Source organism: Psittacula echo (genome assembly GCF_963264785.1).
Source record: "Psittacula echo genome assembly, chromosome: 8".
In the NCBI taxonomy this organism is placed as follows: Eukaryota; Metazoa; Chordata; class Aves; order Psittaciformes; family Psittacidae; genus Psittacula; species Psittacula echo.
The window spans coordinates 13,548,017-13,614,970 of NC_137744.1; the positions used below are offsets into that span (position 1 = coordinate 13,548,017).

Sequence of the window (66,954 nt, forward strand, 5' to 3'; positions counted from 1 at the left end):
GAAATCGAGTCTAGGGGCCCTACTGGAGATACACTCATTGAATTTGAGCTGAGTACGTGGCTGTTGCTGTCAGCATAGCTGTGTTCTGCACTGGAGCTATGCTGAAGCCATACAACAGAGAAATACACACAGGCTCCAGCCTCTTCTCTTGTGTACAAGACCATGAAAACAGCAGCCATGTGTGCACTTTCTGTTACATCATACGGGTTTTGTGAACAAATACCTGCAGAACTGGAGGTGCTGACTGTGCAGGGCTCAGGCTGCGAGTGACATGCAGATTGGCTATGCCATCAGGCTTCCACTGGCTGCTTTGGCCCTCTGATCCCTCCCTCCCTGCTGCTCCAGAATCCAGTATGGCAGGTGGTGAAACCACTGGTATGTTTCTATGGGTGCCACTTTGTAATACTACCTTTTGGGTAACCTTGTCTCAGGGTTCATCTCTTCCAAGCTCTAATGCTTGATGGTAGCAGTGAAGAGGTTGTGCTAGTACTTGCTCGCACCAGGGCAGGCAAGGTCTGGGATCTCGCTTTTCTCTGTTCTGTTAAAGAAATGTTGACATGGCATGGTGGGATGCTATTGGGAGAAACGTGAGCTTCTTCAAACTGCTGTCTGAGCTCTGCAGCAGTTCATATCCCTTTCAGAGGCTATTTTAAGCCAGGAGGAGCACTGAACTTTAACTTACACTGCTTCTGACATCTCAGCTAGTTCACTGAGAAACAGCACTCACACTCCTGCTGTGGTGTGACGAATCTTCCATGGTCACAATGATGCCTGAATGTCAACATCTCAAAGCACAAAAAGTGGATCTGTCTTCAAGGGAAAGAAGTTGCTATCTGTGGTGCAGACAGGGTTCAGCTCCTTGAAGGAAGATGAATGAAAGTTAGAGATCTTTATGCTAGTGCTCATGGTCAGCCTGGGGCTCCCTGGAGCCCATGGCCAGGCCTCCTGGGCTCCACCAGCTTTCTGTTACTCTGCCAGAGCTACGGCTGAGCTGTACTTGGAGGGGTCAGAGCACTGCACATCAGCCAGAGCAGGCACTGGCCCAGGTATAGGGCATTTTACAGGCCTCCCAAGGCGACAATGCCAGAGAGGGAACTGCATGGAGCAGCCGGCTGAGGCTCCTGCAACATTACCTCTGCCTCCCTGCAGTCAGGTTGCTCGCAGTTGTGCCATCCCCACCACTGCTGCAGTGGCTTTTTCTGTACACATCAGAATAAGCAGCTTGCCCTTTCAGTATATCCACACCCAGGCCATTGAGTCTCCATACCTGCTCTTCAGTGTCCTCCATTTCAGTACTTGCACTGTAACTTTAGCTGCTAGTCATCATGCTGTCTCATACCCTGTGAGAATGAGTGCATTGCTTGCATTCACACCCTTCCCCTTGCAGAGTGGTACTTCAAAGAAGTCCATGTAGTGACACAAGTGATTTTTATTAAGTTGTAGGGCTGTATTTTATGCTCTGAAGGAGCACTTACTTCGCATAAAGGCTTTGGCATTTTTATAGAAATGGCTGTAACTGTGTTATTTCATATGAGGAAGAATTTATTACACTTTGGATCTTAAGATCTAAGATCTGGATCTATTATGTTACGCAAATGACTAATAATAATCCTTCTTCATTACCAGCTCAGTGCTTGGGCCAGGGCTATTAAATCCCCCCTTCCCTTCAGTCTGCATCTATCAGACTGCCACGTTAGGCTGCAACATAATCAGGATTCATAAAACCAGCCCAGGCTCATACGGGGATACAAGGCTGTAAAATTAAATCTGAGTTGCAGAGCACAATGTTTCTTTGGCTATTACGAGCTGAGCAAGCCGAGGTATTTTGGGGCATTGGTGTGTTGAATGAGGCATGACAACACCTTGATTACTTGTGATTATGAGAAACTTCATAATCACAGTGAGGTGGAAAAAGTACAAGTTTTTATCTCACTGCATCAGGTTACACATTGGACAGAAACATCCTGGGTTTTTGTATTTTCAGGAACAGTTTTCAGTGCAAGCCATTGTGCTGTGAAGTCTTCTCCTCAAACACTGTTACTTCTTGTTCTATTCTTGCCCCGGAGGTGGCTGCAGAAGGTTTGGGTGCACGTGACACTCTGCAGGGCTGCTTGGGACACACCTGGGAGGATCTTACTGCATCCCAAATGATGTTTAGACCTTCACACTTGTAAGACCAATCTTGGTTTTCCGAAAGTCTTTCAGTGGGTTGGAGTTTTGTTTGGGGGTTATGTGATATTCTACAAGTTTAAAAGCAGTAAGGACCTTTCCTTACATTAAGTCAAGAGACCAGCAAAGTGCCTAAGAGAGAAGTCATCCCAGCCTTACCTATTGAAGGATATCTGGGGGCAGCCCACGAGAAGGCAGGTGTGAATCTGAGCTGGTTTATAAAATAGTATGCAATTTAGCTAATATTTTTTCCCCTTTAAGCCAAAAATAAACTTTTTTTCGTTGGGGCCCAGCTACATTTCCTCCTCTACAGAAATAATTTCAGGTAAGCACTTCTAGAAAGAGCCTTAAAACACTGTTTTAATGAAACACAGTTAAGTAACTCCCCAGACCCGACCACCTTTCCTGCCTAGGGCTGCCGGGATGGCTGTACTTTCACTGCCCTCATCACCTGGTTCAGGGATGCAGAGCGGTGCTGTCAAGGAGGAGCCGCAGCCCTGCCGCTGGGGTGAACTCCGGGAGCCGCGCTCGTTCCCGGCCCGGCAGCACCATCTACAGGCGGCCGCCGCGGGGCTCTGCATCTCCCGAGCACGGCTCTGCCGTCTCTGATACCGGAGAGTCCGGCGGAGGCCGCAAGGATGACCAGGGGTCTGGAGCATCTCTCTTGTGAGCAGAAACTGCGCAAGTAAACCCTAAAAATGTGTAGTATCTGCATGTCTAACGTAGAAGGACCGGGGAAGACAAACTGCAAGCCAAGTCCCTCTGTTCCAGGCTCGCTGGAGAGGCTGGTGAATGATAATATCATATGATCAAGTACCAATTGCCTTCAAGTCGAAAACCAGCTCTAGGGCAGGTATAGGTGATGGGGTGTCTGTTAGCCCTATCTTATGTGTATGCAGGACCAGATCAGCAGCAGTGAGAGTTCATACATGTAAAGTTAAGACTCAGAGTTGTGTTTGTTAGTTAATGTTCCCAGGGGAAAGAGTTTAATTTTGCCATAGCAGTGAAAGGAACACCTTAATCCTTAATTGAGTTTACTGAGAACCACAGTTACATCATACTTATCCATTTTTCAATATCTCAGATTAATTTAGAAAGGGACCTTCTAAGCCAAAGAATTGCCTAGAAAAAAGAGACCTTTGTCTGCATGCAACAGTTCCCATATCTTAACATGAGATTTTGTTAAAGGCCGAATTCCTACTAACCTCAGCAGAAATGGTAACAGGGCAAGGAAAGACCAGCAAGAGAAACATCTCCCTGCAAGAAAGAGGCAGGGAGACTCAAGGAAATATGAATACTATTTATTTAGAAAATGATTGCCATGTCATTGGCGGGAGTCAGTGAAACAAAAGCTTCTGTCATCTAGCCTGGGGCTCCCATGGAGGTAATGCTTACATTTCCGTGTCCTATATGCTGTGTCATTCACTGCAGCCTTGAAGTACAGCTATCACATTACAATGCTTTTTGTGTTTCACGTTTTCAAGCATGTTTAATTACTAACTTGGAGGAAGGAATCATCATGTTGGAGGGAAAGGCTGAAAAACACTGGCCTCTGCAATGTGCGGGGTGCTTTGCCCTCCCTTCATGTCTCCCTGTGACTGCATGCTACCCAGCTGGGGTTTGTGCTGCAGGGTCCTCCTTGCTGCTCCAAGGGTCATTATCAGTCCCTGTGACTACTGAGGGGTCTCCAGTAGCAGGCTTGGAGTGTTTTGTCCTTTCTTTGCTAGTTTATGTAGAAAATCAGAAAAAAAATAAATCTAATTCTTAACTCCTCTGAGAGCTTCATCTGTTTTCCACTGGGAAGATTTAAAGGCTGTAACTTTGATCCCTCATGAGGTCTCATAGGAGTTGTGGGCAAGGGTTCCACATCACTGGTTCTGGTGTGTATCTTTTTGATATTTCCAGATATATAGATCTCCAAAGATCCAGATTTTTATATTCCATAGCCTTCTTCTAGTTAAAAACCAAACAGATATATATTTGTTTTAAAAAATATAGAAATGAACTATCCTTGCAGATATTCAACTACACAGTTGTAATGTTTGCTGCTGATTGACGCATGCTGTGTTCACCTTTTTCCTGGAACAAAGCAAGTGTTTGTACTTCAGATAAAGCAAAGTACTTCACTGGAGAGCCTTAGGCCGGGAGCAAGGACACACTGTTTGTTCACTCTGCAGCATCTCCTGGTGACTTGCTCCTCCTTGTGCCTAGCAGGAAAGCTGGGTGAAGAGAGAACTCCTGACTTGCACATCTCCATCCTTCTCGGTGGAGGAACTAAGAACTGTACTACATGGCAAGTAAAACACAGAGATTTATGGTCTCCTTTGAGCAGCGTTCATTCAACTGAAAGCCCAGCTGCAGCTCTGGCTGGATTCAAATATCTTCTGGATGAGTACTGGATCAGAAAAAACCCCAAAACCTCCTGTCAGTGTGTCTGACCTTGGAGACTTCTATTAGCTAATTAAGGCACAAAGGACAGAATTGAAACCACAACCATTTTAAAGGTCTTGTCTCTGTTGCCAGTCGCTCAAAGCACCTGGACGAAGATTTCCTCAATTCTCTTTACAAAAAGATGGTGAGAGGTCTGCCAGGACCAGAAACCTTTGATTTCTAATTAATTTTGAAGGAGTTTGGGTCTCTGAAGCCTAGCCAAAATGAGGACCATATTTCATAAATTGGATTATTTTTAGAACAGAGAATTTGAATTCTCTGTTCTAAATGGGCCTTCAAAGTACTTTCACCCATGTATGGTCGTTTCAAGGATTTATCATTTGTAGTAGGTAATGGCATTGTATTATTGCAGGTTTGCCAAGAACAGCAGCCTTTAAGAGAGAGTTGTCACTGTTGATATACCTACTCTCCAGGAAGAAGCAATGGCATTTGGAGCCCATCCCCAGAGTAATTTAGTTTAAAGCCCATCTCACCAAATTGGACCGCCTGCTGCCAAAGATTCTTTTTCCCTTTTTAGACAGTTCTATTCCATCCCTCCCTAACATTCTATAATCATTAAAGCACAACCTATTGTTATAAAACCAAAACCTTCTCGATGGCACCAGCCATGAATACCATACACCAGTTTAATTGCACTTAACATGTAAGACTGATTTACATTTGCTTCTACAGAAAAAGGAGAATTCTCTTTCCCTCATGTATCTCGAGTGTCACCTGTAACTGGTAAATATTGATTGACTTGTATCAGCTGTGGGAATGAAGCCTTTCTTGCTCACTCTTAATGTAGGTATTTTGCAATGCCTGTGGAAGGCAACCACTTCCATCACTAGTCTACATTTTCTTTGTGAAATTACAGCAATAATAGTGGGATGTGGAAATTAGACTTTGAGACTTCTAAGCTACATTAGCTGATAGAGGTGACTTAGCTCTTTGCTCCAACTTATCTTGGGATCTGCAATTACAACAACAGCATCATAAGAGGGAATATAGCCCTATAATCCCATATAAATGGTTTCTTTGCTAACCCACGCATTAATGTTCTATGGTTCTGTTTCCATAGAAGCTGCTGGTCAACTATGCAACATGCCTCACACTTTGTATTGAGAAGTTGGGCTTTTAGTCCACAAGTTACCCAATCTATTAATTTCACCTTTTGTGAAATGTGTATCTCTCTTTGTGGAGGTTCATGAAATAGATATATAGAGAGCATTTGTAGTACTGCTGGAGCCAACACCAAGAAACTGGAAGAGGAAGGGTTTGGTAGTAAGAGCTAACATATTTAACATATTTAATTCAATCAAGTGACATCAACTGGCTTCTAGGTTTAGGTCTTGAAGGCAAAAAAAAATGGACAGTGTTCCTGCACAGAAATCCTTATTACTCAGCAAAAGAGATTGAGAGACCCTAGAATTGTCTTTTTTTGCCCAAGCTCTATCTGAAGGCAAAATAACAGATGTTATTGCTCCCTACAAATGACAGCTCTCTTCTAAGGGAATTGTATGAATTCAGTCACAAACATTACACATCCTTCTCCCAGCCATGGCAAACCATGACTGTCTCATGGAAGCTGCTCTTCCTTCTACACCATCTCCTCTGGGGCTAAGTCCTAACCACGTAAAAACATTTACTAATTCTAAGCAAGTGGTTAACAGCTTCAAAGCTGATGCTGCACAGCGCTAATTGTTTGTTGCTGGGAAATCTGATTTCGAAACCCAGACCCCTGGGGTTACTTGGCACTTCTGCAAGATCAGGCATTGCAACCTGCTCCAGCAACCGCACTCCCTTACCCACTCCAGCTCCTTTTCTGATCATCTGGTTTCCCTCTTCCTTATTGATACATTGCCATGGGAACAAATCTTGGAAAAAATATTCAGAAGCACCTGGTTTTGTCTTTAAATGTTATCTTTTGAATTCTCACCTTTCCAGCTCTGCATTATGTAGGGGGGGATTCTTTTCCTCCATCTACCACTAGATGGTATTGGTTCAGCAGACACCTTTCCTGCCTGCTCTTCATCCTGGCTAGAATGCAGACCCTCAGAAAAGCAGGGGCCTCGGCTCATTCGTTGCAGAGCACTCCATCCGCACAGACTGTTCTCAGTCTGAATGTCGAAATGTGCTCACTATGCTAAATGAGCCCAAACCAACCGAGTTCAGCAGTTACACAACAGGTTGCATTTTCAGGTTGCTTTTAATCTTTCACAGGCAGGCTGCACCACAAGTCACAGAGACCAGATAAAGGGGCTGCAGCGTGAAAATGCTCCAAGCACTTGGAGGTGGGTAGCCAGTCACCAGACTAGCAGGCTTTCTTGCTGCATTTGCTGGACAAACAGGGTTCCTTTCAGTGGCAGGCAGTCATAGAATCCTGGAATGGTTTGGGTTGGAATGGTCCTTAAAGATCATCTTGTTCCAACCCCCTGCCACAGGCAGGGACACCTTCCACTAGGCCAGGTTGCTTACACCAAGCACTGTCCAGCCTGGCCTTGAACACTTCCAGGGATGGGGTAGCCAAAACTTTTCTGGGCAACCTGTGCCAGTGCCTCAGCACCCTCACAGGGAAGAATTTCTTGCATGGAGCTCACTGCTGAGAGTCGGAAGGGTGTCTCGGGAGAGAAATTGCTCTGTATAGGCTTTTGGTTTTATATTCTTCAAGCATCCCTGGTGATTGTTGCTGAGGACAACAGCTTAGAATAGCAGATCTTTGGTTTCAGCTAAATTGGCAGCTTCTTGTGCTTGCAGCATAGTTTCTGCTTAAGGGCAAATTTTATATTTGCTCTATAATCCAGAGGTAGGACAGGTCTGTGGTCTGCCTGAAATTTCAGAATACTCAACGTATAAAACCTGAAGCAAACAGACAAGGCTTTGTACGCTCCAGATCTTTTTAAAATAACTGACAAAAAAAATGCAAATAAAAAGCTTTTTTTCCCTCACAATTGCAAAATTTTTCTAATAGTTTTGTATTTCCCATATGTGCTCATGAAAGAAAAGCAGTTAAATATGCATGAAATCATTCAGCAATATTTTTATTAGTCTGGCAGATGAAGATATGAAGTAATTTTACATTAAAAATTAATGACTTGGGCTGTGAAGCCTTGAATCATTTGCCGCTTTCTAATGCTTAATATGTAGCTTTATGGTAAGTTTATTTGGTGTGAGACTTACTCAATTTTTATGTTTCCTTGGTTTGTTACAAGACTGCTTTTATTGCTGGGGAAGCAAACAGGAAAATCAAACCAGAAGTGGAAAGAACATCATGTATATAGTGATATATAGTGATTCATATTTTTCAGTCAGCTGATTTATATCTTAACTATGCACTGATTGTTTTGCCAAATTGTTCGCTGTGTAATCCATACATAACCAGAACCTGCTCACACATTCGGGTTGGATTTAATGAGTGGATAGCTGGAGATTAATTAGATGTTTTTAAGAACTGCTTTGAAGTCTCAAGCTCATGTTACATTGCAAATCCTTCTTCCATCCCCATCCAGCTGGGCAAGGGCTTCAAGGCACCTCCTGCTCCGCACCAGCCCCCTCATGCCCCTGCCATGCAAATTGTCTCTCTTGTTGGCTCAGGAAGCAGTAGAATTAAATGAGAGGAGAGCTGTATTGTTTTAAAAGGGTGTAAAATTAGCTGGCTTAGAGTGAAAGTGTGACTGCAAGAGCCAGACCTTCCTCTGTAAGCACTGAACAGCCCAAACTGTGCTGCATCTTAAACAGGAAGGAGCCCCTGGCTAAGCTAAGTTCATTGTTTGGGGAAAAAGAACAAACCAAACCAAAACCAAAAAACTTGCTTCTAAAATAATTCATCTTCTTTCTCATCTGTACTGGAGAAAATATAATAAGAAGACCTCACTATTCACAGTCAGTGGGGAGAAAATCACTGCTGCAAACTGTTGCTCCTTCCCTCCCACCTTTACACACTGTAGCTGCTGGTGCAGTGTCATGTCCATTGCCTCTAGCCCAGACCAGGCAATTCACCCTGAGCCTGACTAAGCTCTGAGAAGCAAGCTCACAGCAGGAATTACCAGAACAAAGTGCTCATTTCCTGGCCTTACTGCTTTCGAGGAAAACAACCTTCTCTTATATTTCTTCTCTTCCAGGCTCATAGGCAGCAGGATGCCCATGAGAGCAACCATCATGCTGTGCCATGTGCCATTTGGCACTGCACAAGGAGCAGGACAGAGTCCAGGCTGCAGGAAGGCCAAGGAAAGAGCAATGCGTGGAGTTAGTGACTCACACAATTGAGATTTGGCATGGCTGAGTGGCAAGAGAGCAACATGGTTTTACCATAAAAGGGGTAAATGTGTTATATTGTTGGTAAATTGGTAAATGTTATATTAAAAAAAAATAAAAGGGGCAAATGTGTTATTGCTGTGATAGATGAGATTCAATTAAACAGCAACGTTCAATTAAACGGCTTCCAGGGCTATTGTCTAAAAGCTTGCAATGCTTTGTGTTCCTGCTAGAGCTGTTGAGCACAAGCAAATGAGACTGCACAACACCAGTCTCGAGTTGAAAAGCTGTGCTCAAGTCCACCCCTTGGTGAATATTTAAGCAGAGTAGAGTAGCTTCAACAGGAACATGAATAGCTTAAACAGAGTAGCATTGTGGAGACGCTCAGTCAGGCTACAGGACAGTGCAATCTGCCGCAGTCCTTGGTTACACTGGGGACTATTTCACTCAGATTTTGACCAGAAACTTCATCTCCGTCTGGAGAAGGAATTTTGATTAATGTTAGTGCCAGGAAAGCAGGAAACCTCTAAGAGAACAAACCTCCTTCCTAACAGGACAGCATAGGAAAACCACGGTTTCCCTTTAGAAAATGTCTTAGCCCTCACCTGGCTTTTTTTTTTCCCCTCATTTATAGTGTTTTGTACTGGTGAGTTCATGAGAACATGTCAAGAACATGGTTTTCTGTGGCTCCAAGACCACTGCCATCTGCTGCTAAGCCCAGACCTTCACCCAGGCGGCTGTGTGCTCGGCTGCGGTTTCGCCATACACCGGCAATTTCCATCTCCCTCAAGGAAAGCACTCTTAAGCAGCGCGGCCTCCACTGCTGTCCCAGGCCCGCACTCGGGAGTTCTCTATGCTCAGACAACGCTGTCCGAGCACAACAGACGACGCGGCTCGGTTGCTATGGAGACGGAGGCGCTGCCGCTCTGCTCATGCGCGGGCCGCCCCTGAGGGCTTCCGGCAGACCAGAAGCTTCGGTGGAGCGGGGTGCGGAGCAGTGCCAATGGATCGTTACGTGCCGCCGGTGGCGGGTGTGGGCGCTGTTCCCGTGCCCGATTTCAGGCAGTAAGTCCTTGTGAGGGGAAGGAAAGGGCAGGGCTTGACTTAACTTGACTTGACTTGGCGGCGGGAGGGACAGGCACCCTTGCGGGGTGGCAGGCCGCGACCGGGCCGGGAGAAGGGGATTCTGCTAGGCCGCTGCGGGCGGGTGTTGCTCCCGGGACCACCCGAGGTGGCGACAGCGGAGGGGGCAGCCTCCGAACGGCACTCGGGAAACAGTGACTGCCCGTCTCGCGCCGCTGGCGAGGCGAGGGGAGCGGGGAGTGAGGGAGGCCCCGGGTTTGCCCTGGCCGTGCCGCTTAACCCCGGGCAGCCTCAAAACCCCGGCTCGGAGGCTGCTCTGCAGTTAGAAACCCCGCGTTGCGGCCGGGATTAGACACGAACGTTCGCTTTTGCTGCGTAGGGAAGTGATGGAAGTATGTCAGTGTAAGAAAAGTGTCTGTCAGCACTGGAGTTTTTAAGTTTGCTAATAAGCTGGACCTCATCTTACTATTCTATGAGTAGGGGATAAGTAGAGAATAGTTTCTAATTTCTGCAGGAGAAGTTTAAATGGGGTTATGCTCTCCATCCCGACAGACCTTGAGACAAACTCTAGTAAAGGAAAGTTTCCAAATATCTTTGTTTTGGTTTGGTTTTTGTGTTGGTTTTTTTTTTTTGTTTGTTTGCTTTGCTTTACAGCTACTTAATATGCAGTCTAAAAGTATGGCAATACATGACCAGGAAAAAGTGCTGTTGGCTTTACGGTAAAAGTTGTGTGTGGCTGCACATCACTGTCTTTTGATGGCTGCTAAAGGGAGAGTTCTTGTGGTTTTTTGTTGTGGGTTTTTTTTTTGTTAGTTTGTTTTGTTTTGTTTTTCTCTCTTCCTCTTATTTTTCCAAAGAAATTTTAAGGATAAAATGTGATTTTAAGCAATATACTATGGCACAAATGTGTTTGGATAAAACATTTTGAAAATACTTATACAAGAATTGCTGTGGATGTGCCTGGAAGTTTTTAGAATTATGTATCCCTGACTTGAGTTGGGTTTCATGCTTGTTTGTGTGTCGAAGCTTTAAGGACACATGCCCTTGAATCCAGTAGTTTTTGACAGTCAGAAGGGTATTGCTTGGTGTGCATGTTTACTTCAGCATGAAATAATGTAGTCAGCCAAGCAGAGTGAGTGAAAGCTGTTGAAAGCACACACTAAAACAAGCTGTATGTAGTGTGTTGTAAATACAAAACCTGTTCTGGCAGATCACTTTCAGGGAGAACTCAAGCACATAATCCTTCATTGTGATTCTTTCTCAAGGTCTTTTACATCTGTGAAGGTCTCAAGGTCTGTTTAGGTCTGCCTTTTAGGTCAAGGTTTAGGTCTGTGAAGGAAAAAAGTTACTGGTGTTTTGTATTTGTATTGGCTCTGATTATTGCTACAGTTATCCCAACTTTCTTAGTGGAAACTAAGAAATTATTTTAAGTAGAGGAACAATAATAAAAAGGAACTTCGCTTCCAACAGTAAGCCGTTAAAGTCATTCTGTGTACTTCCCTCTGCACCCGAGTGTGCAGGATTTGTCATTTTCCTAGACTTCTAATTCTTTTTCAACACAAGACGGAACTTGGCAAGTTCTAAGGCAGAATACTGTCATATGACAAGCGTGTATCTAATATTAGATGTTTAATAAGGATGTAATAATATACTGATAAACACACTAATGTAAACCCCCTGTATTATTAATGCTTGCAAAGCAATAACAGGGAAAAATCTAAAGACTGGTTTTAATCTTGTCTGTGAGCTTTGACTGGTAGAATCATTACATTGTTTTGAATGCTGTGATTTTAATGTTGCAGTCAACAGATGCATACTCCGAGTCTTTATCTCTTCCAAATGATGTAAGTACTTGATTCTAGAAGAGTAATTGGCTTCTGGTTAGGATGAGTTCTTGTCCTGTTTCAGGTGTATATATTATGACTTTCTTCTGTGTGTAACTTTTCTTATTTATTTCAGAAATGAGGGTTCATTAACATCAACTTTACGAACACTTCTATTCTTCACAGCTCTAATGATTACATTACCTGTTGGGCTATATTTTTCATCAAAGGCTTATATATTTGAAGGTAATTCTGTTTCTGCCCATTAGCATTACTGTTAAAAGAAAGAGAAGAACAGTCCTCTAATAGCATCTTTGTTTTCCTTCCTGTTTTGAATATTTGTTTCCTTATGCAGATTAATGGCCTTGTAATGTCTAATTAGAACAAAAAACTATACAAATAGTCTGTGCATCCTTCCCTGCATTGTGGTCTCGGTTTGTATCGTACACAGGTGCATCCATTCCCCTTACCTAAAGGGTATCTAACACCACCCTGCAGCAGACTTTTATCCAAATCACCAGGGCTATGTTTCCTGCAAGTGCTGCAAACTAATTGCATAGTCAAGATACTGTTGTTTACTGGGCTTATTTTTTAGCTTTTTAAAACATGCCTATATTGTAAGTGTAAAGCAGTTGTCATATACCCAGTTTCAGATACTGAATGTAATTGCTTGTAGAGTTTCCTTTTAATAATAAGTGAAAAGATATTTTAGCTGTTTGTTTGGAGCAGTTCTATCAAACTACTACCAAACGGCCACGTTCTAGCCTTGGTTCTGCAAGGCTTTGATAACTTCCTAATACTATAGGAGAAAAGTGTCTTCCTTCAAAAGTGCTCTTTTAGAGAGCAGTTTGTGAATACATAACTGAGCTGTTACAAGGTGATTCTTCCTTGGTGTGTGCTGCTTTATGTGGTTCTGAAGGCTGAAGCTGAAAGCTTTTTAAGTAACTTTCAAGATCGCTTTTCACCCTTTCCCCCTCTCCCTGAGGTGTAGCAAGCTGAGCCTTAACTTTGCTCTGTCAATTAATGGCAAGATCTGTCAGCACTGATAGGCTGGGTTTGTGTTTGGAGAGTGGTGGTTTTCATGTGCTGTGATAAATGAAGAGAAATTGTATTTGTTTTTTTAATTTGGTCTCCTGATACTTGAAGGCTTCTTTCATGTGATATGCATTCATGTGTCTTAACTGGTGAGGAATTACTGGTCTATGATTTAAATACAAAAGGTAGAAGTCCTTTAAATTTAATTGTTGCTTTACCATTCTATCCTGTTACAGTTGCAAATATATAAATTACATCCCTGCCCATTTTCCTGCCCCACAAGAGTGTTATACTTTAAAAAAAAAGGATGTTGAGTTTTATTTGGTACTGAAAGTACCAGAAAAAGTGAATGTTACAGAACTCTAAGCTGTTGACTTCAAAACCAGGGTATTTACTCTTAAATATTGCATAATTGCAGTCTCCTCTAGTCCCAAAATAGTTGCAAGGTCTGTAATTAGCATGGTAAATTCTTTCCTATGATTCCTCCAGAGCTCAGTCATTTTGATAAATGTAATTTTAGTCTTCAGGAAAAAATGTGATTTGCTGTTTCAGTGTTCCTAATGACTAATGCTCTTTGCTTTCTTTTATTTTCTCAGGTACCTTAGGAATGTCGGACAGGGACAGCTATTTTTATGCTGCCATAGTTGCCGTCATTGCTGTTCATGTGGTACTTGCTCTCTTCGTATACGTAGCATGGAATGAGGGCTCTCGACAGTGGCGGGAAGGCAAACAGGACTAGGATGAAAATCATTGCCATCTGATGCCTACAGACTGTAAATCAGATTTTTGTGAGCTGAAGAAAAAACATTCTTCACAATGTATAATACAGATGTACAAAGAGGAGGCTAATGCCTCCACTCTGGTTAGAGTAAGACTTGTGCTCATCATGAATGTGAAACAGTATTTTCTCTAATGCTGATGGAAGTTGTTCTTTAGCCAGCCTCTGCTACATGGAGCTGAGGTTTTCACCTAGAATTAAAATGAAATCATTATTTATTAAAAAAAAAAAAAAAACCAAAACCAAAAAATAATCCTCTAGCTGTCTTTGTCATTCCTAGTACTTTTCTGGCTTGCTTTGAAAATAATATTGTCATGAAGCAAGCATTTCTGAGTTTAGAAGTAATTGCAGGAATAGAATGGGTTGGAAACTCAGGTGATGTCTTTCTAACGTGAAATACAAAGGGTTTTCTGGTTTTGCTTTTGTGTTTGTTTTTTTATTATTTTCAGATGTAATTTTTTATTAAAGTGTAAAATTCAGTCTTTAATTTCCTTTTAGGAGGACTGTTGTATTACTTCATCGCTTATCTTTCCAGTCTTCTACAGTTAATATTGATAATGCAAAGGAAATGGCATAGCATGTTTTTTTGTGTCTACATTTATATGTGTTCTTGATAATTGCTAAAGATTGTAGTTGGATACCCTGGGGTGAAGTGGTATCAGTAACAGCTATAAGCCGCTCTCATGGCTAGTAGAGGAATGAGCAAGAGCAAACATGCTGTAGCCACCTGTAGACATTATCCTTTAAGAAGCAGAATACAAGAGTGATCATATGGAAAATTTGCTTCTGTTCATAAATATGAACTTGTGCACTGTGATATGATACAATATGTTGATTGTTTTCTTTTTTCCTTAGTTGTGTGTAGAAACTCTCTGTAGCCAAACCGTAATGAGACTTTTGTGTTGCAGGATAACCTGAATTTCATTCCACTGCTGTGCTGTTGTTGGCAAGCTTTTAGTGTGTAGATAAAACATTTCTCCTAAAAATTCCAGCAATGCATAGAACTTTCCTAACACTGATGAGTGCTGTTAGGCCGCTGTGCTTGAGGTGGTTCTGTTAGCTGGAGTTTTGCAGTTTGTTGTTTTAGTTGAGCCATTTCCAGAGGTCTTCTGCTCCGTATCAGCTGGGAATGGTTTTGGTGCTACATTTGTCCATGGTAAAATTTTTCTTCAAGCCTTTGTGTCATCTATGGATTATGTCCCCCGGTCTCCTTCCTCACATCTCTACACAGTCCCAGCTCTGCACAAGTATCTATACCATGTCACACTCATGCAAATAGATTTTTGCATTATGTTGCTGAAATGTGAACTTTTCTCACCCAGGAGCCCGTTGTCAGATTGCTGCCAGCAAACTGAAAAAGGGTCTTGTAGCATTTGAAATCCAAATTTAGGTTGTAAGCTGGCTTGTAGTGAAGAATAAGTAGGAACATAGCTGTTGTGCTTTACTAGCTGGGTGTTGTGCTATGTGTTTCATGTTTCACATACCAGAATCCCTAGACTATTTAGTTACAAAAATGTGAAAAGTTTGTGCTATAAGAATAAGCACTGTAATGTCTCAACTGTTGGGGTAATGAGCTGAACATTTATCCATCCATTGGAAGATCTTCTGTCAAGACAATGCTTTGATCCAAAATGTTCTCCTTGGAAAAAAAAAGACAATGCACTAGTCACTGCGTAGGAGCAGCCATGGAATGGGTTAATGTTGCCTGTGCCTGAGAGCTGAAACCACCACTCAGGTAAATGGTGCAATGGAAACAGTTGAATGGTGGAATTACATCACGACTAGAGAGCTCGAAGAACAGAAACTGTAGACATGCAGTGTGGAGTGTACATGGAGTAAATGATGCCATGCTGAGACTTCTGTTGTGCCTTATCAATACTAAGGTTTAGTATTGTTGATTTAGATGTTTCAGGAGCTATGTTGGGGTCTCTGCAGGTTGCATGTTTCCTACCATGTACCTGATGTTCCTGTTAATGCAAAGCTAATTCTCATGGCAATTTTTAAATAGTTTAATAGCCATTGTAATACTGTGCTATGCTGGGATTGCATGGCAAGGTTTTGTTAGCAGGGGGGCTACAAGAGTGTCTTCTTTGAGAAGATGCTCGAAGCTTCCCTCAGTCTTGTAGAGACCCTCTGCTGGCCAAGGCTGAGCCCATCAGAAACACCATCCCTGTAACTGTCCATCTTCATAAAAATTTGGTGTTTTTTCCAAAGCTATAACTGAAACAGTAGTGGAATGGGCTGTGTTTTCTGTGCATCAGTGATAGTGGTAGCACCTCTGAGTTAACATATTTAAGAAGGAGAAAAAACTGCTGTGCAACAGCAGCTGGAGAGAGAAGTGAGAATATGTGAGAGGAACAGCTCTGCAGACCCCAAGGTCAGTGAAGGAGGAGGTGTGCCAGGCACTGGAGCAAATCCTCTCCTTAATCTCATGGTGTAGACCATGGTGAGGCAGGCTCTCCCCTTGCAGCCCATAGAGGTCAATGGTGGAGCAGATACTGATCTGCAGCCTGGGGAGGACCCCACATCAGAGCAGGGGAGTGCCTGAAGGAGGCTGTGACCCTGTGGGAAGCCCACACTGGAGCAGTTGTTCCTGAAGAACTGCAGCCCATGGGAAGGACTCACATCGGAGAAGTTCATGGAGGACTGTGTCTCGAGGGAGAGACCCCATGCTGGAGTGGGAAAGTAAGGTGGAAGGAGTGGCAGAGACAGTATGTGATGAACTGACCACAACCTCCATTCCTCCTGCACCACTGGAGGGAAGGAGTTGGAGAAAACTGGGAGTGAAGTTGAGCATGGAAAGAAGGGAAGGGTGGGGGGAAGGTGTTTTAAGGTGCAGTTTTTATTTCTGATTACTCTGATTTGATTGGCAATAAATTTAACAAATTTCCCCAAGTTGAGTCTGTTTTGCCTATGATGGTAATTGGTGAGTGATCTCTCCCTGTCCTTATCTTGACCCATGAGCCTTGTGTTGTATTTTGCCTCCCTTGTCTGGCTGAGAAGGGGAGTTGATGGAGCAGCTTGGTGGGCCCTGCTATCCAGCCAACATCAACCTACTACATTACAGACATGGAAACTGGTAAAAGTTGTGGAAAGATTAGTATTCTGTTGCTCTGGTTTTTATTTTCTATAAAATGCCGATGAAAAATTTTTACAGTGTAGCATTTTAAATTGGAACTGTAAATTTGTTCGTTTTATTACTAGGAATGGATTTGAGACAACTGTTGTTAAGATAAAATTGGGAATACTTAGTCTGCATAAACCAGTACTTGAAAATTGCCTCTCACTTAGTGGTCTGTCCTGTGTTTGCGCAGGTTGACAGTTGGGCAGTTTATCTAAAGCAAGAATTGTATCTAGGAGTGAGCAAATACCTTGAGACCGAAACTGTAGCAGGAATTTTCTGCAATGTTTTCCAAGGCTATAGGCAGTTAAGGCACTGGAGGAGTTGAGCAGTGGAAAATCGGTGGCTACTGAAAATTAGTTTAGTTTTCTTCTGTACTTATAATCAGGGGCTTTTTTTCAATGCCTGCAGAGCATAGTGGTGGGTGCCCAGCTGTGAGTGTGCAGGTGATAACCTTTGGTTTGTGCTTAGAAATGCCTGGCATAATTAATCTGGTAACTGCTAGCACTGAGTAGGAAGTCTCCAGAGAAAATGGTGATGTTGGTGATCACACTGTTAATTTTGTCATACACTGGTATTGATTAATGTACATGAACTTTATATTCAAAACAAAATACTACCTACCTAGTTTGTTGTGTGAGAGGGCTTAGTAATAACTATCAGTTAACATTGAAAAACAAACAAAAACCCAAACAAACCCACATTCATCCCTCAAAACTGCAACCTCCTGCATCATTCTCACAGTGCAGGTTGTTGGATGCTATCAAACTTACAAGAAGCTGAAGGATGTAATTTTGCCTGCTGCTAATGCAGCGTGACAAACTAGAGGGCAGGTTTTTCTGCCTTATTTCTGTGATGGAAGAGGGGAAGTTGTTTTGGCTCATGAACAGTAAACTGGTTGATGTTACTGCTGAGAATAGTTCAGATGAGTGAGACAGGAGAAAGGAGAGGGCCCTTAAAGCAGCAAACTAAGCCACATGTATTACAAAATACCATAATATGGGTATGACTGGAATTTGGTTGGGCTGCAGCCCATGGGAGGGGGAAGAGGTCCTGTGGAGCAAAGAACTGAACTGGGGAGGTAGGGTGAGGATCAGAATGTGCTGGCACAGCTTTGTGCGTGATGCCTGAGGTAACGTGCTTTTGGGCAGAAGTGTTTGTTTCACTGTTCTCCAGGGGATTATGCAGAGTCATTGATCTGAAATATTAAATGTAAATCATACAAAATGGCAACCCAATTCCATTTTTAACTTCCAACTGAAGCTGTTCATGGGTTGACAGCCTTGGAGTGTGTGATTTGGGCCACACGTACTCAGCTTTGTCTTGTGCAGACTAGCATTGTTACTGGCTCTGAGTCATCTCTTAGGGCAGGGTCAAGTGCTTGGTGTGTAAATATTTCTTTAAAAATAGCGAAGAGCAACTGTCATTCTAATGTTTCGTTAGCTCTAATCAAACGTCAGGAGGAACAGGCTTCTTGTTTCAAGTTCACAGGGAAAGTGCTTGCTGTTTTCCTGCGAGGGGAGGCTCTTATGTGCTTGAATGGGGCTTGCAAGAAGGAAACACTGTGTACTTTAGGCCACCCACAGTCATTCTCCTACATTTGTGGTGAGGAATGACCAGGGAGAACTTGGAAAATCACGTAGTTGACTTGGTGACTGTCCAGCTGAATGCCTGGGACTGAGTTTTCTTGGAGCTGGTTTGCTGTCATGTTTCACAACCCTCTCTGTCCTACTCGCTTTGGATAGCGCATTCTTGCCGAGATGATTTGCTGTGGATGCGCAGTGTTTCCAGGAGTGATGTGCTTACTTGTAACTGCTTTTATTCTAGTGCAAGCTACTCATGGGCCTGGAAAAAAGCTGTTGATTCTTATAATTGGCACACGGCACACTGTAGTTTAATATTTCTAGTGTAAATGGCCCAGGGCTTAGCCACAGGGGGTGTTATTAATTAAAACTGTTTTTAATTGAAGGATGATTTATGACTGAGTTAACAGCAGTCAAAAGTCAAAACCTGCTGTGGGTGTGGGCCTATGTGGCAGACACCACTGAGGAGCCAGGTAATACCTTTGCAGTTCTTCATCCTCAAGATGCAGTTTCTCTTGACTCATAACAGCTCTGCTGATGTTGGAGATCATGTAGAAGTACCAACGTTTAGCTCCACAGCTGGAGTGCTTCATAAAGCTCTTTCAAGGGAATGAGTCATGAGTGTGTAGAAGGTTTTCTGCCTGACAGAGAAGACAGAAGAACATGCTTTGCTCTCAAACCTTACCACAGTTTGAACCCTTTTGTAGAAAATTCCCATAGAAGTAGCAAATGTTGGATGAGTCTTAATTTGAAGCATTATGATAGAGCTGTTTTCTTGAGAAGCTTGTGTTGCAGCCTGTGGGGTTGGTCCCTGTTCTGAAGGTCCTGTCACCTTTGCCAAACCAAGAGGAACTTTCTCCATCTAGCCTGGGTCTCCTCTGAGACCTTTGTGCAGCTCTCTTCCCACCTTGCCAAGTGGGAGTGGCTTTGGTCCCTACCATGGGAATATTTATCCTCGCACTTCCTTCACTGTGCGCCCTCCATGGCACTCCATCGCCACCCCTGCCTGAGTCCTGTGAGCATCTGCAACGGCTGGACTTGATCTTAAAGGTCTCTTCCAATCTAAATGATTCTATGGCTGTGTGTCTTTAATACAGCATTTTTTCTCCCAGTGTGAAGTATACTTTCACCAAAAAAATCCAAACCAAAGGTGATTCTGATGATTTGGGTGTTTGAACCGGTTTGATGTTATTTGTGTGTTAGGTGCAGCTAGCTGTGTTTAAATGTGGAGTGGCTGTAGCTCCTCATCTGCAGGTTTATCCCAACATCCCTGAGACTTTCTGTGTGGATATCAAATTCTGTGCTCCATGTGTTTATTAGAAGGTCTTCTGTTTGTCTTTTTCACAGGGTTAATAGAAATAATCCTGAATAGAAGCTGTTTCGCAGCTCCTAGTTTTACTAAGTGAAAACTGGATCTTTTTTTTTGTTTTTGTATGTGAAGTAAAATTGCAGTGGCACCTCTCTTCATGGTAATGACTGCCTGATCTGTTATGTTAAGCCAGTTCCTTGATTTTAAGCTAGCATTTATTTCTAACCCATTATAATTTTGCAAGCAGTAGCAAGTTCCTCATTCTTTTTAGCACTTCTCTCTCTTTACCTCTCCTTGCTATTTGTCAAGTGCTTTTGATGGGAGCAAATATTTTCTATAGTGTGACATCTGTTGTGATTGCTAGTTAAGATTACGTTCAGCTTTGTAGGGAGAGATGAGGTTTTTTTGCCTCTTGGTGGGGATTGTGCTTTCCTGCCTGTGAATTTTGAGAGTTGTTAGTGCTGTTAGCTCTGCTATTAAGGTATGAAAACAGTAATGCCAAGGGAAAAACACTTTTAATTCTATAAGTAATTCTTAATCAGATTGCTATTTGTCCTGGGCTTTGGGAGGAGTAATGAAAAACACTTAAACAATAACATGTTTCTGTTGTCATATGCTTCTTACATTCAAAACAGTCCAGCTCTGTGCTCAAATGTAGTTTTATTTTAACGTATTACAAAACTGAAGAACATTTAAATACTTTGAGTAGCATTGTCAGTGTGATCCAGGCTGCTTTTACTCTTCCAGCTCTTAATGAAAACTACATTGAGCCTTTTGGTAAGGAATTCTTAGTACCTGGAGTGTATGATGCAGCTCCTCAAGAAGCTTGTCCATGCTAGAAAGCCATGTTTGCGTTATATCAAGCTTATGCAAGGGATTAGTTTGAAAGCAGAGCTGAGTGCCTTGTGAGCTTTCTACCTCAGGTCAGCTGTGCTCTAGACGTATGATCCCAATTGAAATTTGATAGGATAAACAACTTTTGTGTGCTTTTTATGGACTTTGTTCAAATAGTGAATAGGTAATTCTTCACAGCGGGTAATTCTGCACAGCACCAGAACTAATTTGCTACAATTTTATTCTGTTAAAATATGGAGTGATGCAATAGCATGGCTCATTACATGAGAACAAGTTCAGTTGATCACATCTGTATGTGGGTATAATATGTAACCTGTTCCACCTGTGAAGCAGAAACATTGATTTATTTTGTCTTGTCTCCTTGAATTCTGTCACGACCGTTTTCTTTCAGTTCAAACTCAGGGGTTTGCTCAGCCCCGAAGATTACGGATTGATTGACCAGTAAGATAAATTGCTGTGTTGTGGGAGCCAGTGGGCTCCATTCTCCTGTGATGAACAGGCGAGGCTTTGCGTTGTAAGGGAAGTTCCCTTGCCTATGATCCTGGTTTTTGCAGAATGAATAAGGGCTGGTCCCAAATCTGATGATAACATGAAATGCATAAGATGAGATATTAGAGGTATTTGTGCCAGGAGTCTGTAATATGGATGGATAAGAAGAGTTATCTGTCAGTAACAGGACATCAACTGACTTCTTTTTCTCATGCATTCTGAACACTGGAAGTCAGTACAAAGCCATCATTTACTCTAACAGCTCCTGAAAAACACAGTATGTTCTTAACATTTCCCCAGGAAAATATTCTACTTAAACTAGGCTTTTGAGACTCAATACAGATTTAAGCTGCTTATTCTTTACCCAAAATAGAGCTTTTGGATAAAACTCTGGTGTTGATGAATTTTCCTCCCCAGAATATCCTGCATATTCCTTTTGTGCAAAAAAAGATTGTCCAGGGTTTAGCTGTAGCAATCATTTTTTCTCCTTAGTAGCTGGTGCAGTGCTGTGTTTTCAACTTTAGCCTGAGAACAACACTGATAACACACAAATGCTTTGAGTTGTTGCTAAGTAATGTTTACTCTGATCAAGGACTTTTCAGTCTCATGCTCTGCTGGTGAGGAGGGGCACAAGAAGCTAGGAGGAAGCAGAGACAGGACACCTGACCCAAACTAGCCAAAGGAGTATTCCATACCACAGCACGTCATGCCCAGTACATGCTCACACTGTACTGCATGCTCTCCTCCTTTAACAGTTCTGAGTATTCCATGAAACCCCTGTTTCAATAGATCTTTACCATTGTTCAGCTGACTTTAGACTTCTCTGGGCTTCTTTCAGGCATACCTTTTCTCTGTTTGATCCTTTCCTTCCTCCTTCTTCTAAAATCTTAAATAAAAATAATAAAAAAGGCTATTTGGAGTCTGCACATCGCTGGAGGATGATGCTGCACTTGAGCTGTGCAATTCCATTATCCTTTTGATAGTGTTAGCACTATACTTTCGTCACGCTTCACACTTCAAGAGCACATCCCTTCATTTGCCCATGAGACTGGAAGAATATGGCAGTGAGTAAATGATAAAGGAATTAAACTAATATACAGACCCTAATTTTTCATTTATGCCTTGGGGTGTGTACATGTCTTAGCCTTAGCTCTAAACAGTGTATTGTTTGGGAAGTATGTTCAAGCGTGACTAATCTGCATTTGTCTCTCTCTCCCAAAGCATTGTGCCAATTGAAATGTTTTATTTTTCTGTGTTTAAAGAGTATTCTTTCATAATCCAAAAGCTATTTTTCATTTTTTCTTGAACAATCGGTTGAAGTGTTTTTATTAGTCTTTCTATTATTTAAGCATTTCTATCTACAATACACAATAGAAGCAAATGAATTGATTTTTTTTTTTTTTTTGGAGACAAGCTTCCTTTTTATCCTACAGAAATGATGATTCATGAGATTCATCCAACTCTCATCTGTATTCCTCCCCCAGCTAATAAGTTAAATGTGAGTTTTGTATTTGTATTAGAAAGCAGCCTATACTTACCTCACCAGAGAGCTTGTTTGAACATTGAGTTCACAAGAGGAAAATTCCTTGCCATGGTAAAACTGAATCTCTGGGCATTAAGGAGCTTTGCAAAATTTGCTCACTAGGTGAAGAAAACAGCATTAGATTTAATTTGTTGTTCGTGTTTGCAGTGATCCTAGTCTGGTGTGCTTATAATTTCATGGTGATGCCGGAAGTTTTGTGGCTCTGATACATGAAAAGATAGCAGAAGGCAGAGACCTGTAATATTTTGTCTTCAGGCCTGTTAATCATGCAGGTGGAGAGTATCAGAATGTATGAGATGCTACACTGATCTAGGATAAAAGCATTCTCTATTTGCATTCTGACTGATGAAATTGTCCTGCAAATGCTTGTGCAGGTGTAACTGAGAATGTAGTGTGGAGAATGGATGCAGGTGCTTCAAGTCAGTGTTGCTGCTGAAGCCCCGTGCTGTGATAAGGCATCCTTAGCTGGAGCTGACTCCCATGTCAAGACAGCGAAGTTTGTTTAAAGCCAAAATGAGGTATGGCCTTGCAGCGTGATGCAGCTGAAAGGAAAGGAGAGCTTGATCAGTGCGGTTCACTGCATGAAAGGTAGCCCATTTCTCGGCTGTGGTTTTGCATTGGGCTTTTTTAACTGGGCAAAGGTCTTCTGACCATCCTTGCCTTGCAGATATTGGGATGACTAAGAAAAGACTGTTGAGACTGATTTTCCAGAAACAGTAGAAACCCCTTGTGTAGCTATCTCTTCCCTTCCCCATCTTATGGGGTGGGAGGGACGGGCTGCAATTACAGAGGCTGCAGAACAGAAATGTCCATACTCCCCATCAGCCAGAGCTACAAGCTTCTTTCAGTATGACTCCAGCTCAGGACAAACTATCTATGAATTCCTGTTAAAAGGGGTTTGGAGGTTTTGCAGCACTTCTATTTTCCTGGAATTCTCCTCAGCAAGTGTGCTGCTGAGAATGGAGTTCTTGAACTAGTTCTAGAACCTGCAGAAGTGCAAGTGATTGACTGGGTCCTGTGTAGGCTTAAGCTTTATACCCCACAGGATGTTAAATGGAACATGCAGCTGCAAGAATAAAGGATTAAAGCAGCCTAGACCATCAACTTCACATTTTTCAGTGGAGGAAAAACTCTTTGGGCAGACATGGCATGTGGGAGGAAGAGGAAATTCCACCATGGCAGAAATTGAAAGTTGAGCTGTGTGTTGAAGCTCAAAGAGTAAAAACTCTGGAGGGTAATTAATGGTCCTGCCTTGCAAACTCAGGACTTTTTCAGCTGATACCAGAAGCTTAGGTGAGAGAATTCTGCTATGTTGGGCAGCTCTATGAATAGGCACGGAATGTCTTTATAGCTTGACAAGTAATACTTAGTTTCTCCCATCCGTTCTCAAGACAACTGCAAGTGGAAAAATACTGTGATTGATGACTACAGGCCAGTAGGCCAAGAGAGGTTTTTAACTTGCTCTGACAGAGAGTGACTTTCAGCTGCCTTCAGTGAGCATGGTTTCATGGGCACTTCAGCACTAGAACTGACCTAAGTACAAGTTGAGTGGGATTTTTCAGGTAGATTCCTCTCAGCTGGTATTAACAGCTTTCCTTAATTTGAATTGAATGATCTATTGGTTTGATGTAATCCTGTGCATGGGCTGAATGTAATATATGGTTCCAAATTTAAGAGTGCAAGATAAATTAATTCCCAATGCAAAGGGCAATCTTTGTGACTTCCAAACCCTCCCTTATGCTAAAAGTAATTTAAAAGTATACTATAATGAAGATAGTATCTGCATGCCAAAAAAAATTAATTTCACAGAAAATTGACTTACACAGTGTGAATTTTGCAGTTTGATGGTGTTTCATATAACATGGTATTAGTTTCCTCATTCTTTTGTAGATATCTGCTCATTAAGCAAGATCTTCTTTACGAAGTGTAGTGGCTGTTTAAGTGCTTTAGAGGATGAACATATTTATTACAAGCTGATAATCCTTGTAACTTGTTACATTAAAATATAAATGGATTAGATTATAGTCCAATGAGGAGCGTGAAAGTGATTATTAAACTGTGGAAATAAATGTGCTAGAACCCTAAATAGTATAATAATCCTTTAAGGGGAAATTGCACCTTCATTCATTTGTAATGGTATTGTGATTGGCTTTGTTTTAGTCCAACTTTTAGTCAATGCCTTCATGAAACTCTTATGACTTCCCTTCCAAAATGACATCAAAGAGGAAAGGAGAAAAACAGTCTTGACAAAACCAGGTCACTACATCAGCAAGAGCAGAGTGGGCTGAGCAGCTCTGCTTCCTAAATCAAAGCCTTGCTGCAGGAGCATTGCTGTGTTCCTGTTAGCATGTCACAAGTGCCATTCTCAGCAGTGAGGGACCAAAAAGCATCATGACAGCAGATAAAGTGCTGAAGGCCTTGGCCAAAGCCTGTTATGTTTCTTCTCACAGCATTGCTGTCCTGAGATGAGGATGTGGAAGTGCTCAAGGAATCTCTTTGTTGGGAAGATCCTGATCCCACCTAGGCTTTGTAGCCAGCCCCTACACAAATGAGGAATAGCAAGTCCTTTGTGCTTAAATCAAGCTAAAATCTTAGCAAGGGAACTGAGATGTTCTGCTAGCCCCATGGTTCCAGAAAAGCAAGGGTCCTTTCATAGTCTTTGTTAGGAACTTCCGGGCCTGGGAGAGACTAAGGATCTTCTAAAGCATACACATCTCTGATGTCTGTGAACCGTGAGAAGTATGTGCAGGCCTGAAGCCCATCTCAGTCTGCCTACAGAGTGAGAAACAGTAGTGGTGGGGTGGGAGCTGGAGAGCATGCATGAACAGTTCCTGGTCTCATGCCACAGTATCCTCCAGCTAAGGGACAGTTTAGTGTATTATAGCCAAAATGTAACAAGATAATTATGTAGCTGGCAGAGCCAGGTAATTAATATCTAGTATAAACTACAGTAACATACTGCTTGTTCTACATGTTTTTGTGCAAAGTGGGAGTGCTGAGGTGTGCTGGTTTTGCTAGTTTGCTGCTGTCTGGTGAAGTGGGTGAAAAAACCTGAAGAAGGAAGTGTGTTCCCTATTTTGTGGGGTTTTAAATAAATAATCAGCAGTGGCAGCCATGGCAAAGTGCCAGGCGTTCCCCTGGGACACAGTCACTGAGCAGTGATTTGCAGAGGATCGAGAACCTGGATGCAGGAGGCTCATACAGGTGTCTGTGTTCAAGAACAGCACCTGTTCTTGCCAAGAGGCCTCGCTGTTTGTGTTGCTTATTTACTTAATGGAGAACTTTGCCTGCATCTTTGACCAATATGAGTGCAAGGCCAGAGTTTTGGTGTTACGACATGAATGGCAGTAACAGCACACAGTCTCTTGCAGGTTTCACTGAAGCCGTCCAACACATGCAGATGCTAAATGGGAGCCACACAGGACAAGCTTTGCTCTTTCCATGGGACACCTCAGGCAAGATTTACTGAAAGCAAAGACCCAGTCTCGGGTTTGAAATTTCACACTGTGCAATCTGTCTCCCAACACAGACACTAGTGAGCACTGGAAACTGGAGTCTGCTCCTGCACTTGTGGCTCGTGATACGGTGTCCCCCCTGCTTGCACCTCATCGGCAGAGACACCCTGGTTTGTAGTAGCTCAGCAAGGGGCTCCCCACAGTCCCCTCTGTGTCCTCTCTCCCCACAGCATCCTCCCAAGGCTCTCCAGGGACGTGGAGAGGAGGAGCCATGTGGGCATACATGGGGTCTGTGTCCTGGGGCAGGTTGTGCCTGTACAAAACCAATGTCAAACATGAGATGGTGTCTGCTGTGACCAATAGGTCATCTGGAGAGGTAAACTCAGGGAAGGAGAGAGAAACTGTAATAATATTGAGAAAACCTGCCTTGGTTTCAAGTGAGTTAATATCTCAGTTCAAAGGCTTTTCTGGGTAGGATTTTGAGCACAGCAAGATGATGATTCTGTTTCTGGGATTTTAAATGGCAATTGTACTTCTTGGAGTAAACAGAAGGTAATGTGGGAGGTCTTTAATCCTGTCTTCTAGATTTACAATTCGTAGGATTGTATATATATATATTTAAGCTTTTTGTTTCATCTTGAGCACTCACATAGGCAAGCAACTAACTAAAGGTACACACAGAGCATTTTAATGCATCTTTTTCCTAAAATCATCTAAGCCCCTGCTTGACCACAGCCCCACCCTCCCATCTGCATTTCGTAAGGGTATTATCACTGTAATTAATAGGGGTTGTATAACAGTACCTAATTAAACTCTGATCAAATAGTGTAAATTTAACTTGATTATCATTAGCCTCAGTGAACTCTGCAGGAGATTAATCCTGTTGATTCACTCAGCACAGATAGCAATAGTGCCAGTTCTGCAGAGGACCAAAACACTCGTGGACAGAAATGATCCAAAGCCCTGTGAAGTAGTGCTGGGCACTGACGATAACACCGGTGTCAGTGACTGCAACTGAAGTCTCCCCATTGCCAAATTGGTTAAAAGGCACTGGGATGCCAGCAGGCTCCTACAGCACAGACCTTAAAATCACTGAATAAGGAGTCTGTGAGAGGATTATGGCTTACATAAGAGTTTTATGTCTGGCTTGAAGCTAGACCCCCTATCATTTGTGAGCTGTGTGCTGTGTCCACCAATGATTCATGGGCACCATCACCTGTCTTATGAAAGCTGGAAAGGTTTTGTCTGTGGGAACAGAGCAAAGGCAATAATGTCATTTATTTATCTTGATTTCTGCAGATTAAAATGCTGCGTTCTTTGCTTCTGTCCAGTGTGCTAGAGAATGTTTCCACTTTTCCTTGCTAAAATACCAACTCAGCCTTTGGTAAAATAATGTTTTGGGGTTTGGGGTTGTTTTTTTTCTTCTGTATCTAGTCCAGAAGTACAGGGCACGGGGTTTGTCCTGTTGTTGAGCACATCTGTTTGCTTGCTGCTAATAATAGTTTAATCAATGGGGCTGATTCCTGCATATTCTCTGTCTAGCGGTAGCTCAGAAGACCCAGATGACAGCAGAAAAAGGTCTTTTGTGCGTGTATTTTTTTTTTTTTTAATTACTTTTTTTTTGGCTTAATTAAAGGCAGAAAGAAAGTTTTACTCTGGTTTGCATGAATGGTCACATCAAACAGTACAGGAAAATCTAGGCCAAGCTGCTTTCAGCAGGCTAAGGAACATGATACCATTGCACTGCATCCTTTAATAGTAGCAATGCCTCCTAATAAATGTCAGGCACCTTTTGAACTTTCTTTGATTTCATTAGCTTTGCTTTTCCCTAGAACCCTGAAGCCCACCTTGCCCCTCCCTGGCTGGCCGTGGCTCGGCCGTTACCAGACGTGTCCATGTGGGATGGGGAGGAGGAGAGGGATGCGCGCCGGGAAGCGCGGCTGGTGCATCCCCGCTGCCTGCAGAAACGGTGCCACTTATATAACGCCCTCGCTGGGTAACGAGGTAAAACTCCATCAACTCTTCTGCAGGAGGTTCCGAGGGTCTAAGGCGGCTGCTTGCCTAAAGGGTAAGTCAGGAATGTGTTTCTCTCGGGGTGGTGTGGGTGGTGGGGTGCACATGCATATAGTAGTATGTACAGTGCTGAAAAGGGGCTCCAAACTACAGCTGAGAGGTGGGTACAGGTGGTGGTACCTCGAGCAAGCACGGCCACTCTGCACAGTGAGCACGTTGCCTGAAATAGCTCTATTTAGGATATTGCTGCTTTGAGAAACAGCTCTGTAAGTTGTCTGTACTCTTTTCCTGGTTTCCTCTAATGTGTCTGGAGCACTGTTAAGAATAGTGGTAATAACACTTTTTCAGCAGGCTGTGTTCAGGCAGTGGAATGCTTTATATCTGACAACTGCAAGATGTCGACATGATTCAGAATGCAACTTGCCAGGACTTTGCTGTTGTTTTCTGCACTTGCAGAGTTGTGCCTCCTTGCAGCTCAGCTGGTATGTTTGCTTGTCCAAGTGACAGTGTTGGTGTTGAGTGCGTGTTGGATGGCTGTGTCCATGAGTGTCAGATACCCATGTCTATTTTGATTTAAGACTGGAGCTATTGGTCTGGACATGCTTGCCACTGCCACAGAAGGGTTACTTGTGTGCTTAGCACTCTTGTGGAGCTACTGTCAAATGTGCATCTCAAAGCAGGATGTAATCTCGGTTTGCAGCAAGATGAGCAACAAAGAGAATGCCTGAGATTTTTGGGGTTATGTTACAGGGGTTATGCTTGCTCTGTATGTGCTTAAAGTATGTGGGGAGTTACTGGTGAAACTGATGGCTCCCTTACAGAAATGGAAGGGCTGCGAAGAGGGTCTATACATCCACAGCCCAGTTAGCTGAAAGCTCAGAAGGTTCAAACAGCAAGAAACAGAGCCCAAATGAAACCTAAATAAACAAGGGAATCTAAATTATTCACAAAGAGAAATGTTTGTTCCTGAACAGTCAGGTGCCTAAATAGGAGCAGCCTCAGGCTGTGGGACTGGCATTGCGAGGGTGAGCATTGTCCTAAAATGAACTGTGTAAGAGAAAAATCACTTGGTATTAGATACAAGCTTCTATTCCCCTAGCACTGCAGGTCTCTTGTGCTCAGCTTTTAGTCTCATCTCTTTCTTTGTTAATATCTAAAAGGTACTTGATGCCAGTATTCCTGTCACTTTGACTTTTGCATTAGTTCCTTGCAATATTCAGCTGGAATAGCAGATTATTGGGGCCCACATCCTGTTTCATCTCTGTTCTCCTTCTCTCATCATGCGTGGGTCTGGTGGTCCCATAGATCTGGCCGGTCCCCATTTGGTTATGTGGCCCTTGTGTGAGGAGATGTATGTACACAGAGGAGACTTAACCTGAGGACAGTGCCTCACTCCAGACTCAGTGAGCTGCATGAGGACTGGAGGCTAAACAGTTTTTACACTGAGTGTCTGGGGTTGCAGGCACTTGGATGTGTGGTGGCCACTGCTCTTGCATCTTGCATTGCCAGTGCTCCTCTGGTTTGTTGCAGGAGTTTTGCAGAGAGCATCTCCCTGATGTTTTACACCCTTACCCCAGGCACCCTGAAGGTGTATAATGGGGCTGGCTGGGGCTGACGGCCACAATGTCCAGGACCTGGACCTTGGGAAGGAAAATGACCTAATGAAATCGCACTTGGTGGCAAACATGGTGTATAACCATCTTTACGCAGCGGAGGTGGCTTCTCTGTGCTGCAAAAACACCTCATTGCTTCAGGAAGAATCATCAGTTGCCCCTACAAGTGGGTGCAACTGATAAAAATCATTAGCCGTGAAGATTGCAGGCAGGTTGAGGTAGGAGCTGTTTCTTACCACAAGCTATGTAGTGCAGTAAAGATCACTCCAGGACTGGCCTACAGGCATGACCCTGTCTGGGGTCTGCACTCACTCTAGGTTTTGCCCTGGGGAAGACAGCGGGTGGGTGGTAATTACAAAGTATGATTCATGCTTTTATTACTCTGAATGTGCTCCTGAGATCACAGCTGTGGGTTTCTGTGGTGCTTCAAGAAGCAGGAGAGAAGGGCAAGGAGGAGCATGCATGTGGCACAATGGGTCTGTTAAAACCTGGCCTGGGGCTCCTTTCTGGATCCCACTGGGCTCATTCCCTGGGCCACAAATGGATCATAGATTTGAAAATACAATTAGTGTTTAGGTATAGAGATCTCTCTTGCCTACCAGTTCCCAGGGAATGCCAGGCAGAGGCAAAGAGAAGATGTTTTGACCTGCAGATTGCCTGGGTGTTGGAGTGCAAGAGGTTTAATGGAGCAGCTCTGTATCCCAGTAACAGCTGCCTGTGGGCAGGACTGGACAAAATGGAAGAAGCAGTTCAGATGACCAGAGCCCTGAACTGGCACACAGTGCTGCCCAGTGAGAGCTTAGCGCATGGCACTGAACCGCGAGTTAGCTGGGATTGTTGCCTTTTGTCACTCCTGCAGGAACCAAGCCTGATTTCAGTGGGTGGCTTGGATTATTTAATCCAAACCAGAACCAAACCAAAACATGGTCTGGTTCTTGTCCAGGACAGCAGTACAGCTGAAATCTGGTATCTGTTACACCTGTTCCCCAGCAGGGACCCATTCCCAGGACCTGAAGCACAGTGCCATACTGCACACTCCTGTCTCTCCTCTCCCTCCCTCTCCTGTGCTGCATCATCCCTTGTTCGCATCAGATGTAGGAATTGGCAGCAGTGGACAATACTGAAATTCCAAGTGGTGCTGTGCTCTGGCAAGGGATAAGTTGATTCTTGGGGATAGGCTGTCTCTGTTTCACCCACTTCAGTTTTATATGTGAGATGGTTTCATCTGGTTAGAAGCAAATGAGCCAGTTTGGTCCTGGGCTTAAAACTGAACCGGAACAGTTTCAGTCACATGAGGTCTGAAAAGCCCAGCTTCAGTCTACCAGGCTTCCTACTTCTGGGATAGGTTCAATTGAATAGAAGCAAGCACAGAACTAGCCAGGAAAGAAAGACTGCTGAATTTATATCATTAGTCATAAAAATCATTATAATAATTGTAAGTGATGGGTAGCCTTGCTGGGAACTTAAACATCGATGCAAGGAGTTAAGCATACCTCTAAGACTCTGCTCCTTGAGGTAATTTCTGTCTTGCTGGGCAGGAGGATGGGCAGAAACTTATGATTGCTCTTTCAGGAGGGAGAGACAAGTTCAACATGGATCTGCAATGCAGCAGTTCCCCCAGAGCTGCAAAAACTGTGGTGGAGTTGTGAGACCTTGTAGTTCTTTTACCAGCATGCGGATGGTAAAGGTGGACTCATCTCATCTCATGATGGTCATGAGACTCATGACCATCTCATCTCATCATGGTCATGAGAAAGCAACAGGAGTGTGAGGTTTTTTCAGTATCACCACCTGCCAGAAGTTCTTTCGACACCTCTGGTGTGGAGGACAGTTCCTGGACTTGCATTATTACATGTTTCTAGAATAAATCAAAATACCACCTAGCATCCAGGTTAGTTCATTGTTAAAATGCACGTGGTGACACTCAAATATGCCTAAAAACTTGCAGTGTTAACCCAATTCTAAGGTTATAAATAACCATAAAGACTTAGGTGAAGGCATCAGTTATAAAAGTAGGGGGAAGGACTGACTGTGCTAAGAGGTTTTCAGATAATAACAGGTTTCCTTTTGAAAACCTTGACATCTTAATAGTGTGTTCTTCATGCCACCTTCTTAAATCTCCTTGCCTGTTCATTGAATCTAAGTACTGTAAATGTTTACACACATCTATTCTGCAAGGGTAGGCAAAGAAAAGTCCTTGAGAAGTTTTTGGGCCAAGCAGTGTAGAAGCATGTCATGTAATGGAGAGAATGATTCAGAGAATCTGAGCTGGGTGGGCTGGTGAGTGGGTTCATGTTGCCATCTATCTGCCCTGGTGTGATTTTTGTCCTTTAAATGGTCAATACATTTTACTTTCCTCCCCTCATTGTAAAATGGTGGGATATTTTTTTCTCCACATGTGTGTGTTAAAATAAAAACATTTCATTGTTTCCATTTGAAATTACTATAGAATTACCTGGCTTTGGGATTAAGGTGAAGGCCTTTGGGAAATTGGGAAACCATCCTCCTGGGCTGCACTACATGAGGTGTGCCATGGCCGTGCAGGTACGCAGTTCCATGTAGCAGGGGCGGGAATGGTTCAGCAGAGTCCTGCCCGCCTGGCTGTGAAGGGGAAACTATAGGTTTGACTGGGTTATTTTTGAATGTCATCATCAGTGAAACTGATTCTGTTCTTTGGATTAACCTTTTAAAAATAAGTGGGCCTTTAGTACAAATGTATTGTTTGCCAAAATGTGATTGAGTCGGCCAAATTTTGCAGGAATTAAAAGATATCTAATTACTACCAAACTTGTTTCACCATTACAACGCAAACATGTCTTCATAGGAAGCAGAGGTTGTCTTCTGTGTGCATCCTCCTACCTGGAAAAGCAGTCTGGCTCTTAACTGCTGACACAGAGCGCCTTGGGAAGGTGCTGAGCCCTGTTGACCCAGGAAAGGATGATGCTGGTGTGCTGTCTGATACCTTGGGGAGCTGAGCCTAAGGCAGACCAATAAATTGCAATGTTTTCATTGACTCCAGCAGCCTTTTGATTAGATTGCTGTCCCTTCCATAGACTTGAGGACCCAAGTAATAAAGGAAACAAAGGATGAGTAATAAAGGTAAGCACAGATGCTTAGCCATCCCTTTCCCTCTAACATGCTAGTCAATTGAACTTGTTTGTTGTTCTGACCTCATCTTGGCTAGAATGTGAATTTGAGTCTTCATAGATGGGTGTATTGGGCAGCCTTCTGCTCAAAGTACTGCTTCAGCTGTGTGGAAAATAGTGTGCCAGGCTGTATGTTTATTAATAAGCTGATTTTGTAAGGAGATGAAGTACCATGTCTGAGCTCTTGTGGCAGGGCAAGCTAATGATATTGGACAGCAAGCAACTGTCACTTTTGCTAAATCTGTCATATTGCAAGTAAGCCGCTTACAGCCTGCAGTTGAGGTGGGCAGAATGACAGTCTAATCCACCTTAGGGCTCTACCCAAAGTCAAATTTGGAATCTGCTTTTCTGAAGAACACAGTTGTCCCTTGGAAACCATTGTCTCAAAGGCACATAGAAAGCTAAGGAGCAGAGCAGTCACCAGCTTTGCAGAACAACCTCAATCTGTGTGTCTGCTCTAGGGCTTGTAGACGCTCATCCCTGAGCAATGATAAAACAGAACTTCTGAGCAGCAGAAGAGACATGGAATTTGTCAGAAAATGTATCCTTGTACATTGCTTAGCAATGCAGCGTGGATTCACAAACAACCCGAGGAGCTGGAAGAGAGCCTAATGTAGGAAAGGGAGATGCTGTGAGACCTGAGCAGCAGCAAGGGAATCTCAGCAAAGCTTTCGCAGGTGGGAGCTGCAGCAAGTGCCACATGAGGAGGCTCTTGGCTATCTCTGTTTCCTGTATAGCAAGATGCCAATCCCTAACCTCGGGATCCCACTAGGACCTCACCTGCATCAGTGCAAGTGCAGCCCATGTGCTCTGCGATGGCTGTGTGATGGGTCTGGGGAGGGAGGAAGGTGTGAGCACCTGCTTCTGCTGATACCTTCCTGCGCAGCCTCCTACTGCCTCATTGAGCTTGAGTTTGTTCTTCTCTGATTCTGCATTGAGCACAACTGTCCCTTCATGCTTCCATGGTAGGAAAAAGGTGGGTTTCTCCAGGTTTCTCCCTCTCTTTTTACAAGTGAGACTTCACCCATGCATTGAAAGACACAGAATGTCATTCAAACATGGTCCCCCATTTTGGCCCTTATTTGGCCAAAGTGCATAGCAGATCCCTGTAAAGTAGATTAATAATGCCATATGATGGAGTTGCTGCTTAACTAAGTCTGTTGCTGAATCAGCTCCTTGATCTTTGGCAACCTTTGTGCTACAGAAGTTTTTATAGCTGCAAACATCAGATTGTACCTACAGCTTCTTCAGATGATGCTGCAGCATATGGGGCAGAGTGCTGAGGTTTATGGGACAATAAAACTCAGTGCTGAACACTGTGTGCAGTTTCCTTCTCACAAGTCTTCATATCTGCTGTAAACAACTGTTCCTGTGGGATTTAATAGTTTCATTCCTCTTACACTGCCCTGTTGTCTGCGCAGTGCTCCACATGTTGGGGGTGCTTGCTGATACTGTTGTCTTTCCTGTGGTTGCATGAGGAGCTCTACATGAGGTTGGAGTGCTGTGTAAAGCTGGGGCAGTAGATAGTGTGTAGAGTTTGAAAGCTTCAATTACAACGTGCATTTTGAAATTATGGGACTATACAAAAGGAGCTTCCGGAGGCCTTTTCTTTTGTCGTTCCCCACAAGGAGATCCACAACAGTCAAAAGTAGAGATGTGCCTGCATGACTTCTGAAGTTAAAACTTAAGAAAACAAGACAGGAAAGTAGTTTTACATGCTATCAGGAAAAGGAGATGGAAGAGAGATTAAATGACTTATTAAATTCACTTCATGGCAGAGCTTTAGGTTCAGTGCAGAATTCCTGGCTGTCAGCCCATCTCCACCAACAACAATTACAGGCTTCTGAGATACATACCTGAGTTCTTCTCATTTCCTGGGGACACTGGGGAGCATGTGAGACCCCTTGGTGTCCATCATAGATGATGGGTTGTGCAACCAAGGATACCAATTCACAAGTAGCTGGTTTAAAACCAAAGAAGACACTTACGTCTTCTGCTTCCTACTATCTCTGCTGCAGCAACACAGTAGTGGCAAAGCAGTTAAAATCTGATCTTTTAAATCCAGCATTAGCTTTCAGCCATGCAAACATGATTTTCCATGCAAGGGAGGCTGGGAGTGGCAGAAGTTCTTTTGCAAGGGCAAGATTTGTTTGAGCTGGTCATGAAAGTGCACCCTGAGGGCTGCTGAATCAGGCTGCTCATAAAAGTCAAGAGCATTTTAATGTACGCAATGTTTATGTCCTTTATGTTATAATGTCTACGCTATAAGGAGGATAAAGCAATAGCATCAGGGAAATGGGGTCACAGAGAGGAGCCCTGGGGAAGTGCATGCCCAGCTCCTCTGGTGTTTACCCTGGGATGTGTTTTGGTTACCAACTGCTAAACATAGCAGAGCTAAGGTGGTTATTGCTCTTCTGAATTTCAAGCAGTTTGTCATTGGTAGCTTACCATCATGACACTTTTTATCTTCAGGAGGAAGTATTTCTTGAAATTACCTTTCGGTTCTCGAAAAGTGAGGATGTTTCTGGTTGGAAAGGTACCGACGAGTACATGTATCTTTTTTCAAGGTAGAAAATGTTTACTGGTTGGCTTATATATTTGGTTTGTGTGTTCTCTGCAGTCTTCAGCAATTGGGTTGGGATGGCTTTAGCAATTATTTAGGAGCTGATGAACAGACTAGAGTTCGGAATATTCTTTAGATGACTCTCTAGTATGAGGCCTCTGAAGATGAGCATGCTGCCACTGGAGAGATCCAGTGAGGCCTTTATGCCTAAAAAGCACTCCCCAAATAAGCCCACCTACTAGATGGGAGATCCACTTACTGAAGCTTGAAGGCATTGCTGAGGAACCCATGGATAGTGCTGGAGAGCACCCCAAGGAAGTGATTCCTCAAAGCATATTAGGCCATGCATATTCAGACTGGTACTTGCTTACCATGATGGTTAAGCTCCCATTGTCCAATTGATTTAGAGGCTACAACTTGTGTTTAAAGCAGACATAGGGCATCAGAGATGTAGTCTGCAAAATCCTTTCATGGTCTATTTTCATCGAAGATTGCCACCTGTTTGCTGCTTTGGTCTTAAAATTCATGTTCTCAGGGGGTCCATGACAAGCAGTACTGTCAGTTAAAAGTACCTGATGGGAAAGGTATGAGAATAAATCCTTCAAAGCAATGTAAGAGATGTAAGAAAGGTTTTCTCTTCCTTAATGCTACGGGTGGGGGTTTTTTTGTTAAATGTGGCGTACAAATTGTGGCCAGCTCTAGAAAGTACTTTGAAAACCTCCAGAATTAGGTAGACTGAATTCTTTCCTATAGATTTTTCTTTTTAATCACATACAGTAGAACTCACTAAAAGCTGCCATTCTGTTTGTGTCCGTGCCAGTGGATCAGCCAAGCAGTGCAGAATTCATCTTTTCCTCTATGAAGCTGAGGAAAACAGAAGGTTTTGAGTTGTTGATTTCTCAGGTGCTTGCTGTATAGGTATTAGAGAATTTTTACTAAATACTGCTGTTCTACTGAAGCCTTTAAAGGATCCTCATCCAGAAGTTTTACTTTGCAGGTGAGGTTCAGTTTCCTTGTGGTCTGGGACTTTGCTGCAATTCAGAATAAATTAACAATAATAATAAAAAAAAAACCAAACAAAACATGGACACATCAAAGAACATCATTAAATTAAATTACAGAGGCTGGAAAACTGGCATCCCTACAAATCCATCCCTAAAAATAGCTTATCCCACAGGAAGGTGGCATTTTGTAAAGCCAGTAGCACACAGCGAAAAAGAGGCAGTAGTGACCGTCTTGGGCAGGAGTTGAGTCTTGGTTTATGTAGGTCCATTTGTTTTGGACATGGAACATTTCTTGGAAACTGGGCCCATTCTGGGCTTCTCAGTTTGTATTTCCTGAGTCACTTTTCGGAAGTGTAACACTATTTGTCTGATGTGAATCTGGCCGTGGGTTTTGTGTCCCAGTGCCACGCACAGTGTGTTCTGGAAATCCAGCTGGTCACTGATTGCTTGACCTGCACTGAACCAAGGGTTTGTTGGAAGAATTTAGTTTCAAATGTTACTTGAAACTAAATTCGTTAGATCTATCCACTGCTTAGGTCTTTTATCGTTGTTAGAAGAGAACATAGCCTGAAGGGGACACTGACAGCATGTGAGCTACTGCTGGCTCTCAGAAGCATGTCTATGTTTACACAAGCCAGGATTTGTTTCTGGACAGCAGGAAAGCAGGCACTGCTCCTGCCAGCATACGGGGGACAGTTCTGCAGCCTGGCTTCGTCTCACTCACTTATCCCCAAGTTTCCATTGAGCTCTACCAGAAGTTATTTCTGCAGCAGTTCTGATGCAGAACACCCTCCCATAAATGCATGCTAAAGCTGTTAATTTTGTTTGGGGTGCTTTTGTTCGGTTGTTCTGGTGGGAGCTCTGGGGAGGTTATCATCTTTTTGAGCTGGATGCTGTGGTTAACATTGTTTTCCTTGTGAACAAGCTAAACCAAGCAAGTTGAGCCATGTTAGAAATAATATGGGTACCATTTAGAATCTTGCCCCTTGCTGAATGAAAGCTATTGAAACACAAAAGCTTTGAAAAGCTAGACTGAATATCCAACTTGCACAGCAGCACTTTGTGGAATAGGGATGAACCTAAGCATGAGCCCAAGTTTCACTATAGCGTTTGCTGAATAAGGGCCTAAATGAATAACATCAAGTAATAGTTGGGGCAAGCACTGGCTTCAGCTATGTAGAAAATTCAGGGCTATATTTTTCAAACACATAAGTATTGCAATGCCAAAATGAAAAAATCACTTTGCATTTACCAATGCTGAAATTTGGTGGGTTGCAATGGATTTGCCTTGAAAATGGCTCAGTAACAACACACTGAGTGACAGTGCTGTTGAACCAGAAGATATGATATATGTATATAGGTATAAATACTGTAGAAATGCTTCTGATTACTTCTCTTGAAATTTGTCAACTTTGTTATTCCAAGGCATCAGATTGCTATAAACAGTCTTCTAACACCCTGGTACAATGAATATTTTTCCATATTGTCATAAGGAGATAGAGTAGATGTATAGTTTTTCCAAGGTAATGCAAGAAAAGGCATAATAGTTGTTAATTGTTCCCCATATCCCTATACATTTTTACTGCTCTACTACATGAATAGTATATTACTGGCCTGTTTGTCTGTAGTCATCACCCGCACTTCGATATAGAAATCGCATAGGGTGACGATTTTTCTCTGGACCTCTTTATAACTCTTCTTTCATCTGCCTCCTGATTTTTCTCTGCCTATTGAAATTTCGTGCGCTCTAGGGGGCTGGTAACCCAGATGTTTTCATGACAATGGTGTCTTTATCCTCAGGATTTCATAATTAGGCAATTATTATTTTTTTTTTACAATACAGTCATTCCAAGATGTTTTGTGTAATAAGCAGTTAGGTATTATAATCTGCTAGAAATGCATTGTGTAAGTATGGAGTAGAATAGATCTTAATTTTACAATTTCAGAGATCTAAATTAGATATTGTAGGAAAGAAAAATGACTTTTTATGTTTATTAGAGCATTTACTTTTGTGTTGTTCTCATACCAGCTAGAGTGAAACACTTCCAAATGTTTTTAATCTTAGGTTAAGTTAAAACTGCTGGTAAAAAAGATGGGAAAAATGGTTTGTAATGATGCAAGAAAATGTAGGTGGAATTTTCAAGATACTGCAATTGCAGCTCCTGCCCTGCAACAAGGAAGTCAAAGTGTCAACAGATATAAAATCTCAGTCAGTTTGAGCCAGCTGAAAGGTGGAATAACTTCAAGATGTTTTGTGCTGATTATTTCAGCCCCTTCTTTTTGCATGTAGTTGGAATGTTCAACCAAAAGTAATTTTATTTCCACCTCTGCCTATTTGGGGGGTTTGTGTTTCAGCTGAGAGATGCAGTGGAAGCAATTGCCTGCAAAAATGGGCATATTCCAGTAAAGAATTGTTTCCTATTGTTTCCCTAAAAGAGCTCTTCCTGTGATTTCTCTTTCTCTTACAAATCTTACTTGTTTTCCCTGATGTTCAGTGAAATATTAATCCTTTCAGATGTTAAGCCTGAATTTAGTCTCTAGTTTATCTTTTGCTTCTCACTGGCTAGTATTAAACACTGATTTCTAAGGGTGTTCACAGAGGCAGATATAGTTTCAAACAACACTGGATAAATGTGATTTTCTGTTTCTATGCTTCTTTTCTTTCTAGTAGAAAACTGACTGAAAACTTTACCTCTGATCCACCTCCATTTGTGTTTTGATGAGAAAACTCTTGATGACTTTAGGCAAACAAAATGCTTTGGGGATACTGACAGTGTTGCTGGACTGGGGCCCCATTAAGGTCTCTGTTGTACTTCAGTGTGCTGAGACACCCTGGCACTCCTGGAAGCCTTGTAACTACGATTTCTTTTTCCTGGGCTTCAGAATAGTTTTCCATTCATGCTTCTGCCATGTGCTGCAAAAGCTGCCCTCTCTCCTTCCATGAACTCAAGTGAAATAGAGGCTACCAAAACACCCAGCAAGTCGTTTTACTCCTTTCTGCTTTAGCGTTGAGCCAATGATCCAGCTCGCCTCCTTTGCTCTGTCGGGAGAGTAGCAGTAGTATAATGGGATTATTTGGGTGGTTTTTTATCCCTGGAAGTCCCAGGAATATGATATGAAAATAGATGATGCCATGACACAGATATTAACTTTGCGGCTGGTGTTTGTTGCCTGACCCATTTGGGGGCAGCAAGTGTCAAGTGTCAAGTGTGAACTGTGTCTGGATAATGGTACCACAGGGTACTGCTTTTCTTGTCTGCAGGTTACTGACATTGTATCCGCATGCATTTCAAACAATGATGTCACTTTTGAGATTAAAAAATGAAGAGAAACTATAAATAGGATGCAGGAGAAAAATCCCGGTACTCAAGGAGTTGCCCTGGAGAAAAACAATACTGTATAGCCAAGAAAATATATCTATTGCCTCCTATATTTAGCAGTTCCTCAACATCCATCATTAACCAGAGCAGAGCTGGCAAAGTATACGAGCACAGGGTCAGCTTGACTGCTTCTCGAATTGAAGGGAAGCCTGAGATGGGGGAGAAATGTTGGGAGCAAAAACGGGAAGAGGAAGGAGGATCCCATCCCAGGGCTGGTGGGTGGTGATGGCTGTTGCTCTGTTGAAGGGAGAGCAGGCATGGAGAGCTGTCATGATAGAGCAGCTTTTGCTGGTCAGAGAGGTCCTCAGGTCTTCCCTGTGGTTAAAGACTGAGCTTTGTGGTCTCTGAGTATGCATCAGGTCAGGATGAGGGGTTTGGAGTGAAAACAGCTAAAGCAGCACTACAGAAGTAAAGCAGGTCTCCTTTGTGACGTGTTCCCTTGGACAGTTTCTTTACCCATGGCCATGGTGCTGACGGTGGCACTGATGCTGTAGACAAAATCCGCGGTTGCTTTATGTGTCAGCGTGATGGACTCCCAGGTCTGAGCTCTGCCACATGGAGCAAGCATGTTCAGACAGTGGCTTTCAATGACTTGATGTTAGAAACCGCTCTCTGTGGTCCTGTCTAACCTAAAATGACTTTTGTGGCCAGAATGAAGTAAATGATGACCACAACTTGTCCAGCTCTTCCTAGCCAGACCCACTATTTGCCTTTAAGGAGTTAAGTAAGAGGTGACGTCGCAGTCTGAGCTAGGGGTGGCTTTCATGTTAAGTGGTGCTCAAAAGTAGGTTACTGGGTCAGGAACAGCAAGTTCTGACTGTTTGCCAGCTCTGTCTTTTTTTCCCCACAATGTTTATACCGCTGTGACCTGCCATGCTAAAATGAGTCTAAAATGAACGCAAGCAGTGCTTGAAAACAGCAAGATGTGTTTGATTGAACTTATCTTCCTGTACAAGCAACAGATAGCAGTTTGCAGCATGCGTGCTTCATGGTGGCTTCCTTCTTTTGAAATGAAAAGTTTTTGGAACACGGTTGTTGGGAAGAAGTCTGTCCTTTTTAAATGGTTAGCTTGAAGGCAAAACTGCCTAAATTCATTGGGAGGGTGCAGGGACATGAGGTCACTCAGGATTGAGTACTGGGAGAATTTGCTCCCATATCCAGGGTTGTGTTAGAGAAAATTCATCAGGACACCTGCAGGCCTAGAATCTGGCCCAGAATAGTGAATTTGGGAGTAAAAGAGTTTTGATTCAGGCTCCATTCTGTTTGAAACACCCCCAGCCGCTTGCACTTCATTGCCCAAAACTGATTCCTCCCCCCAGCAGAGTTCTGTCATTTTAAGCCTCTACAAAGCCAGAGTTTGTGATTGTGCTGCTGTCATGTGGATGGATGTCAGCTTTTGACAGGATCAGATCCCTGAAAGAGAGCAAAGTGCCAGGCTGAGGGTGGGAAACCTGTCTGGGAGCACAAGGAACACAGTTGTAGCCACCTTCACAGCAAGAGCACAAGGGCAGGAGGATTTTGGTGCTGTTAAATGTCTATTGAACCTACATGCTTCTGTGATTCTATGGTTCTATGATTGTGGAGGTGAAGCTGACTCACACTGGATGTGGGTTTGTACCTGCCTTGAGCATTGGACCCTGCAGTCCCTTGTGTGCTGGGCGGTGGTAGCTTGGGAGCAGCAGGCAGCTTGTCCCAGTGCTGCTGTAGGGTCATCAAGCGAGCACGAGCGAAGCACGAAGTGCAAAGGCAGCAGCAGTGGCTGTGTCATCTGTAGGGCTGGCCCAAGCCTTTTCTGTGCCTGATTGCTCCAGAGGTTGCATCCAGCTGCCACTGACACCAGTGGCACACAGCTGGACTGCCCTAGCATTAGCAGTTAGCAGTTATAATGTTATCTCCAAAGGGAAATTCCTTCTGTGTCAGAGGCAAGCTTTCCTCTTGATCAGTGCCTTTCTGCTCAGACTCCTACAGCCTGATCCCACAGCTCTGCTCCCAGTGGTGAAGTGCAAAGAGTGGGGCACGTAAGGGACGGGTGGTCTGGCTGCAAATAGTTGAATAATTTCACCAGCAAAAATACTACTCAAAGCAAAGCCTCAGAATATGTTCAGTGGCTCGCTGCCAAAGCTGACTTAAGAGGAAACTATGTGGACTGTTCAGCCAAGTGATTCATTGAGTTTTCAGTGCTTCTGAAAGCTCATATAAAAGAAATCAAAGAAAAAAAAAAAGCAGGGTTTGAAGAAAGATTTCACCTCACAAAGTCTCCCTCTTAAATCACAGAGAGCGTTCTGCTGCCAGACCAGATGTAGCAGGACAGAGAAAGAATAGCATTGCTTAATGCTCCTTGCCAGACTAAAATGGCATCTAATCACAACACATCAGCAGCGCACCCAGAAAATGGTTTGTGCAGCCTGCAAAGGCCACCCGCAGCACAATGGTTTTCACATGCCTCTTCATGTTCCTTGCCCATGACTTGAAAATATCCGACTTTTTGCAACTGGAGGAAAAATACGTCGCTCAAAGAAGGGTGAGGTGGGTAATGCAGCTAATAAATTCACAAGCCTCCATATTTCAAAGGTGGGAACAGCTCATTTTCTTACTGTTTCATGAAGCACAAGTCAAACTGCAGCATCTCTTAGAAAATGTGTTATTTATGAGACACTATCAACCTCTCGGAGCTGCAAAGGTTCCCCACTGGCGACAGCTCAGCAGGGCCCTGGTTATCACTGCTGACTTACAGTTCTCTCTCTGCTGGCAATCAGTTCAGCAACTACCAGAGAATATATGTTAAGCTTCACCCTGAAGACCCCAGTCTTGCGAGGTGCTGAGTGTTTGGTGTGGGAAGCAGCATTACGTGAGGCAGCAAGGGGTTGAATGGCTCAACCCCTGTATGCCCCCTTCTTTCTTAGAGGGCTGAATCAGATTCTTAGCTGATAAAAACAGATGCTGCTCCATTGCCTCCAGAGGAGCTATGCTGTGATACATGCTGGAGCAGAAGCTAGCCAGGTGTCTATTTAGAAGCAATAAAGCTTTAAGGAGAGGCATTCATTTAAAATGCAAAATATCCAGCGTTAGTTCTTGCCTGCCTCATTCCTTAGGGGGTTATTGATGTTAACTTGGCCTGGAAGTTGACCTGCATTAAAATCCATGTCTGTCTCCTGGGCACCAAGTGGTTGGTGCAGTCATTGCACAGCCTGGTTCTGCCTTCCCCCTTCCTGCTGCAGGGCTGGCAAAGGAAGTGACAGTCTGTTGATTAGAGAGCACTGCCACATCACTCGTGCTCACTTCTGCTTCTGCCCTTGTACAGCTTTGTTGTGTGATCCTGTGCAAAACCTATAGCTGTGCTCGGCCTTGATTTCCCTCTCCGCAGAGCTATCCAAGTGCTCTTACCTAGATTTTTTTGGGGTGGAAAGCAGCACAAAAGAGCAGAAGTCTGTGTCTGCTCTTCATCCTTGCTCTACAGGCCAGCTTTGTCACTTCAACAGCTGTAGCATGAAAGTAAAATTATCAAAGGCTGATATAAGGAGTCTGGTTTGGATCTCACAAACCATTATTATGGCAAATGAATGCTCTAATAGTACTCTGCTTCCACTCAAAGAAGTTCCTCTCGCTAAACAGGAGAGACATGGATTTGACAGAAGGACTGCTTGATGGATAAGCAATTGGCTGGATGGTTGCACTCAGAGTTGCAGTCAATGACTTGATGTCCAAGTGGCTTGAAAGTGACAGAGGGCAGATTTAGATGAGCTCTTAGGAAGAAGTTCTTCCCTGTGAGGGTGCTGAGGCGCTGGCACAGGTTGCCCAGAGAAGCTGTGGCTGCCCCATCCCTGGCAGTGTTCAAGGCCAGGTTGGAGGTTGGATGTGGGTTGGAGCAACCTGGTCTAGTGGAGTGTCCCTGCTCATGGCAGGAGCTTGAATTAGATGATCTTTAAAGTCCCTTCCAACCCATTCCAATCTTGTGATACTCCCCATGTATGAGACTCTGACTTGTGAATCTCCAGTTGTGCTTAATAAGATGTAACAGTTTCTCAGGGGACTGATAGTAGGATATGAAGTCCTTTATCTCTGTGTCAGACATTAAAATCCAGACTGGGCCATTAGAAGTTAAAACATCTTGCCATCTGAAGTCTGTCCATGGGCCTGTGCAAAATGAGTCTCACCTAGGCAGCCAGTGCATAAACTTTTGGCATTTCAGGTTATTGGATTGGTTTTTTTAGTCTTTTTTTTTTTTTTTTTTGAGGGGAGGAAGTGTCTTTTGCACCTGTTTCTGCATCATGAGTACCGTGGCCAGCTGTTTATAGGCAGGCAAACAGCCAGGCGGACATGGGGTCATGGCATTTTCTTTCCCTAAAGATGGTTTTCCAAGTCAAAGCTAAAGTATGTTAGAGCAAGGCCCTCAAGAGAGCAGCCAGTGTTGGCACTACTCATACTGAGTTTTGGGAGTAAATACACAGTAGTGTTCTCTTGGCTTCTTAATACAGCAGCTATTTAGGAATATAAAAATAATAGCTTGTAAAGAATGATGCATGGGTTTCCTCTCTTTCTGTCCCTCACATGAAAAATACTTCAAATATTTATTGTCAATAATAGAAAATGAGAAATGGGAGAGAATGAAGAAAACCTTTACTTACTGCTGTGATTTCACTTAGACACAGGTGTGTTTGTATTCCATTAATTATGGTGAGTGTTTATATTATATTGTACATATATGTATGTATTTCCTGTTCATTTATACCTGGTAAGATTATTTTTTTCCATCTGACAACACCCAGTGAGTCTGAAAGGCTCCATAGTTACCATCCACCCTGACAAGGGCTGTGTGAAAGCAGTATTTCTTTTTCTGTCATCCAAACAAGGCCACGGTAATTTTCACACACAGATGTTTGTGTTTGGAGAGTTTTGTAGCAGTGAAGACCATTGTTACCAATGGCTGGTCAAGCACAGAATTCAAATTCCCTCTGAGCTGAACCCAGGTCAGTGACTTGCAGCTGTGGGTTGAGCAGTCCCCCTCTGAGCAACTGGAACAGGGGATTCTCAGCCTGATCCAAAGATCTGAGGTGGACATCAGCTCTGTTGCCTCCATCACCATGGCACGGCTTAATCCCAAACCCAGACTGACTGCCTGCAGGTACCTGAGAGGGTCGCTGCTGAGTGGTGCTCCTGGAGACAGTAATTGTGCTCGTGGTCCTTGTTGCTCAGCTCCCAAAGGTGTCAGTGGTCCCACTACAGCCATTTCCTCTCTGGTGTTTGAAGTTAGAATCATCTAACAGCTGGAATAGCTGTCTGTGGTGTGGGAAATGGTTTGCAGGGTTTATATCAGAACATAATAAATATATCTGTGGGGAGAATTCCTCACTGTGTATTTTTGTTTCAGATTTTGGAATGTGCCAGAGGAGAAGAGATTGAGAATCTCCAAATGAACTGGAGAATCAAGATTTCTTCCTTTCTGGGTTCACTCTCCAGCCAGCTGTACAGATACTTCTAAGACTACTCTTGTCTTAGAATGTTTTTCCATTTTTGTGTTTAATAGTCTGAGCTGATGATGGGCAGCGGTGACATTAAGATAAGTACCTGTACTGCACCTAGGAACATCACAAGCATCCTCTTGGAAGCCCTTAATAAAATGTTCAGCTCTTATTGAAGATGGAAGAGGACTGTGACACAGATCAAATCATCAGATCCTCATCAGCTCTTGGGCTGCTCACCTCCCTACAGCTCCCCACATGCTTGACAGTACTACTCCAAGTGAATTAAGTAGACAAAGCCAAGCTTTGTTTTATCTGAAACCACAGAAAACTTTCTTTTCTGTTCTTGCCTCTCACCCCTTTCAGTTTTGTGTTACTTGATAACGAGGTGTAAGATGGTGTTGTTGCAGTGGAGGTGGCCAAGGGAGACTGTGTAGCCTGGGGGAGCTGCAGCCGCAGATGCTGACTGTGGGTGCTCTGTTTTGGAGCAGAGCCCAAGCTGATGTGCAGCGGCTCAGTGCTGCTGGAGCTGCGCTGTTCCCAGGGTGAGGAGCTCTGACCACTTGTGGGATTTGTTGGCTGAGGAAGGGTCGTTAATTCCAGCTCCATGGCTGAATCCCAATAAGAATAATTGCATAATGCCTGCTTGAAGTGCCCCCTGTGATTTTGATGGGAGAGCTGCTCTCCCACACCTGCTGTCCTAGGCTGGTGGGTTGTGACTTTTTTTTTTGCTGCTTCAATGATGACTTTTACCCTAGAAGTGGCTGAAAGGCTCTGTTTCAGTCTTATAGGAAATTATTTCATGTTCCATCTCTGGCAGTGTTCAAGGCCAGGTTGGACAGAGCCTTGGGTGACCTGGTTTAGTGTGGGGTGTCCCTGCTCATGGCAGGGGGATTGGAACTGAATGATCTTAAGGTCCTTTCCGACCCCAGCTATTCTATGATTCTATCATTCTTCATCCTTTGTGGCTTGGGGTTTTCTGTAAGCAGGGCACTTGCTGCCGCTCCTCTGACACAAGTAGCCAGGGGTTACTTAACTACCCACATCTCTGTAAAAATAGAAATTCACAGCTCCAAAGCACTTGGACACTTTTTCATTAGTATCTACAGTGAGCTTTCTCCAAGCTATACCAGTCTATTAATAATAGCTCCAAAGCCTTTGGTTTGCCTAAGCGTTTAGGAAAATTCGCTTGTTCCAGACAGGGGCTGTTGGTATTTCTGTGCTCTGAGATCAGAGCTGCCATCCTGCTCACACACTCAGTGATGGGGAGGGGGTGTATGGCTCATGCACCCGTTTCTTTCTTTCCTGTGGCATGCTCTTCGCCAAGGAGCACAAAAGCATGGAGTGGGCCATGTCTTTCACTTATCCTTTTACTAAGAACTAACTGCATAGAAGGGAACTGGGAAGAATCAGAAGAATTAGATATGTTAAAGTATAGGAGGAAATGGCAGGGAAAGAGATAAAATAGCAGAGAGAAAGAAGCATGGAAAGAAGGTGCCTTTTTGTTGTGAAGGGATTAGCTGAGAGCTAGCTTTCAGATGCTTTTTAAATAAAGCATTCTCCTGGAAAATACAGATCCTGATCGATTACGAAACCCTCGGGGATTTTTGAGGTCAGAGCTCCTCTGGGAAAGAGGACAAACAAGGCTGAGCAGCAGTGCCATTTGCAAGCAGTTCTGTTACTTCTCAGTGAGAAATGCAGCCGGAAGATTTTTTGGAGTTTTGTAAAATACGTAAATAATTGTAATAAGTAAAAATGTTCTTTTATTCTTTCTGTGAAAGAACTAAAAACTAAAAGATCTAAAAAACTAAAGGCCTTTGAGGCTGGATAACGAGGTTTGCCTTGCTTGATTAATACAAATCACTATGTAGGGAGGACCAGATGCATAGTGGTTGTGATTCACACAGACCCATCAGCTTCACACTGGCAAGATCCTAAGCATGCTTCTGCCCTACAGCATGTAAGTACTACCTGTGGGTCATTTGTCCCTTTTCCCTTTCTGTGAGGCTCAGGCCCTCAGCAGGGCAAGTTTTTGCTCTCCCTGTTGTTCCTCTGACACTTTCCTCTGCATCCCTCCTTACCCTGAGGTAACCCAGCCCTGAGGTGTTTGCAGCCTGCAAGGTGCAACCCTTTTGTGCAGCACAAACCCACTTCCTCTCTGGCCTTCCTTAATTCTCTGCTCACAGCTGGAAAGGTTTAGTTGACACACAGGTTGACGCCTTATGAACTGTGGAAAAGCTTCCCTATCCATTAGTCTCAAGGTTACAATTCAGCTCCAGCTCTGGTCTGCAGTCCTGCTGCTTATTTGCATCTTTCTGTACGTGGTTTTTCCATTTCCACACATTTGTCTTTCTTTGTTAAGATTCTACCCCACACTGAACAGACAGGAGGCACAGATGGCTTGATGCAGGTTTTTGGTTTGGTGGTTGTTTTTTTTTTTTTAACTCTTTAATTTCTACAGTTCATTGAACAGCAGCAACGTTTAAGTTACATAAACCTTAAATGTATTTTATTTTCAATAGAAATCAGGAAATCACGCTTGCTTAGCCTAACCCTCCACTAATCGCTTTGTGCTCAAGAACATTTCAACTTCATTTTCCAGCTGAGGAAGGGGCAGCACTCCTTCCATGCTACGGAAATAATCTCAGGCTGGTTGGAAAAGGGAGGATTATTTGGTTCCCCTGAGGATCATTTCAGGACATCCTTTGGAAGTCCTTTCTCCTTGGTACTTATTTAAACAGCCTGTGTGCCACAGGAGATCAACTTCAGTTCCTGCCGCAGTGTCTGTGCTTCAGATTTTTAATGCCTGATCAATGGGTACCTATTTTCTGTGGGTGAACACTATTAGCACATAGAGTATGTGCTTCGAGTGTATCCCTTCTCTTTGTTGCTGAGCAGGGAGGTAAGAGGATGCAGTCCTGGGTTTATTTGCTTCCCTGAATGTAGGTTTCTCCCTGCACTGTGTGGACTCAGGCATTGTGGCAGTGACGTTCTTGAATGGAGCAGGTGCTTGGGACTGCTCTTTACAGTGCTCCTCCTGTAGCACCCCTTATGCCCTTGTTCCTCACCCACTGAGCTTCCAGTAGCGATTGGTTCTGCTCCATTGTATTTTAAAAAGCTGGTTAGAGGCCTGATTTATACAACACAAATCTGTCACACTGACAATGTAGATTTTTAATGTGCTCAAGCTTTAAAATCATGTGTTTTGACTTTTTCCAAGGTTTCCTTTTTGGCAGCTCAATTGCAGTTCTCCCTACTGGGACTTATGTAAGGGGAAGAAAGGACATAATGTACTTACAAGTGTAAATGATGTATGTTTATTCACCTGAACTGAATAAGTGTCAAACGCAGAGGGCGAATAAGATAAGCTCATCAACTAGGTACTCTTAACTTTCTTTCCAGCAATTAAGACGAGGTTTGTACTTGCTGTCAGTTCTGCCATATCATAATAACAGGTAGTCATGTAGCTTTTATACTAATAGCAGAGAGTGAAGGCACTTACCCCAGCTCTGAAATACAGAGCCCATTAAAATGGGATTGAATGTATTTAATAGCAGTTGTTGTGTTGTCTATTTGTATCCAAAAATGGCCAGCTTTGATACATCAGGCAAATTCAAAATAGTTCCACTGAAGCACTAAAGCCCAAATTCACACCTTCACAAGCACAAAATCAATACAGGAGTTTGCTTACGTTATTTCAGAAGAAAATTTATACATCTACGGAGAAAGAGAGAAAGGGAGTTACTCTTTCCTACCTATCTCACAGCCCTAAGAAGCCGGGCAAGACTGGGGCCCAGAGCCAGATACAGCCCACAGTATATGGGATGGGTCAGGATGCAGGGACTGGAATCAGGCATGGTCCAAGATCCCAGTGCTGATCCCTCCATGCTGCTCATCTGTTCATCCAAGCCAGCACAATAAGCTGCCCATTGCTGCCATCTCCAGCTCTGCAAAGGCCTTTCATGAGAAACTGATTGCAATTTAGCCACCACCTGGCCCTCTGGCCACTGCAGGGCTGCTCAGGCTCAGTCCTTTCTTACATTCACCCCAGAGCTCATCTCGGCTGTTGTGGCACAGTCTGTCAGATTGAACTCTGCTTGTAGCCTTTCCCTTCTAACCTTAGAGATCTGTGTTTTGGCACATCCTCTTGAACAGCTTCAGCCAAGTGTGAAGGGAGGCACAGTGCTGATCTGCAGTGCTGCAGTGTGGAGGGATTTCCAGCAGCAGATATGACCCTGCAGGTTCCCGTACAGTTGGCTTTGCATCAAGGTTCAACTTACCCTTTTGTTAAGCAAAGTTTTTGTTAAGTCTGTCTGCAGCTCAGGGATGCTGACTGCATGCAATCTAGTCTTGCCTCAGACATGATGAACTGTCCTTCTCAGCTGTTTTGTACCTGGTGACAGAGACTTATACTCCTTTCTAGTCAGGCTGCAGGAGACTCTTTTTTCACATAGCAACCAGCTTACAGGTCCTCTTGTTTGGTTTTGATTTCAGTGCTAAAGGTTTCACATCAGTCCCTGGTTACACGAATCGTGGTCATCATGCTCACGAACATATTTTCCCTTCTGCCCTGTGATGAACACAGGGAATCCAGCACCAGGGCAAAAAAAGGGGGTGACATTGACTCCACAAAGTGCCTCCTCCTCCCTTTCCTTGACCTGCACCAGCCCCTTTGTGCAAGAGCATGATGATAGGGGTTACTGGTTGGAGGGGACCAGCAGAAGGAACCCAAGGTGCAGTCCCAAGGGTGCTGGTAGTGGCACAGTGGTGCTCAGGAATGGCTTCAGCTCCCTTTTATGGCTCTGTGGGCTATTTGGGTTGAGCTTTATCCTTAGCAGCTGAAAAATTGCTACTTCTTCCCTCTTCATGGTTGCAGTGAGTAGGCACTCCTGCCCCTGTACAGCTCATTGAGAATTTGATTAACAGGTGACATATTTTGCTGCCAGGACATAAAGAGAAAGGAAGATGAAGGTATCACCAGTGTTTTTGTTTGTCTCTATGATAGTGAAGGTAATACTTGGGCTATGCTAACGCTTACTCCTTTCACCTACCTGCTTTAAGGCATGCCTCTACTCAGGAAAGACAACTCAGAGGAGAGAGAGAAGGCGTATTGTCCTTCTGCCTGCTCAAGCCCAGGGAAGAAGTTTGTTCTCCAGTGAGGGATACTCAGGTGCACAAAGGTACTGCTTCCAGTAGTCTGCATGCAAACTCTTTTGAAAGTTACTGGTCCATGAACAAAAAAGACAAAGTTCTTTCCTCACTTTGTTATCTATCTTCATAATTTATGTTAGGTGGACATAGAGAATTGTGGTTAAAATCTTACCTTATACACCAAAAATCAAAAGAAATTAATGTAAACCAGGAAGGAAAGGCCACAGCATTGGACTATAGACTGATGAATATTGGGTTATGCATCAGTCAGATTGCTTTTCCTTTTCTAGGAAGGGGATGCAGGAGAGTTAAGATGTTCCTTCCTTTTCTAAATTCTAGAAGGAAAGAATGCTGTCTTTGTGCAAGCTGACTAGTAAAGTTTTGCAAGGCTGCTACAGCAAATACTGCTTGAAAAGAGACTCCAAGCCTTGGCCATATATGTATATATTTTAGCTTCACTACAGTTTGACTACACACATTTCAAAATAAAGCATATCATCAAAGAACAACCTCCTGCCTGTTGCAGAGGGGCTTGTGAAGATAATGCAGTAAACCCACTCGCAATTGTTCTTTTGCAGCAAGTGCTGGTACATTTTTAAGCTACTCACAAGCCTGTTAAATAACTGGACATCTTTTAAGCTCAGGCACCCCGGGGGTGTAAGAGGCAAATAATTCTCAGAGGGGATTTAACACAGTTATGTAAAATAATCTGAAGCCATCCTGGTTGCTCCAGAAAGATTATAATTAAGCAGTGCTGGGGTTTTTTAGTGTCTGCTGTCATCAGTTGATTTTTCTTTGTTACAAAACCAAACAAAAGTCTTGTTCTCATTTGTTTGAGAAACAGTTTCTGTTCCTCTCATGAAGAGGAAGAGGGTTTGGACATGCTGCTGAGCATGCTGCTGTGAGTCTGGGTATGACACAGAGTATCTTTAGAATAGCAATTTTAAACATCTGATGAATCTTTCATTCTGTTTGAGTAGAGGAGCACTGTCATACTGGGCTGGATGCAAAAGGCACTTGGTACTTGCTCACCAGCAGTCACCCTCTGCAAAGACTTTCACCAAAATCCCTTGTGTTGATTTTCAGCCTTGCTCATCAGGAGGTTGGCAATTGCTTAGCTTAAAGTTGGGGGACCAGAGTTTTCTCCATAGAAGCCTGTGACAACTAGACTTCAAAGCAACCTTTTGGCATCCTAACGGGCATTGAGAATGCACAGAGTGTGACCCATGCATGCTGCACCCGTGTCCCCGTGTTGGCTGTCACAGTTCTGCCTGGTGGGCAGCAGGTGAGGATGGGACTTCTTGACCAAGCTGAACCGTTTGGACTTTGTTACCTTCTGGTTTAACCCATTTGTCTCCTCTCCCCACCACCACTGTGTGTCTTCTGCTCCCTTGTTCACCCCTGCACTCCACATGACAAGTTTTCTTATATCCTAGATAAAATAGTTTTAGTGTTACCCTGGCTCTGTCATGGCAACCCAAGAGAAAATCCATTGCCATGCCATGCTGGCTGGGGGGAGAGTTTGGCTATCTGTACCACTGGATTTGCTGCCACTCATGCTACACATGGGCAGACCTGAGAAGGAAACCTTTAGCTCATGTTTAGTAAGCTCCTAGTGAAGACAGATAAGCCACTGTGATGCTGATGGTCTTCCACAGCCACATGGTTGAACCACGACGGTAGGAGCAGAGGCAGCATTGTGCAATATACTAACTGGTACCCAGGCTTTTTATGATTTAGCAGTCCTGAATATCATGGCATCAGTGCTGCCATGTGTTATTCCACCATAACTAAAGCAGAACTTCTCACAGATTACTGTGTTTAAAGTCATTTGGATGCCCTGCAATATACTCTCATATTTTCCACTGCTGAACAAAAAGGAGAAAATGAGTATGATAGCTGTTGTAGGTGTTTGCTGTGCTTTCTGCATGGTCTAGATTTCTGTATAGCTGCTTCTCTGTTACATGGGGTTTTCAGGTTTCACTATTGATTAGAGTGGTCGCTTTTCTAATTAAAACAATTCCCAAGTCTAACTATTGACTCGGGCAGTAAATGTGCCAGGTTATTAAGATAAGAGGCTTTAGTCAGAAAATGTGTTACCCTCCCTTGCAAAAGAGGTCAGTGTAACTCGAGTAAAAGAGTGTCCTAAAAATCAGAAAACAAGCAGAAAAAATGGAAAAGTGGGAGCCAGGCAAATGCTGCTTATGTAATTATGACAAAGCAAGTAGGACAGAGGAGGGACTGGGAAACTGTGCTCGGCTGCCGCGTGCCCGCTTCTTGGGGCAAAGTGTGACTGCATATATGATTCATGTTCCTCCTGTACTCGGGGTGGTTTCACTCAGCAGAGGCTACGTGGTTAAAAAGAGAGCAAATGTACTTGCCAATCGTGACATGGTGAAGTATCATGACAGTGGTGGTGAAGCGTCTCCCATTGGGATGAAGCTTTAGTGTACAGCTGCTTGTGGTAAGTCAAAGGGGGTCTTGAAGGTACGCTTCAACCCCTTCTTTAAAATATTCCTTCTCAGCTTTCGAAGTGCATCCCCAGAGTGCTACAACAGTGCAGCCATTTCTGTTACGGAAAACAGAATTGCCTGCAATGAGGTTGAAGTCACCTGGCAGCCACCCATGCTTTGCCCAGCAAGCTGCTTGCACACAGCAAGAGGTGGGCCTTTCCATACAATCTTCTTCGGAGAGTCAGAGCGGGGGCCTTTGAAGGCACCTCTCTCCCTTCACTGTTTCTAGAAATGAGCCTTCACAATTAGCTGGGAGTAAGCACTGAGATCCTAAATAACAGAAGTTGAGTGAGGTGATTCCTGCCCTGGGGAATCTGAATGCCTTAGGATAATGCATAATTATCGTTGCTGGAAGTTGTTCACACCTCTGGGCATAGGTCTTGTAGAGAGTTCTCAATGTGTAGCTGGAGTTACAGGGTTTGCAATTTTTTATTTGTATACTCTCATCCATTACTCAGGAATTCCTGCTCATCATAGAATGGTTTGGGTTGGAAACCTTAAAGCTCATCCACTTCCAACTCCCTGCCATGGGCAGGGACACCTTCCACTAGAGCAGGTTGCTCCAAGTCCCGTTCAACCTGGCCTTGAACACTGCCAAGGATGGGGCAACCACAGCTTCTCTGGGCACCCTGTGCCAGCAGTCAGGACTTGCAGGAGTGCTGAGCATACGATGAGGCAGGTGGCACTGGATGAATCCAGCAGGCGATGGGAAAAGCACGGGATACCAGGAGGTTCAGCCAGCATGGCTCTGAAGGGCCACACTAAATCTTTGTGGTAGAGCCTGCTTCTGAAATACACTCTTTCACAGTTGACACCAGGATTGCTCACAGTAAGATTTTAGTAAACACACACATTTAGATGCCCATACGTGGAAGAAACAAATGTGTCTCTGGACCTGCTCTATCCATGTCATTCACTGGTCCTTTTTTTGACATTCTCACCTCATTTTTTTCAAATTTCCTATGCTTTTAGAAAGCTTTTCCTCACATCAGATGACTTTTTCCACTTCCTTGCATAAATTTTACACTTGTCTCTAGTCTTGAAGTATTCATAGCTCAATGGCACACGTAACCATTAGACATACCATAATTTCTCTTTGAATGCTTTCTATATCTCTCCTATGTGCTTTTCCACCCACATGTGTTCCATTGCCTTATCCTGAAGGATGTCTTTATTGCTGCTTTATACCTTTGGTTTCTCTATTGGGTTTTTTTCATGCCTTTCTTTTTGACGGATTGGGTGTTTTTGCACATCACACAGCTTGAAAAAATTTTCCCTTCAGACTCTTCCATTGAACCAAATCCTATTCATCTGATATGCACACAGACTGAAAATCAGTCCTGAGTAAAAGAGCAACCTACTTGCTGCAGGGAGCCTATTTTAGAAGAAGTTTTGGGACAAAGGCCTCAGTTTGGCCTCCACAGAGGAGTTCACTTAACCCACAAAAGAGCCCCACTGGTCCAGCACAGTCATGACTTCTAGGGTTGTAATTGTATACAGATATTTTTGTTGTTATCACTTTCTTTCCTGTGGTGTTTTTGCATCAAAGCAGAAAGCTGAAATTTTATTTCTTTTTTCATTGTTTTTTTGATGAAAAAGTCAGAATAATGGTGATTCAAATTGTGCTGGTTTTATTTAGCCCGGTAAGGTAATGCAAAGTGAATAGCTATGTATGCAAGCACATAGCTTTCATTTTATTATGGACTAACAGGGAGTCATGCTTCAGAGGACAAAGCTGGGAAGGTATGCTCTCAGGACTGAAAGCAATGACTCTGAACAAGACTTTAAGAGTCACGGTTAAGTAGTTACAGTGCTGTAGTTAGAAGGAATACAATTGGGGATATTAAGTTGTATTACTTGTGTTATTTGGTGCTCATGGCAATGCTGATGCAAGCCTTCCATTAATTCAGGAAGGATGATGGAAAGCTGCAGGGGACCGAAAGTGACAGAGGGACTGGAAAATGCATATCTTGCTGAAGGACTCCATGACTTCCAACAGGTTGGCTTAGCAAAGAAAAGGTTTAGGGTTGACTTAACTGCAGCCTGGAAGGAGCCAATATTCCCAGGAAAGAACACTTATTCATAGGGAGTTCTTCTATTTAGCAGTGTTGAAATCTGTTTAGTAGTTGTGAAAATCAAGCCATAACTAATTAACCCCTGCACACTTATGTGCTTAATTATTTTTTCCACTTCATTTAAGAGAAGGAAAGAGAACCTTTAGGCTTCTCAAAACTTTGCAGCAAGTTTGTGGATGATCAGAACTTGGAAGATCTCCCCATCACTACTTCTTGCCCCTTTCTAATTAACTCAGCTTTTACTATTACCAATGCAACCTATTATATAACATGGACCATATAAGCTATAACAAACCCCAAGAATACACCCAACTGCATTCCCGTTTGGCGCTGCTATCAGCCAGCCAGGAGCACATCCTGCCTTTAATTATACTGAAAAGGTCTCAGTGATTTGGTGTCCTACATCAGTATTAGGAAGTTTGGGTATCGAATTGCTATAAATCAAGAGCTTTGCTGCTCTCACAACAACCCCTGTGGGAGCCTGACTTTCTCAAAGAGCTTAATTAAAGACTGCTTATTGTCAGCTCACCCCTGTAGCCCATTAGAGCTCCACTGAGATTTCTGTTCTCCAACATCACTGTGAAAAGTGGGACAGCCATTGCTTCTTAGGAAGCTCTGTGTTCATAATCACTTCCTCACGTGTCAATATGGTCCTGGTGATCTTATAGTCATGTTGCAATTAGCTGGTTATAGGTGTGAACAGAGCATATCTGAATAACTGTTTATGGGGATCCTGTTGGCTAGACAGTTCTCAACACAATCATAATCTTCCTCATAGCTAGTACTTTCTCTGGCTGTACCTCAGTGTGCTTGGAAAAGTGAGATTAACGTGTGACATTTTAAAAAAACACCCATTTTCTTTCCTCAGAAGCGCAAACATCCCTGCCCTCTGATGAATGCAGCCCTTGTGATTTACAGAGAGTGAAGGGCTCCCGTGTCATGGAGGCCCTTCAAAAGGTTATTCACATCTATGACATCTGTGTCACAGTAGAATTGCACTGCAGTGTGGTTAAATGAATTATTCAGACCATAACCTCTGCTGGTTGGTAGAACCAGCTTAAGTTTTTTGTGTGCACAGGGCTGGTGTACTTGGGTCCTCATCAGTCTCATCCATCTGGAATGGGGGATTTGTATGTGCTTTGATACTGATATCAGACATCAGGCCACACAGAGGAATGGGTGAGAAGAGAGCAGTAATGTTTTAGGCCTGCACTTGTACTGTCCATCTGTGGTATCATTTGTGGAGCAGAGAGAGTGGTGGTGTCATTCAAGTTTGACTTGCACCGCTCATGGTGCAAGGCCACTTGCAGTGCAGTTCCCAGGCTTGTCCCTCTGCTCCCCAGGAAGCAGAAGCCCAGTCATTACCCACACATGCTGGCGTGCTGAGGGGGAGGGTTTTAATTTGATTCAGAACGGACACTTCCCCACATCACACGGACACAGATGGCCACCTTCCTTCATGCTGGGCTTGGGCAGTGTGCGGCAGGGCACATTCACTGCTCTGCCAGGGGATTGCGCAACTTGTGGCTCTGCTGGCTAACCCACATCTCAAAGGAGCTGAGAGGACTCATTGACTCAGGTTTGTCCATTACTAAGTATTATTTCTCAATGCATTTATGTAGATGTCCTTCCTCCACATTCCAACCCAGGGAAGTTGGAAGGGTTCGGAGGCTTTGAAAGAAATTTTGGACAGCAAAAATGAGAGGAAATCTCACGGGTCTAGAAGTTGCCCTTATTCTGCATGTCCTTCCTTGAACTTTTTCGTCCTTTGTGATTGCAGTCATGAATCAATCTAGTATTAATTTTAATTAAACTCTGGCTAACTAAGTGTGCCAAGAAGATTAAGGAGCAAAGCATAGGCTGTCATTCTGCCAGTGGCCGTTCCCAGTGCAGAACTGACTTTAACAGAGCCATCTGACAGACAGGAAGATCTTTGCAGTGATACCACAAGGAAAAGACTCCTTTGATTTGTGTTCTTCACTATTAGAGCAGTGTATATGAACTTCCTATGGGTACTTGTGTCCTTCGCTGTATGGTAAGCAATCCACAGATTGCTTTAATCATATGCATCATTGTCTTCCTGATGCCCAGTTTCCCACCTAAGAAGTAAGTGTTTGCAGGATCCTCATGGAGGAGAGCTCATCCTAGAGAAGAAGTGGTCCTGGAAGGGAAGTTCTGCCTGTCAGCAAGTTATATATTGTAATATGTAAAGCCGGCAGTTGCTTATGCCTCATGGCTCACATGGTGGTATGTCCAGAGTCCCGCACCCTGATTTTTCCTGGTGATGTCTTTTGTGCAGATACAGATATGTCCAAACACAAATTCTCTAATCAGCTTTTGGCACATGTGAAGAAACAGTGCAAACCCCACTATGCCCACACCTGGTCACTGGATGAAACTCCCCTCTGCCTGCAGCCCTAAGGAGCAGGCAGGCAGAGGGGAGCAGAACCATGCCTTAAATATCTGCAAAATCATGTGGCTTTCTGATGTGAAGCCAACTGATTGCTTCCCTGCCAGTCTGTGGCAGTCTTAGGTGTTCCCAAAGCTGGGAACTTGCTGGCTTTGGGAGCCAGCTCAGGTCATGGAGTAAGGGAAGTGCCACCCCCAGTTAGGGACACATGCCTGTGGCAGTCAGTGCCTGAGCAGGGCAGCTCAGGGAGGCAGAGTTCCCATCCAGTGTTATCATTTCCCCCAGTGGAGCCAGGGAGCAGGTTTGACTCCTGCGGCACATGGAGATGAACATCTCCAGTAAAAGGGAAGGAAAATGTGGCTCCAATTCTCTTGGTGTGAAAGTGATCTGGTTTTGCAGAGGTGGGCTCCAGGGTTTGGAGGAAGGATGTTAAGCAGCAGACATTCCTGAGCTGGTTCTGGTGGGGTATCCCTTAGGATGGTGCTCAGTGACTGAAGGGAGCAGCTTTTGAACAACCCATATAATGGGTGATGAAAACATAATTGCCAGCTTATTTGGACACAGTAGCATATTTAGAGAAACTGCCAGACAAGCCAAACAAGCCCATTTTATCATGTGAAATCTTACCCTATTTCTCTGTTACCAGAGGAAAAGATGCTCCCCTGATCTAGTTGAGTTTTTAAATGCAGTGGTGTTTCTTTTCTGCCAGTGCCCACAGTTCCGGTTTGACGTAGCACTGCCTGCTCCATGGGCTATGTATGGGTAACACACAAGTTATTGCCATAGGGGACCAGTATCATTGTTCTTCCTGTTCTTTATCTAAAACTGCATTTTGTTGGTGTTGAAAATGCATTTAATAAGAAAACCAGAAGTATTATGGGTGTGGAACATATTGAAGCATGTGAGGAAAGTAAAGAGCAAAGAAAGGACACAGTCACTGCAAGAAGTACAGATCAAAATCCAAACTGTTCCAGCAGCTCTACTTTACTTATTCAGAAACTATGATCTTCCAAACCTAGAATACAAAGGTAGCTTTCTTGGGTTCACTCTAATAGCTGTGGTAGTGGAGACTGCATCTTCCTTTATTTTTGAGCCTTTTATTGCAAATGGATGACTGTTTCATAGAGGCTGAAATCCAGAGGTGATGTAGGCTAGTGCAGTGTGCTTGATTGCCCTTCTGACCGATATATTTTGTGAATGCTATTGTTGAGTGTGTGTCATAGGTACGCCTGTGCCACCTCTGGAGTTATTATCAATAGAAGAAAAGCCTACTTGTGCTGCTGGGTTATATAAGATGGAAAGAGCTTGAAATGCATAAGGCAGTAGCACTGCCATTATCTTTTTAGCTTTATGCTTGTGTGAAGTAGAGATTTAAGATTGCACTTGTATCAAAGGGCTCTAGGTATGAATTGAGGATACTGGGTTGAACTTCAGACTGAAGAACATTTAAGTTACTGAATTTCTATCTGAAAAGCAACTAATAAAATAAAGGTATGTAATTATGCATTGACTGTAAAGTCTGAACTGTTTGAACAAGAAGCAGTCATTTAGCTCAACTCAGTAAGTAAGCGTGTTAATAATGGAAGCTTAAATAGCTTAAATGCAGTGAAGATTTTTTATTTTTAACTAAACTTAACCTGTTTTTAATCCATCTCCAACTGGCATATGGCAGCAATAACAATATAATAATAATAATAATATAATCCTTGATATGTGTTATAGGTCTGTTAGATTTTGCCACAATTCACCCTAAAAGTCTTTTCTTTGTCCTGCACTTATGAGAGCGGAGATCATGTTATTTCTAATTATTCTAGGCTGGTGGCAGAAGTTCTTATTTCCAGTGTATTCCAAAAGAATTTTACTGAGGAGAAAACTTAGAAATAGTAACTCCCATCTTCACAGTGCTTTATCAGCATTAATGAGGGCTTCCCCATACAAGAATACCTAACTAGCTATTATAAAATAAATGGTAATGGTGTGTTGAATTCTAAATACCTTTGCAATGAACGCATTGTGTTCAGTGTTTTAGTTACCTTGTGGAGGTCTTTTTCTATGTACTAATTTCAGGATTGGGTCTATTAGTTTTATTCTGGAATGGAGTGGATCAAATAACTGGAAAATATGTGCTCTATTCTGATATATGGTATTTAATTTGCTCTAGTATCCTCTGTACTTTATCACTGTTCATCTGATGCATTTAGGTCTCAACTTGTCCTTCTAGAGACAGATAATGACAGGCTGCTCAAGACTGTTGCATTAGACTTCTCAGTATAGGCTAATTATGTCCCAAATTGAAGGATATTGATTAATTTTGACAGTGCCTGAAATATGCTCCTGCCTTAGCAATGAGCTACATACCTGGTAAACCCATGGTGCTGTAGCAACATCTAGAAGTCAGTTCCTTAAGGATAAAGAGTGAGAACAGAACTCCATTTGGCATGGTGGTAGCAACAGGTAGTAGTGGTATGACACATGAGAAAAAATTTAAGATACTGATGGGCATGCACGAGCATCCTGGCAACATGCAAGGCAATGTGCTGCACCCAGTGTATCTGCTGGTATGAGCCTCAGGGGTCTCTCTTGTCCTTAGGACAGGTCTTCTAAAATCTCCAGAGCACTCCCTATTGCATGCAGTGTTTCGCACGTTGCTGACGTAGTTCCCTCAAATGAAACGATCAGCCATCTGCAGTTGGATGTATCACCTTTCACTGCAAATTGGCAAATTTCCAAATGAAAAACTGACTGAACAAGTTTCAAACTCCTGGGCTATACCTGTTCCTTTTACCCAGAAAGACTGAACGCTCTGCTCCATTTGCTGGCCACTGAATCTGAAATTAAGATCTAAGAGCCTGAGTATACTAAATGTCATGGTACTTCTTATCAATGCATACCTGAAGCTACTCCTTCATCCCCACTTTAGCCAGATTGTCTGTAATAGTAAGTAGGAAAAAAATTTTGCTCCTTATTTACTAAAATAATGCTGGCAAGAAAATTGTGTTTTGCACAATCACTTCTCAGTCTAAAGCACTTCTAGGCTAAATATATTCTTCTAAGATATGTGCTTTGGGCATCTGTTTTCATGCTGTGTTCTCTCTGCAAGAGGCACAGAAGATGTCTTTCTTTGCCATCACTGTGTGCAGTGTGGGTAGATCTGAGAAGAGAATTCTGCCTGAAGATTTCTGTTGTCTTTTTGTTCAGTTGAAGGATATAGCTCTAATTTCTCCCGTTTGTAAATAGCACACAAAGTGCAGTCATATGCCTGGCTGGAAATCTCAGTTATACCTCCCAAGCTATTCTAAAAATACAACTCAGGCCTTGCAGTCCCTAAAAATTAAATCCAGTGCTCCAACATGCAGGGTAGCCTAAAAGAGTATGCTTCATAGCACACAGTTATCCCCCTGCACTTGTTAGGCAAGAGAATCACTATTGACAAAGGCTTAGTTCCCTTTAAATGTTGCCCATTATGTGTTTTATGGAGACATGGGAGCAAAGGTCTCTTCTACTACCATTCTGAGAGGATTTTTAGAATATATGAACAAGTTCTGTCCTTCTCTTCGTGAAGGAAGGGATGCCTTTCCACACCCTCTGGGAAGCATAAGCAACACTAGTTTTATGATAAAAAATACCGCGTTGTTGTTCAGTTTGATTTTAACGAGTGTCAGTCTTATGCAAAATTCAATGTCTCACCTTTACTGGTTAACAGTGCATATTATTCCAAAAAGCTCTCCAAAGCACCTCTTTTCAGTCTCAGAGGTCATACTCAAATTAGCCATCACGAGGCAGTGAGCCGCACACGAGTTTTGCTCTGTCAGAAATTCTGTATTTGTTTTTAGCATTGCAGTCGGGCTCTTGTCTGTTAGATAAATATAAGTGTTCGTTTGTTTACAGTTGTCTAAATGAGGAATGGTCATGATACAGAGCCATTAAGTGCCTTTGTAGTTGTGAGCAGCAGAAAGGCTACATAAAGGAGAAAATGGTTCTTCCAAGGATGACAAGTAAGCAATATCTCAGATGCCGTGGCTCTGCCAGTCAGCTTCAGGATGAAGAGTCTGAACTGTAGATATCCACATTTCTATCATCCATTATATAGGATGCAAATGCTTTTGCCTCCTCCTTTCATTTGTTGCACTATCTCTTCATGCTGCAGCCTTTGTGAAGAGGGGAGGCTCTGCATTCAAACCACTGCTTCAACCTGGTCAAAGGAAAGCTTGTATTCCTCCTGGTGCAATTGGCCTGGACATTTGAAGTTCGCTTTCAAGATGACTTGGTATAGGAAAGATTAATGTTCAAAAGAGTGCGCTCCACATTCTAATCCAGAAAAGCAGTCCAAATAAAAGCAAATAGACCATCCTTTGTTGTTCTTAGTGATGGTGCAGAAGCTGGTCCACTAAGGTGCCTGGGTCCGAAAATCTGAACAATAAAAACCAGACTATCCTCACAGAGAACAGAAGTTCTTCCATCTCCCTCTCTTCCCCAGGCTGTCAGCACAGCCTTAGACTTTACCTGGGTTGGATCACAGCCAGCTTGCCCTGCTCCTGGCAAGACAGTAGGTAAGCTGATCAACTGCTCCAGCCAACTCCAGCAACCGAGACCTGAAATAGAAATACACAGCTAAATGTTGGCCATCCACTTCAAGATCCCCAGTGTCCTCATGGAGGGGGGAGGAAGACACCTTCCTCAGAGATCATTTCATTGCTCTCTGGTCCCCGTATGTTTTGGTCAGTGATAGCAGAAGTGCCTGATGTCCACATGGACAGTTGGTTTTGCCTGTGGCAAGCAGGAAATTACTACATCAATTGGTTCAGCCCCTCAAGCTGTAGGAGCTCCTTTTACCTATTGAAACCTATCCCCACCACAGGCTATGACTGGTTGTGGTGAATGAAAGCTCCTTTTTGAAGAGGAGGACTGATCTGACTTCTGTGGAATTAAGAGATGCTCTGCCTGCTCTCAGGGGCTGTGGTGAAACCCTGAGAGGTTTGATGAGATGGACAGGAGCTGCACGAGGCCACATTCTACGTTATCCTACCAGAAGGGCAGGTGTTGCAGGTCTGGTTGAATCAGGAGGTCTCTTGCTCCAGTCCAGGCACCAGTGTTGGGTCCTGGGTGTACATGGGCTTTGTGCTGGGCAAAACTTGCTACCTCCTAAAGTAACTGTCATGTTTTTAACCTCTCATCTCCTTTGTTTCCACCACTGTCCCTGGAGGCAACTGGGCTCTCAGCACTGTTCACCAGATGCATTGAGGACTGACTGCAGCACCTATGCTGGGGCTCACCTGAGCGCCCCCAAAAATAGTGGTGTGGTGAGATGCAGATAGCTATGCTTGCTGGGGATTTACAAAAGGCACGTGCAAAGCCTGTTCCTTTGTCATCTTTAATAGGGAGCAAAGATAACCTGACCCCTAGAATGAAATCTGGATTTTCAGTGAAAATATTCACTGGGGCTTCTTATCACTTGAAGTATTTCAACCTGTCTGTAGGTTTTTATACTAACTCTCATACCTCAAATGTCCCAAGAGGCTTGTTCCATCTGATAAGGCTTTGATCACGAGAAGCTACATATTTATTTACTGAAAGAAAGACAGTCGGAACGGTTTCCAAGCAGATACAAACACTTGCAGAATTAAGCAGAGACTATTACGACAGATTGTGTAATAGGATGATTGATGGACAGGTAACATTTAGTCAACTGCCTGCTTGGAGAGTTGGAATGGAGAGCACATTACCCCAGCACTTTCTGAGACATTGAAATCACAGAGGCTGCTCCTGACAGGTTTATGGGTCCCCAAAGTTACTTCTTTCTTCTCTCCTCTTTACCACAAAAGTGATCTGCTCAGGGAATGTAAGTCTTCTTCTTCCTAAGAAAACATGCAGAGATGGTGGGCAGTCACTATTTAGCAGTGCTCAGCATGGAGATGGAAAAAACTCAGCCCTTCAATCTGAACTAAGGCCTGAAGTCACTGTTAATTCTTTGCAAAACTTACCACCCACAGAAGCATGAAGGGTTAAAGCCACCAATCAGGCAAAACTCTTTCTTGGTCATCAACACCAAGACTGTATTCAAATGAAACATTTATGGGATTTATATTTGTCAGTTCCTCAGCTGGGGCAGCACATGAACAGCATTTCATAAGATGCTGTTAAAGGATATGCCATTTCCTTGCAGTATATATTGGACTCCACATCTTAAAAAGCAACATGGAATGGAAAAAGAAAAAATTGGGAAGTAAACTATTGTCTCCATATGCAAATGGAAAATAACTTAATTATGAGATGAAACTGCTGTACAGCACTGCCAAGAGGGCAAACAAATGAGAACTTAAGCAAAGGGAGAAAATTGTCAGTCTTTCAGTGCATAACCATTTTGTTCTGAACAGCAGCAATTATGGAAATGTGCAGAAGACTGTTTCACTGATGCTAAATCTGCAGTATGTCAAGCAATATTTGAAGATTCGTATTTAATTACTGTGACTACATAAATTAAACAGTGGAAAAAGGTTGTCAATGCTGGTTTTTAAAGTAGGGAAATAGATCCAATGCCAAAAGCAACATGGTTAACATCAGTAACTGAAAGAGAGAATTTCCCTTTAGGCTAGACCTTGTGATAAAGGAGAGATGTCATTTATTATGCACCTTTGAACATGTCTGTTGAGGTTAAGAGGTAAATACCCAGAATAATGATTGTCTGGGTTGGTAATGGTTTTCTCAGCCACATATTTACTCTGAGTACATTCTTTCTATTCCAGGTTACTCACAACTCTTGATCACAATTTGTTGGGTTGGGTATTTTTTTCCTCTAGAAATCATTTTAAGGCAAATAACTCAATTAATTTAAGGCAAATGCTCAATTAATGGCCAAGGCAGGATAGAGATTCAATGAGACCATGTTGTAAAGTGTAACCCAGCCATCTAACTGGTCATTCACCCTGTGCCTGCAGGCTGTGTCTGTTGGGTAGAAGTGGGTTGCTGCCCAGTGAGCAGCACACCATTTGGCACAGGGAAGCCTGTCTGCCAAAGCAAAGCATGGGCTTGCTTGCTCATGATAAACAAAACAAGGACAGCATGTGCACAACTTAGACCAGCAGCAGCATGCAAAACCCCTCCATGTGAATGGGGAAGGATGCCCTTATCACCCTAACATATTGGCCCAAGTGACATGGGGGCAAATGCCAGTCCTTATACTGCTGTGCTCTGAGGCCTTATGTGATATTTTTTGCTTGAATTGCTCATCTGTGAACCCATCTCAGTATTCTTTCTGCAGGGATTACCTTTGCAAAGTACTTTCAGACGTAATACTGAAAGGGCTATGTAAATAATAATAATTAATATTATATATTAATAATATATATATTATTATATATATAATATATATTATAATATATATAATATAATAATATATATTATAATATAATAATATATATTAATAATAATAATTAATATTACAATAATAATAAATATAATAAATAAATAATAATAATAAAAAAATAAATAATACTATCATAATAACAATATCACACTGTAAAATGCAAGATTATTAATCACTGTGCCTGAAAACCCCACACTGCGTTTCTCTCAAGGACACAGGATTTTGTAGGATATATGAATGAGAGTGGTTCCTTAAGAAGATGCTCTGTGTGAAGTGGATTGTGTGCCACGCTCTGCTGCAGTTGTCATGGTGAGTATTCATATTTCCCATAGCAACAGAACCAGTAAATAACTGCATAAAAAGATGTATTAAGTGACCAGGGCACAAGTTAATTCTCTCATCGGCATCCTTAACTTGAGCACTCTTCTGCAGATGAAACACTCCACTGAGAAGCAAGCTTTTCCTTCGGTTTGTGACATGTTTCCTCTTCATAGTTTCACTATGATTCACCCACTAGTTGCTACACTGGTGACACTATCTGCACCATGTACGTACTACTCCATGGTGGCTGAATTAACTGAAGATGATGACAGCGCAGCAGACCCACAGTAAGTGCTGGTTTTGTAGCACTTTGTGCAAGTGCTGTCTAGCGCAGGTCATCCGAAGTTCTGCAAGTGAAAGAACTGAAGCTCTACAGGAAACAATGCACTGCTTGGTTGTTTTTTATTATTTTTAGTTTTGGAGTATTTTTATCTTGTTCTTCCTCAGCTGAAATGATTTGTTATTTTGCAAAATAGCACCACCAGTGTTAAGAGCAGGCAGATGTATTAAATGGACAAGGAAAGGATGAAAACTGGGGGGAACTAGGAGATGTCACTATAATAGCAGTGATGCTCCAAAGCAGGACAGGCTTTTGCTTTAGTGAAAAGAGATTTGTTGTAAGCCAGCATTTTCCAAAACAGTGGTTTGCAGTGCTCTGAGAAGCCCTGGGCTCTGCTCTGCAGAACCATGTTTGTATGCTCTGCTAAGTGCAGAATTGGGTGCAAAGGTGGATAATGTCTGTGAGAAACACTGCAGTTCCACAGAAGCCAGTTAATACAAAACAACTAGGAACCAGTTTTCAGGAGGGGATCCAATCCATTTCCTATTTCTGCAAAATGCCCTGAGTTTCATGACAATCACATTCATTAAACAGCTGCTCTCTCCAGTCCCAGTCTTTCGTTCATAAGCCCTGACCAAAACTGATCTTGATATTCCTTGTTAGATGAGGAAATTCCAGCTGTTTTGCATATTCATTTTCCATAGACACACAAAAATGTGATCACTCACTTATAGCTGCACAATAGGAATTGATTTCACCAGGTCAGTCAAGGGCTTGTTTCCCCTTATTACAACTGACTTTTACAACACTGCTTGTAGACGGTATCTGTCACATAATACTATTTTCCAGCATCAGTCAATTCATTGATGGTGCTCAGCACTTCCCCTGTGCCCAGAAAAACCATGTGCGTTTCTGTGAGTAGAGAGTGCAGTAACATCCCACGCAGTTCTGAATATTTTTTGACACATTTCTGTATCATTTAGTGGTGAAACATGTGATAAAGTCTTGTAGACTTGCATTTTAACTTGCTTTTGTTTAGGTATGAGCAGAGAGCACAGCATCGGCCACATGTGATGCTTTCTATCCGTCCTGCTCCCAGGGTGTAATCTCTGTTGAACATCAGGCCACTTGTTTTATGCATTCATGAATTTATTTAGAGTGTTTCTGTGTCTTTAAAAAAGGTAGAAGAAAAGCAGTGGAAGTTACCAAAGAACCCTGTTGACCTTGGTACACTTGGGATCAAGGACACACATTTTCTTTCTGGTGTATCCTAAAAGACCATTAAGGGAAGTGTTTGGAGAGCTGTGCACTGGGACCTGTGCTCCAGGCTCCTGTTGTTTTTAGTGTCTGGGTTGTGTTGTCAGTGGTCCCTTGTGACAATCAGGCTGCTCAGTTCTTCCAAAGAGCCACTGGCATAGCTTGTGCTTACGAAACTACTGCTTGACATTTATAATCTGGCTGACTGACAAACTATGCCTGGTCTTTCCTTGGTGGTTAAGTACGTGCAACTGTTTGTGGTGAGTGAGTTTGCCTGGTGTCAGATACATACACAGATATATACATATTGTTTTTTCAGTCTTTGCCAATCAGGGTGTGGTAGAAGGATGTCAACCCTGTGGTCTTCAAAAGCAAACACCCTGTCTGCTTTCTATTGGTTCCTTCCACGATCTTCAGTAGTCTTAATTTTAATGTCTTCTTCTACAAGCTGCAGTGCTGGGAAAGGACTGCACTGGTCA

The 66,954-nt window shown here is 43.1% G+C and overlaps 1 protein-coding gene across 1 annotated transcript; it reads left to right on the top strand.

The window, feature by feature from the left end:
- Positions 1-9,785: 9,785 nt before the first annotated feature.
- VMA21 (vacuolar ATPase assembly factor VMA21) lies at positions 9,786-16,658 on the top strand (the record flags this gene model as incomplete). Its single annotated transcript, XM_080624830.1, is given in 4 exon segments — positions 9,786-9,846; positions 9,849-9,918; positions 11,896-12,005; positions 13,391-16,658. Coding segments are annotated over 4 exon segments (384 nt in total). The 3' UTR covers positions 13,534-16,658.
- Between the last annotated feature and the right edge of the window lie 50,296 nt (positions 16,659-66,954).